Raw genomic sequence first — 67,627 nt, 5'->3', positions numbered from 1 at the left:
AAATCATCTGTCAGGTTACTTGCTGCTGACAAGTTTTATGTGGTTTGATTCATTTTTATACTGAGCTCCTTTCAGAGGACAGGCCGCGAAAAGCACACAGATCCCCTCAAAACGCGGTGAGCCGAAGCTGAAGAATGTGGGCTGGACTTGTGGTCAAACCCAGCAAGTCATGGGGGGTAGAAGGACTCTGTAGATCCACCCCTTGCTCCTTAGCCCAGATTTATACCGAACAGTTATATAATTCAACAAACACTTCCAACTCTGTTGCTGAAGTCCAGCCACAGGCCATCTAACCCTCAGACAGCCACATGATCAGCGTTTTCAGTTGTGTTACTACCAACTAATTATAGAGCAATTGTGAAAAATTAAGCAGCTATTAGATGTTTGGGATGATGGATGCTGACATGTTTTTAGAAGGCAGCTGGATAGTAAAGGGCAGAAGGTATATTTTTTCTTTGTAGAGCACGAGTCTCCCTCGTTTACTTTTCAATGACCACTTAACACTAACTCTGTGTGTGTCCTGCTGAGTGAATATCTTATCTTCTTATGTAATGCATTCCTTCCTAGTGTGTTGCTATACAAGTGGGCAAAGCAGCAGTGACAGTAAACTTAATAGATCTGCAGCACTAGAATACATCCACATCCATTTCCTAACAAAATCCCAGAAACCTTCTAACCAGGTCACTATGAGAGTTTCCGCTAATCCTTTATTTTGCATGTTCCCCTCTCCCCTCCCCAACCCTTAGCCTTTTTTGAGATTTCCACTCACTAGCCCAGACAGCCTTAGCCTTGACTCGGGGCCACCCCATGCTCTCACTGTCCAACTATTTAACTAACCGCAGTGAAACAGCTTTAATTTCAGCTTACGGCTCAGCCTGGCTGAATGCAGCATCGCTTGGGGGTCTTTCTGGAAAGTCGTGGTATGGGGCCCAACAGGCCAGGCAGGCAGACAAGGGAGAACAACAGCCCTGTGCAGTCAGATCTCAGAGACCCCAGAGACACATACGTCAGTCAGAGCAGCCTCCCTCAGGAGTCGTTCGGTTAGTTATGGCTCTTTTAAATGCTTCTCTGCACCTCTGCTCCATGCATGGAGGTGAGAGTTACTGGATAGCCCAAAGTCAACGGCTGGATAGAAAAACTATTAAACTGTTATCTTTCAATTGTGTTGAGTGTATTGCCTGCTGTATTGTTGTAACATGGCAATTTTTGGTTGCCCTGTTTTGTGGTATTGCAGCTAAAATTACTCAGGTAACCACCTTAAAAGCAAGAAGACAAGACCTGGGTCTGCTTTTACAGCTATAGCGGCCATTCCTTTCATTTTTAGCCCAACTTTTTACACATTGAAATTCATTTGCATTGGCATGGGGATGCGATGACACCTCTGGCCTGGCGCTGCACAGATAGCACAAAGCAGGTATAAAACCAGTTTAACCAAAATTTAATCAAAAATGGAAGTGAATACACAGAAAATATCTGTTGTAATCTTAAACTGCACTGTAAAAATTGAGGTAAAATCATTTTCACTTTAAAATATAAACAGTAACTTATAATAATTAAACATTTTGGGAAATATACCCATTCACACTTGATACCACTGTCATGTCTGTCCAATAAATATGTGGATGCTTAGCTTAGCATAGCATAGCATAAAGACTGGAAACAGCTAGCCTGGCTCTGTCCAAATGTAACAAAGTCTGCCTACTAGCACCTTGGTTTCTTAGCCAGGACCAGTAGCCTCCTGTGGTCTCTGGTTGCTTGGCAACTGGTTCCAGCCAAGTGATAGTTTGGCACATAACCCTTTGTGTCAGCAAATTGTCATTTTTACACTTTGGATTTTGTACATATTAACCAAGAGAGATATATTGTGTTTGTTAGCTAGCTGTTTGCCCGTTTTTCCACTATTAATGCTAAGTTGAGCTGCATGGCTGCTGGCTGCAGCGACATGGACATGAGAGTGACATCAGTCTTCTCATCTGCCTCAGCAAGAAACCAAATATATGCTTTTCCCAAAATAATTACTTAACACCAGACAGAAAAGCAGTCTTTCACAGCCCTTACCAAGGTTTGAAATCCCTTGTGCCACTGATGATGGGGGCAGTTGGGGTGAGGTCAGAAGTTGGCTCTTTGGCACCCTGTGCCAAAAACCACGAAACCAAACAACCACTAAAAGTGATGTCTCAGTGGACTGACACACCCTGGAGTGCACATCTACATCAATGCAGTAAGGTGAGAAGCTAAACCACGGAGGTAAAAAAAAACAAGATTTCTAATCAATGTTTTGGATACTATGCATTTGTTAAAGTGCGTTAAAGTGTTAAAGTGATTATCTATCTGGTTGCCCTGCAAAACTGTGGAAAAGTGAAATAGTTCTTGAATAAAATTTTACTGTATAACTGCTCGGATTGGTTGCAAAACTAGAACAAACAATAAAATGTAAAAAAAATAAAATAAAAATCCTTATCTCATATTTCAAATTGTGAATAAAGTATAATGTAAAACAGAAAGTGAGGAGTCTATGTTCCAGGAAAGGTGGATGTGTGTGTATATTTTTGCTGACACAGTAGACTGTGGATTTGTCTGGATGAAGAGGAATACATTTATGGTTTTTGAGGAGTTAGGGCCCACACCAGCCACCCTAGGGTCTTGTTATCCTCTCCTATGCCTGTGCTCTTGGGGCAACTTTAATGAATGCTCCTGCTCCAGCCCTCTTCTGGCTCCAGTCAGGCTATCTACAGGACTGGCCCCCTCCCCCCTGACTGTGCCTGCCTGCACAGCAGAGCAGGTCCTTCTACAGCAAGGAACACTGAGACGGAGACAGCAAGGAGGCTAGGTGATCGAACTGAATAATTGATGTGAGGAGTTTGCTCGGGAACACCTCAAGAGTTTGTCTGAACACACTGACCAGCATGTGTGCACTTGCTCCTGTACAGATTTGAAGGAGAGAGTGCTAAGATGGTGTAAAACTTTATTTTTCTATGAACTACCCTGAGATTATGTACTTATTACAAAACACTGCTGATTACTAAGTATCAAATTGACACTGGCATCAGATGAGACTATAAATGAATGTAAACAGAACGATAAAGGGAATGAAATCATTCCCTTTGCCGAGACTGATAAGAGACACTCAGTGTCTCAAAAGCATACTACTGATAGGGCCAAGCAACAAGGACCAGGGCACCTCCCATTACCTCATGGATAATGGGAGTTGACAGTGTAAAACTGCCAAGAAACATGAAGCAGTAACATGAAGTGAAGAAATGTTTCAACATGATATATCCCTTTTATGAAAAAAGAATCTCACAATGTACACTGTAGCTGAACGGAGTTGAGGTAACATGACTCATTTATGAAGTCAAGTGAGAGGTGAAGCAACAGCTGTTGCTAAATGTGATGTTATAGAATCTGTCAATGGTCAGTTTTTCAACAGTGTGTGGGCTTAACAGGATCACATTGATAATGGATCTCCATTTGACAAATGATGCACGTGTCCCAGAGCAAGAAACGGCTCTTTAGATAAGGCGTATTAGACACTGGGTATGACTGATTGATATCATGCCGCCGAAAAGTGTATAAATTACACTTAATTTGAGTTGTAATAATGTATGATGCTTTTGGTCTGTTGCAGTCTTAAAAGCAGAAGGCAGTCTTGTATTTTAGGGTAAGGGTAACAGCACAGTCTAAATGTACAGTATGTGCGCATGACTGTGGAGGAAGGCTCAAAAAACTAACACCTCTGGAATGCCCCCTGCAGAGTGAGGACTTCAGGGTTGGATGTGTGTTTATGGGAGTGTTTTGGCAGGAAGAGGCAGGGACCCGGTCCAGAATAACGGAACAACAGTGGAATGTGGTACAGCAGGGAATATCCTGAGTCAAACACAAGGCAGTCCTGGGGTTTGAGGAGGAGCACTTTGTGGCAAGACTTTTATAAACTACATGTTTATATTGAGATAGATGACACCCAGCGCAGCCTTCTCTTGTGCGGCTGACAACGCAACATGGATGCCTGCAGTCGTTTTTCATTTGACTCTTTTCATTTCACACCACAACTAAATTAGAAGACCATGTCCCATGGAATATCTTTCAAACCTGTGACTCATTCACTGAAAATCTCTATCCAAATGTGAGAGCCTCAACTGTGGCGGTGTTGAAGTCACAGTGAATATGAAGTGTTAGTATTTCTCTTCAGGCTGTGCATTAGGCCGGATGCCACGCACCTTCGCCCACATGCCTCCCACGACCCAGCGCCCGTATATAGAGGGCAGAATCTGAGCCCAAGCTGCAAGCAGGCAGATAAAGACAATCTCATTGATGTAGGAGCAGCTCTCTGGTAAAAAAGAGACATGTCTGACACAACCCTGCTTGCGTTACCCTTGCTACAGAATCAGATTAACCACCGCAAGAATATTGTGCTAAGGCTCGAAGGCGTAGAGTCAGCTTTCACATACATATCAAGCAGTTATGGTGTATCCGTATATGTGAATATGTGTGCGTTCGTGGCCATAAACCTGGTGGCTGCATGGAAAGACCTTTAACTGAAACATTGACAAGCAGCTCAATCCATCAATTCCTGCAGGAACCATGTCTATGCTTGTAATGACATAAATATGCACTGTGGAGCCTGTGAATGACATGTTCCACCCACAAAGCAGTCCACAAACTACGTTGTAAAACATCATAATAGTTTATGGTCTGTCTGTTGTTATGTGAAAACATGAGAAATAACAAAGAAAGTTAAAACGTAATTTCTTTTGGGAATTCACATTTTACCCGACCCGGTTAGCTCAGTCACGTTTTTCCCAGCATCTGTGTAATCCTCACAATGAACCCATCACCTCCACAGTACCACCCACATTACACCAAGGGACATTTGACAAACACCACCGGCAATCGTGCTGTAAACCTACCTTCACAACTCCACCTGCTTTGTCAGTTTTTTTTATCATTATGTACTACATTTGTGCAGAGTGTGATGAGCAACGCTTCACTACTGTATGAGCTCAGGCTGCTCTGGCTTGTCTTGCCCTTTTTCCCAACTCAATGCTTTCTCTCCTTTACTCTTTCTCTCCCCCTCTCAGTCCTGGTCTGTTTCCTCTCACTGTCTTTGTCTTTGCTGTTTTCTCTTGCTCAGCCTCTGCCAGACCTCTACTTTTACACTCCCCCTCCTCCTTGAAACCTACTCCTTGGCAACCAGTTGCAGCGTCTCCCAGAAAGGTAGACAACCTCCGTGTGGTGCCACAGCAACCCAGTGCAACATCAGACAGAGAGGCATGCTACATTATTAACCAGAAACAGCCAGGAGAGGGACTGTGGAGGACGGGATCGTGGACGTGAGGGAGAGGAGGAGAGAAAGAGAATCGGGGGGGTACTAGTCCCAAACTGCTGGTTGCTGCAGTATAAACTTCAGAGGGGAAACAGCACTTCCAGCTTTGAGTGGACATGCATGAGCATACATATGAGCACAGAGTAACACGCTTGCAAACTGAGCAGTGAGAGAGAGACAGAAAGAGAGAGAAGAGAGAGAGAGAGGAAGAAAATTTGGAGCGGTTACATTCAGCCAAACCCACAGGGGGATCAATAAGGAACATCTGGGTCTGGGGTGGACAGGGCGGCTTTTGTTTGCAGGCAGTCCATTGGCCTGACACCTCACCCAGATTCTCTCTGGGTTTCTACATGGGGGGAGGGAGGGAGAAATTGCTGGGGGGTACGATCAGGGAGGGTAAGGTGTTTGCTTTTCTACTGGCAAAATTTGTCTGTTCCAAGGCCAAGGATATATACCAAGGGTGTTCATAATATAGTATTTGGGAGAAGAATTATTGCATTTTTAGATAAAAATCAGCCAATTTTTTTTTCGTGCTACCCTCTATTTTCGTCGAATATAATCAAATAGGGATTTAGTGTCTGGACAACTGTATGTGGTCTTGGTGGTCCTTCAAATTAAAATTAACGTCTTCAGAATGTAAAATCTGTGCGAGATGTCATCAGATGTCATGTTGTCTAATTGGTGGCCATCACACCATAATCTGTAATGTTGTCAGCTAGCATTGTCAAGCACTGTATTTCTGCAATATTCTTGGAAGAAATCTGCAATTTGTATCTATTTTTAATTTGGACAAAATAGTTGTGTCTTGTCAATATCATTGTGTGTATTGTCATAACGCTATAAAAAGGCTCGGAGTCTAGTCATGCCAGCAGATCTGTGAAGCTGAGTTAGCCTAATGTGATGGATAGCATTAGCATTTGTTAGCTTTGAACAACTGACCCCATGAGAATGTGACTTAACGTTAAAAAAAATCTTCCAGTTATTATATTAGTGTCTGTAGCAAATTTCATGTCAATAAAAAAGCAATTTGCCAAATGACTAGAACATAATAAGCAGACAGTGTGCACGAAAGTAGACTTTCTGAGCGTCTGAGGGTCCTGGGTCAGTTACCAGCTGTACCGGCTCTCCCGAAACTGTCTTGAGTTAAACTCGGATAAATAAAATAACTTATGGAATTAAAGTTTGGTAGCTGGAGTGAAAAACAAGACCAGGAATTAACCCTCTAGGGGGCTCCAGGGCAAAACTGAGCTGCTGGCCCCTATTAGCCCCCAAGTTCCTCACACTCTGTGCGTGTTATATATGTGTCTTGTTGCCTTTAAGCACCCATCAAGTACAGTGCATGCTGCAGACTGCACTTTGCAGGTTCAGCATTATTTTTCCTAGACTGCCCAAAACCAAACGCTGCTTCTGTTCTGGAACACTTCCCTGTCCCACCTGTGGCTGTGTGAAATCACACCCTATTGAATATATAGTACACAGCAACTCCTTATGAAATCTGTGCACAATATAGAGCCCTGAAAAGTCCCTTTAGTGGAAGCATACAAACATTGCATGGACACTTGTGTGACTTGTCACCAGAGTAATGATGCAAAATGACAATCACCCCAAGTGTCAGAAATCTGAATTTACTGCTCACTGAACAGTGAACGGTTGAATGTATATTACATGGGGAGTATTGAATAGGTGACCAGTTGAGTGATTGTGGACACAACTTGGTTATTAGTTACACATATTTTATAAGGGTTATGCAGCATCCATCCATCCATCCATTATCTATACCGCCTATCCCTTTCGGGGTTGCGGGGGGCTGGAGCCTATCCCAGCTACAATGGGCGAGAGGCGGGGTACACCCTGAGCCGGTCGCCAGCCGATTGCAGGGCAACATGTAAGGACAAACAACCATTCACACTCACATTCACACCTACGGACAATTTAGAGTCATCAATTAACCTAATGAGCATGTTTTTGGTCTGTGGGAGGAAGCCGGAGTACCCGGAGAGAACCCACGCATGCACGGGAAGAACATGCAAACTTCACACAGAAAGGCCCCGCCTGACCCGGGGATCGAACCGGCAACCTTCTTGCTGTGAGGCACGCGCACTACCTGCTGCGCCACCGTGCAGCCGGTTATGCAGCATATGAGCACAAAATAAACAGAAACGATATTTAGTGTGTAGTTTATTTAGATCAAGGCTTCATGATGAGGTAAAAGTACAGGAGCTGCCAGAAATGCATTTGTGGTACATATTCCCAAACAAACTTGTAAATTGTAAAATTACCAGAACATAATTGGCAGACCTGGGGGGCAGTTACCTACTTTACCTGGCTTCTTATTCAGCCTTGGAACAAACAATGAGAATAATGCTGCGCTGTAGATATTCAAACTCCAACAAAAATCCAGAGGAAAGACCTCACAGCTGGGGAAATGCAGTTTTATTCATCAGTAAGACACTCTGAGGATAAAAACAATTCAGTCGTTGGATAACAGGAAAGAACTGTTAAAAGTCAGAAGGATGAAGAGGATGTCAGCAACACAAACAACAAACCTATTAACTTTATTAATCATGCTTAGATGCTTCATTGTTGAGCACAAACCACAAATAGGTATTGTACAGCATGTTGAAGTACATCCTTCAGTAAAGGTCTGATCATGATTAAAATAAATTCTGAGAGGATTCATCTATTGTATTAGTAGTATCCTTGACTGTGCTGAACTGCAGAGCTTCACAGAGTCACAGTGACAAAAAAGAAACATCATCTATTCTTCATCAGGTAGTTGAGTCTCTGACAGCCTACCCCGCTTCATGTTCCTGGAGATGAATGTACTTTCCCCAGTCTGCTCCGCACTTTAAACGGGGGGAAATACACAAATGTTGAAAAAGAGACACAGAGAGCACAAATACATGCAGGGGAGGACTGGAATGGAAAAAAAAAGTGGAGGAGATGAGAGAGAGGCTGAAGTGGATAGAGAGGGGAAAACTAAAAAACAGAGAAAGAGATTTTGAGGGTGGTTTACTCAGAGAGAGAGAGGGAGAGAGGGAGCGAGAGGCGGAGAGAGGAGAGGTAATGAGGCCAGTGACTGGCTTTACACCTCGTCTCTGTGGAAACTAATTGGGAGAGAGCTGGAGGGCACTAATTTGAGCACTCTGCTGGGTAAATGTAGTGCAATGAACTATGAAGGGTAAATCAATGTACTACCTCTCCCTACACCTCGCTTTCTCTCTTTCTGCACCTCACACCCCCCTCCTCCCATTATTGTTTCCTAATAAAAATTCCATTGACTTCAACTATGCTTGTGGGCACAAAGGTATCGACCTGGGTAGACATCATGCGTGCTGATGAGGTACAGCTCAGCAGAGAGGAGTTCAGCTAGTTAGCTGACAAAAAAACCTGAATCATCTGGACTCGAGACGTCTGTTCAGTCAAACTGGCACTGTGAGCATGTGGCATTGTTTCTACTGAGCTCAGCTTTACTGTTCGCCCTGTGAGGTTGCTGCACTGTGTGATCAGTCAGTGCACTTCCCATCAGTCTGGAGATTTTCGTCCCACAGCCGCTGACTATCAGAGGGATGTACAGTAATGATTGAAATGCAGCGATGCTTATTTGGAATGTATTATGTACAGCATGTGTGTGTTCCCTCCCAGGGCGGTGTGTTGTCTGATGGGAGAAAAGGAAGCAGAATGTATAGTTACCCCCTGTAGTGAGCCCAAGGGTGGCTGAACAAGGAGCCAGAATCTGGGAGGTCTTAAGGGGAATTATCCTCACCCTCAGGCTCAAGGATATAGCAGGCTTTTCATCCACACATAACAGAGGAGCCCTGCTCTCATCGACACACACAGTGAGATTCAACAGTGCTGAAAGAGAACAGGCGAAACAAAGACCGGGCTATGTGCTTTAATAGAGAGAGAAGTTTGAGGGCTTGGTTATTCATCAGATACAGTAGTTCTGAAGTGCATGTGTGCAACTTCTGATGGTCTATTTGTCAATTCTTGGAGATATGGGATGAAAAGGGCAAAAAATGTTGCCGCCTGTGTATAAGAATACACTGCACTGAGTGGTTATGTGTATTTGTCTAACACCACCTTTCATTGTGGCATTTGGAGGAGGCTGATCTGCTCTGTGCAGCGCCATCTGCCCCCCTCTCGGTGACTGTGCCTTGCAGCTTGGCCCCCTGGGAAATAGCTGTGGATAAGTTATTCAATTAGAGGGGCATTATTGGCCCGCTCTCTCTGAGGACAGAGCTGATGATGCTGTGATTATACCGCTCTGCATTCCTTTATGGCTCGGCACCCTCTGTCTGTGTGTGCGCACACTGGTGAGTGTGCGTGCTAAGACTTCTGCACACATTTTACAGTGTGAGTGTGCGTTTCTGGGTGTGTGTGCAAGTCGACAAATAATGTTTGCAGGGTGAATGGAGGCGGAGAGGGTTAACAATAAGGGTCTATCAAAAACGCTTGGGTGATTTCAAATGAGTGCGTCTCAGTTTCAATTGAAATAAACACTCACACAACACATATGGGCTGACCACGCACCGTCTTGGAGAGGATGGAGACGTGCCCCTTCTGAGTGACTAATCAGTGTGAGATGAAGAGTCTCAACAACTCCCACTGGCTTTCAATTATCAGTTCATTTTAAAGTTTTCTTTTATGGCAAAAAAAAGCTCTAAGTTACAATGAACTGTCATTGTGATTTCCTGATACTAGAGAGCAATCTGAGTCTTTCACATTCATACAGGAGCCATGTGGTTTCTTTTGTCACCACAATACTGGTCAGAACAAGAAACAACACCGTTTGAGACAAAGAAATGGAAGGAGGGACATCTCAGCAGGCCAACACAGAGGCCCACACACCCAAATCCAAACACATTCCCTCTCTGTGGACCAGTGAGGTGGTCTTTAAAGTGCTGCCATGATGGGTCTGCCCTATCTGCCCAGTGCAGACCCACAGATGCCCTCCCGGGGGGACAGGCTAGAGGGGAGCAGGGCAGCGGGCCTGGAGCCTCATCTGCTCTGCCCAGAATACAAATAGGTCAGTGTGTGGTGGGAGAGGAGGGGCACAGGGAGGGACACACGAATGCACACACACACACACACACACACACACACACACACACACACACACACACACACACACACACACACACACACACACACACACACACACACACACACACACACACACACACACACACACTGACCATGAACAAGAAGGGGTCCTGCCAGCTGAATTCCTCCATTGGCCATGATGGGAAGGGCCATCTGGTATCAATGTGGGGAAGTCAAGCAAGCTTGTGAGAGCACACGCATTCACACCCACCCCCCCACCCCCCCACAGCAGACATGACTGTGAATCTCTAAAAGAATCAGGAGCGCACCTGAACATCATGTCAATGACCTCTCTTTCAGTGTCTCCGATGCAATACTCGCCTGCCTCTCGGTCACATTTTTTACCATTCAGCACAGAGATGCTAAGCATGTTGCTCGACCAATGCAAACATCATTTCATGAAACCATCCTTTTGATGAAAACGTCCTTGTAATGGTGTAATGCATTTACTTTTACTACATGAAGCATCTTCTTATTAAACCGTAAAAAAGTCAAACTTGCAAAATGTTAAAGAGATAGTGCTCATTCAAAGGTGTCCCACACCTTTACATATCATCACTCCTGTTATTAGAATGTAAATGTACCAATGTTTTACAGCTTTTACCACAAGAAGACCTTCTGAGACAGAGAGCTGGAATGAGTTACATTTAGCAAGACTTCTAACCCCCACAACACCCCCGGACAATGTTTAATCCCTGCTATGACCCTGCTTTTATGACAGCAGTTTAATTTAATTTTTGCAGCACTGTGCTCAATCTTTCAGATTTCTCCTGTTTTGGAAATTCCTGGAAGTAAGAAAAACTTTAGCCGGGGTAAAAATAGACATTGTTTGCCTGTGATGTAATCCTGTGGCTCCATTCTACAGTTTTCTTTCTGCTGCCGGTGCAGGCTCAACATATCGCTGAAAAGGGAAAGTGATTTATTTTGGCTTAATATCAAAACCCTGGCCTGATGAGGGAAGGCTTGCACAGAGTAAATCAAGTAGAAAATAAGCAGGGTTGAATTATTTTCAAAAGCCAGCATGCTATTAAGCCAGAGCAGGCCCGTGGCAGCAGCTCATGAAAAGAAAACATTTCTTGGTTTTCCATCACACAATTTCTTGTTGTTAATATCAGCACCTCTTCGTAGATACATAAACTTTCACAAGGACACCAGGAGCTTCACATCAGCCTGCTGCAAAAGTGTGTAAAAACATGCGCGCTAAAACGCCGTGCAGGACCTCTGCTGTACAGTATGTCTGCCAACAGCGACGCATGAGCAAATGAGAGCTGAAGAGGTCTGCGCAAGCACTACTCTTCATGTCCGTCTGTGCGCATGTTTCAGACACTAAGCTAAAAGTTACAGAGATGGATCTGGAAATGAACCTTCAAAATCACATTAACAGAGAGCTTGGGACAAGGAGGAATTGATTTGTCTCCCAGACATTCACATCTTCTCACACGGCAGCAATTGAAATGATTACGACTTGAGCCTTCCCTCCTGCACTTGCATTAGCGAGATAAGTTCTGCACCGTGGCTCGCAAATATCTTAAGCATCCTTGTCTCCACCCACCACAGTCTTATGTCTGGAAAAAAAATCATTTGTTGTGCAGCAATCTGCGTCTTTTTGATTAACACCCCCATTCTACTTCCTTGGCGTGCCCCCGCCTCACCTCTCTTTCTTCCTCCCTCTCCCTCTGCGCACATCCATCTCTATGATTATTTAAACGGGTGCCAGAAAAACACTGTGACCCGTCTAATTTGGGCTGTGTGAGAGCGTCGAGAGGAGAGAGGGGCCCTGCGATTTTCCACACTCCCTTTTACCGCGCGGGGAAGTGGCGGGTGAGAGAGAAGCTGTTGCCATGGCTACCTGCTGGCAGCTTCTGTCCTTGTATTTGGAGAGCACTGGCTGTTCCCTCTCTACCCAACGCATGGGAGGGAGTGGAGGGAGGAAGGAGGTGAGGAAGGAGATGAGGTGGTGGGTGGGTGGGGGGGCAGTGTGGGAGGGGTCGAGCTGCCAAAGGGGAACAACACGAGGTCTCGCTGCCACAGAACCAAAAGGCTGCTGGCTGGGAAAAGAGCAACAAAAGAGCAACGCTGAGGGCTCTGGTGGCTGATCAATCCCTGCTCCACACACACACACACACACACACACACACACACACACACACACACACACACACACACACACACACATGCACACCAGTGCTGATGACAGGCTTGACAGCAGTGGGGGGATGTGGAGGAGTGGCAGGATAATTGCTTCAGCGCTGCCATGCAATTCAGGTGTCTCCGCTGCTGTGTGAGGAGGCTTATCTCGCCACTGCTCGCTGCATCTTCTGGTTAAAACTCAGAGTGAAGTAGAGTTAACCAGAAGATTGAAATAGTCATCCTCACACTGTTACATGTTTGGCTCAAGTTGCTGCCGCAGTGAACCTTCGCCTCATCCCGTAGGTGTCAAGGTGTTGCATTTTCACTCGGTGGTGACTGATGACTGATCTTTCAGTTGCACTCTTGTTGCCGTATTTCTTGCAGTACTTCTTATGTGCACTTAACCGACTCAGGTATTTCAGGATGGCTTCAGTGTTGCAGGCTCCACCCTGGGTCTAGCCACCCAGTAAGATGATCCAGGTAATGGATAGCTAAGGAATGGACATAATACGGAGCAGGCAGTTTTAAAACACACAGCTCCCCTTGTTACTTTCCTAGCTACCCTTTCATCCTCTTAAGCTCAGGAGGAATAGTTACTGTGTCAGCTAATCCAGACTATTTCCGTCTCTTTGTCCCTTTTCTTTTGTCTTATCTTATTTGCACAGTAAAAAATGTGAGAGGCTTGTACAGACACCACGTTCCTTGAATCTGTCCCTCTGTCTATCAGGACTTTAGCATCTGTGTCTGTATTGGTGTTAAAGTTCATTCTAGGAGTGTGTGTGTGTGTGTGTGTGTGTGTGTGTGTGTGTGTGTGTGTGTGTGTGTGTGTGTGTGTGTGTGTGTGTGTGTGTGCAAGAGCTTTGCAGTTGCTGTTAGACACAGCGTGCCTGGTGGTCATGCTGAAGCATCCCCCTCCCCGCCCCCGCTCCCCCCCTGCCTCGCCTCCTGGCAGGAGGCTGACCTTGGCAGGGCCTGACAGAGAGCTGGCCTGGAGGGGGATCCACGGAGCTCCACGCCAGCCCACTGAGCCAACCCACTCAGTCTGTGCAGGTGTACTGACGCCTGGACAAACACACACACGCACACACACACACACATATGCATGCATGCATGCATAGCCACTAGACCAGGGGAGGCCCCCTGAGCAAGCAGATGTCCTAACGCTCCATTTCTCTGTGTTACCTTTCTTTTGGATGTCTCATGGTCACTCTCACTTTTTAATCTCCATTTTATTGTCCATTGTTGGTCTTTGTGGCAACAGTTTCTCTTCTATTTTGCTTTCATTTGTCATCATTGTACTGTATTGGCTTCTATCATAGTTGCAGCCCTATCTTCAGTTAGTGCAATGGTCCATAGTGCCAATAAAAGTCCATAGAAACATGAAATCACACTTGCTACAGAGCATAGAGCGCCACATACTTGGAATCTATTAGTTGATGGCAGATGTACATGAATAATTAGATGTATAAATGTATGTAGGAATCAATAATTTACTCCTTATATCTCTCATTACCAGTGTTCATTATTCTAATATCCATGTAGGAGAATATTGAATGACTCTACTTCCATGTCCAGACTCTCTGTTGGCACCACTCACTGTGGAAATTCAGCAATCTGTTGACAACAAACAAATCATCAAAATTACATTGAATAACTTCACAGTCAAAAAGGCATTGCATCATACGAGAAGCAGCCCCTCAGAATCAGCTGCGGCACTGGAGAAAGCACAATGTGTAAAAAGAATAAAAGGAAGAAGAACTCAGACAAGTTTGGACTGTACGGCTTCATCAGTAAGGAAAAGGACAGGCCAGTCTTGTATAGTTAGTTGTATACACTCCATATCCAGTCCATTTCCTGTTAATTATGCAGTGAAGACACTGAGTTATGGAAAAGCTGTGTCAAACCTGACAAAGTATAGCAGAAGATAACATTCTGGGCCATTTAGAGAGGAATAAAGAATTAAAATATAAAATCACAAAAAAATAATGGCAGGTTTAAAACATTGTCTGAAACAAAAAACAGACACCCACTAGCTGATTTTTCACTGCCTGATGAAGTTGATGAAGCCTCTGTCTTGTCAAAGAAATCTTTTAAAATCTCCCTCCAGTGCAAAATGTGCTTTTCTTGTTGTTACTACACTTAAATGTTTGACCTTCACGGTGCAGAGTTTGAGAAAGCTGTTTTCACATTCATTTGCTGAAGGGGCAAAGTTTGTCTGCGCTCTCTGAGTTGTGCTCTGTGCTGTCACAGAAACAGAGTCATGACATGCATCATTCCATAAAGTTTTTTGTCCAAAACTTAGACGGATGATATTGTGTTCGGCAGACAGGCAGACAGACAAACAGGCCGGGGCCGATCCGTTGTACTTCTCAGATTTCATTCTGGAGCCCAGAAAACCTTGACTTGTGAAGCTGAGAGCAAGCGCTTTTCATTTTGTGTGTGTGGCCCTATTGTGCTGGGCACTGGGAACAGAGTGGGACTGCAGGGGATGAAAAGAAGCTCCAGAGGTGAGCACTTCATTGTCAAGACACAAGGACCGCCTGACAGCATGAACAAAATGCATACTATTGTCCAGCCTACTCTCAAGGTTTCACATCACTTTTTGGATGTTATTTTTTAACTTCGTACATGCTTTCATGCTTTCATTATTCCATCCGAAATGCTTAGCGAAAATATTTGAAAATGTGCTATAAATTAAAGTCCACACTCTCATTCCACACTGTTCTTTAAAACGGAATTCAAAGGCACTGTTTTTAGTGCATACATAGTGATTATAGTAATATCCTCAACCAACAATAAAAGACAACGTTGGCTATTTCTTGACTGTTTTTTCTCCCCCTGCTCCCACTCCCTCCCTCCCTCCCTCCCTCCCTCCCTCCCTCCCTCCCTCCCTCCCCCCTGGCTGTGCAGTAACAGGTTGTGTTTAGCTTCTCTGCTCCCTACTTCCTCGTCTGGCATGCCTGTTCTTTCAGTCCAGAGTCTAAAGTTCAGCCAGAGACAACAGGAAGGGAGCATCACATCGCTCACTCGCAGCATTTCACAACACACACACACACACACACACACACACACACACACACACACACACACACACACACACACACACACCGATTTTTCAGACAAGTACACGCTTCCTTTGCACAGTAAGAATTCTCGCCCCCTCAGTGTAGAAATTTTGTAGTGTGTGACTAAATGATGAATGGTGTTACAATAATTTGATGAGATTGGGTCAGATGATGCAAGGGAGAATGTGTAATGATAATGCTCTTCTTGATGTCTTACAGCTTATTATACCGCTCAGCAAATGATCCCCCCAGACACCCACACCGTCTTTGAACTGCTCCCACCCCAGGGTGACGCATTAGCAACCTATCTGGAGTTGGCGCAGCCTTGGGAGAGGTGCTCGTGTCCCAGGTGTTTAACAAACGCAACTGGGGGCACCAGGATGAAGCTGGGAGCTCTGACTCCAGCCCCCAGCCTCCTTCAGATACCTCCCTTCCTATGCCTGCTCCATCCCTTTTGTGACCCTTCCCCCATGTCCGTCACACCATCTCCCATCATCCTCTTCACGCTCTAACCCAGAGATCTTTGTAGTTTCCTACCCCCTTTTCAGTCCACACTCCTCCCTCTTCCACCTCCCTCGAAGCGCCTGTTTGTGCTCCACTCCGCCTGCCTTCCTTCAACACATGCCAGGACTCCTGGGGCACCAGTTACACAGCGAGGATTTCATTTGAAAGAGCTCCTCAGGACGTCATTATAAAGATCATCATCGGGCCTTATGGCTGATGTTACATTAGTGTTCCATCACACACAGAGCCTTCAAAGCACCTATTAACTAGCCGGCCCTCTCATCATGCAAATCAGAAATTTTCCTCTGCGATTAAGTAATGTCATATTAATCTGTAATTGACCATTGTCATTTATAAATGCACGAGAAATGCTTGAGATCATGACATGAATAACCATATGCCTGTAATTTGAAGTGCTTGTTGTTTTCATGCAATTGTGCAGCACTGTGCACATGCAATGACTGAAACAACAGGTTACTGAATAGCAGGTACGTTGTATGTCAGATTATGCTGAGAAGAGACTGACAGCGGAGGAAGTTTGATAGCAGCAACCAAAACAACATGTTGCACTGGCTTCAAGTGCCACAGTGTGCACAGACTTGATATTCTCAAACAGCTTCAGCTGCATGTCACCTTCTGTTAGTCAGCAATATGTCACATTGTTGAGTTTTTTCGCTATACGTGTATCTCTTTTGCCACATTTTTACAGGTTATTTCTTCAGTTTGCAATGTGTTCTTCTCACATCTGCTCCTTTCTAAGAAAAATCACTTATAGTCTCATCTTGTTACGAGGGGATTTGTGTTCCGATCATTCCAGTACTCAAAAAAACCTCTTAGAGCTGGTCTTGTGGTGTGATTGGTTGGTAGGTGGCTGGGTATTGTAGTAGGTGTCATGGAAACCACACACAAAAGGGTTTTTTGGAGCTTTACTGACGACAGAAATTGTGTAACACAGCCTTATTTCACCCCTGTTCAGTAAGAGGTGAAACTGATGAAAATCTCATATACTTGTATGTGGTATAATGGAGTTTGAAAAACATATTTAAAGATATAATCTTTGCATAATTATGATAATAAAAACACCCAAAGTAAGATTTAACCAGTCTTCTATAGCTGCATGGTTTTGCAGCCTGCAATTACATCCTATTAGAGTTTACACCATGGTCAGATCATCCCTCCTCTCCATTATTCTGTCCATCCATTCATCCATTCATTCAGCCATCCCCTCCTCCCATTGGACATCTAGGGCCCCTCCTATCAAGGCAGCCACAAAATATACTTCTTAATTCATCCGCATACAATCACCCAACCATTCCGCTATCCAGCCTATCCAACCTTATTAATCTCATCCTCCATCCCTTTCATTCCATCCTCTCGTCTCCACCCAACCATTTTATCCTCCATTCATTGCAAACAGAAGACATACAGTATCTGAAGTGAAACAGAATGAATATTAAGTGGGTAGCAGTTGGACCAGGCTTGCTGTACTACTGTCTTTTTTTTCTTTCTGTCTCTCTTTCTATCATCTCTGGCTCTCTCAATCATGCTTCTCCAGCTCCTTGATAAAGAATGGTAGGAGCTCCGTCAGCCATGCAGATGAGTCCTGCTTCCTTTACCTTAATTAGAGCTCTCAGGGGACTGGCTGTGGGCGCTGAGCAGCATCAGCATCAGCCTCTCATAACACAGAGATACCTTTCATCAAGCCGGCAAGCACTGAGGATGAAAACTGACATGGGCATAGTGGCTCAGGCACTGCACAGAAGAGAATTTAAAAGCACTCATTATGGGGAAATGTCCCTGTGTGTTATTCAAGGCTGGTAACTTAAACAGCAGGCAGAAATGTTTTTTTTTTTTTTTTTTTTTTTAAACTGTAGAAACAGAGACTAAAGGCCAACAGAGAGGAGAGAAATGGTCTATTATTCCTACACAGGTATACAGACAATTATCAGCTTAAATTATAAATCAATTTATCAAGTAGTAAGTAAGCAGAAAGTCAACCTGCAATTTCAGCAATCAAGTGATTGTTCTGGCTTTTTTGTGAAGTAAAAATGGCCAAAATTCACAGATTATTTGCTGTTTTTTTTTTATTTTTATTTTTTTATCAGACTTCTGCAAAAGTAAACAGAATATCTTAAGGTTTTGGACCATTGAACAAAACAAGAAAACTGAATAGTTATGCCAAATATTCAAACTATATCCGGACAGTTTATAGAGCAAATGATCTATCAGTCAAACAAGAAAATAACTTGTACTGATAATCAACAAAATAATAATATATAATATAGTATAAAGGTTAATTAAAACAGGTAAAACAAATCAAAACAACTTATCTTTCATCTACAAATCAAAATCTTTTATTTTATCTATAGGCAACATCAACGACTCCATGACCATGACAGTTAATTAAAATACCTAAGTAATTATTAATATCAGTTATTTTCTTGCTTAAATATTCATTTGGTCACTAGAAAATTGTTATTATATGTGTGTGTGTGTGTGTGTGTGTGTGTGTGTGTGTGTGTGTGTGTGTGTGTGTGTGTGTGTGTGTGTGTATACACACAAACCAGACCACCTGCCTAAAACCCCAGTTTGGAGAACTGATCCACCAGTGGATGAACCAATTACTTATATCAGCTCTAATGAAAATAAATTACGTGAAAACAATTGAACCTCCTATTTACTGTTGACACGCTTTCTGTATATATACTGATGAGGAATAAACAATAATCAAATGATTGATTTTCAAAATAAAATTGTTGTAAAAATCCAACTCAGTTAAAATAATTTCCCCGTACACCTTCCCTCTCCGTCCCCTTTAAACGGGGAGGTGCTCCGGTGCTCACCCCCAGCCCGGGGCTCTCCGCTGCGCTCCGGGAGGGGTAGAGAGGGAGTTCGGGCTGGCTGAGAGCGGACGCGTCGGAAACCTCCCCGGAGGGGCCCCGTGTAATTCGATGCATGCTGTTAAAGCTTAGAGTATATTGTCTTCCCTTTGGTTATGAAGCCTCCACCCACCGGCCCACCCTACATTTAGCGGATCATGTGACTCGGGGTAAGTCATTTGCAAGTACAACAGTTCTCTGTGCGCTCCCATTCATTTCCTGAGAACTGCCTGAGCTGAGCAGCTGAGAGGCAGAAGGGGAGGGAGCTGCTCACTCACATACACTCACACTCACTCACTCACTCACTCACACACACACACACACACACACACACGCACACACACGGACATACACGCAGAGTGAGAGGAGAGAAGAGGAGAGGAGAGGGAGAGGAGGAGAGGAGACAGAGAGGACTGTGGAAAGGAAAACAGTCTCCTAGTCTCCACGGCTCTGCAGCTTCTGACAAGGTCTGTGCATTTTTTTCGTCCTGTTCCTCTGCTGGCTGCTGCTGTGTGCTTCATTTGTCACGTTGCTGGGCTTTGTGCTTGTGTTGAGTGCGTCTCGTTCAGCTGTCATTTCTCTGTCAAAGCAGATGACAGCTCAGATCACCTATGGCATTGTGTTTGCTGACTGTCAGTGGGGGGAAAACAAGAAGACCCTGCATGGTGCTGACTGGACGTGCAACACTTATTCCCCGTATAAATTCAGAAGCTGTCATGACAAGAGAGAACAAAAGTGATTACACACTGAATGACCATGGGCATGAGCAGCATCCTGACTTTACAGTACAGTGCCGGCACCAGTTGTGAAGTCTCCGGCGTCTCACTTATTTACCTCTAAAGCAACTTCAAGACACATCAGCCCGCTGTAGAATAATACAGGCTGAGCGTCTTGGTGGAGAATATACGTAGAGTGTGAAGTGAGACAGCACAGCAGCAAACTCTCTCTCAGCACTTCTCGCTGGAAAAAAGTTTGCTGCTTGTCAGAGTTTTGTGCATGCTTTAAGAGAGCTGTGTGTGTGTGTGTGTGTGTTTGTGTGTGTGGGTGTGCATTTGTGTGAAGCACAGTGGTGTGTGTGTGTGTGTGAGACAGGCTTGTTTGCCTACCGTTTCCTACTGTAGCAGCTTAGAGACAGAGAAACGAGGCTGTTAGCAACGGGTTAAACATTAGGAGGCTCGGGTAGCGGAGGAAGGACACTGGGGGGTTGTGTGTGTGTGTGGATGTGTGTGTGGGAGTGTTGCAGGGGTGGTGTCTTGGATGTCATCGGCAGCGCTCTCACTTCCAGGGTAATAGTCATTGGTATTGATGGGTGGCTGTCAGAGAGGCAGAGAGCCACCAGGTTGGGGAGAGTGGCCGGGGGCTGGCCCTTGGCTGTTATTTTCAATTACAGGGGACTGGGGCAGAGCTGACAGCAAAGGCATTTGTACATCCAGCAAGGGGGAGGAGGAGGGTGTGTGGTGGGTGGGTGGGTGGGAGGGGGGAGGTAGTGGCAGAGGAGGGGAGGGAGGGGAGCAAGAGAGAGCAGGAGGGAGGGAGGAGAGTGGGAGGGGGATGAGACTCTGGCCCCTGCTCCTGGGTTTGATGTGGAAACTGAGCACTGACCTCTGTGACTTTACCCCCACGTCGTGGAGAGGCCCTGCCTTGCCTTTAACTATGTGACAGCAGTAGGGTGTGTGTTTGTGTGTGTTAATGTGGGGGTCTCATCCACGGGAAAAAAAAAAAAAAAAGGAGGGGGTAGGGTCATGTGTGTGTGGATGAGACCCCCTGCAGCTCACGGATGTTCAGTGAGTGAGATTAGTGCCCATTTAAACTCTCACTTAAATCCATTTACAAAGGGGCCTTCTCCCTGTGCATGAATAATCAGGCTGATATTACCACACACGCCAAGAAGACTTATTGGAGCTCCGAAACAGAAAACATACAAATGTTTCCTGGCGGTGTCGACCAAGTCAGTGAAGCTTGTTATTAGGACAGGGTGATATTAGCTGAAAATAATATCATAATTCTGCAGGGCATTTTTTTTTTCAGCTCGGTCTGTACTGAACTGATCCTAGCGGCTCAAACCCGCAGCGGACTGTACTCACGGCTGAATTGAAGACGGTCTGAATCAGCGCTGAACGTCAGGGCTGTATGAACAGTGATGCATTCACTTGCTGATGTATATACTCAAATTCAGCTGGACAATCGCGATTGTTTAGCTTGGAATAAGTGAATGAACTAAGTGACATGATATTTTCAAGTGCTTCGTAATTTCCACCTCTAGCTGCTGTCTTGCCTGTCTGGCATTATCTGTTTATGTCAGTTTAGGTGGTGTATATGTTGTTTGTCCATGCTGACGATATTACTGCTCAGTGCCTAAAAGCTATGGTTAAAGGTCCAGTGTGTAGGATTTAAGGGGATCTGTTGGCAGAAATGGAACATAATGCTTATAGTTGTATTTTCATTAGTGTATAATCACCCAAAAATAAAATAGTTTTTGTTTTTGTCACCTTACAATGAGCTCATGCTCGTGATGCAACATGGCAGTCAGCCATGTTTCTACAGTAGCCCAGAACGGACAAACCAAACACTGGCTCTAGAGAGGTCTTTTCGTGTTTTTGGCATTTTTAGCGGCCACTGAGGTGGAGGGTGAGGTGACGGTGGTCATTTGGCTGCAATCTGCAGTCTCACCACTAGATGCCACGACCTTTAATGTTTGGTTAGGCACAAAAACAACTTGGTTAGGTTGCGGGGAAGATCCAGGTTTAGGTTCAAATGACTACTTTGTTAGTTTAGGGGACCCTCAGCATCATGATTTCAGTAATGACCACTGGGTCAAGGTTAGAAACAGTCATGGTTAGATGGTTAGACAACTGTTAAAAAACAATCTCTGGCTCTCCTTGTACTCAAACAGGTACTCCAGCTTGAGATAGAGAAATAAATTTGTCTCATTGTTTTGCTTGTTGCTTCTTTACATGCAATGCTGTTGAACTCCTGATATTTTTAGCACATAAACAAACTATACAGGCGTTAACGTGAACAGTGTGATGCGGTGCACCCCTACTTGTTTTACCCACAGCTGCATCAAGCTGCTACTGCCTCTCTGATTCCGTCAACGATTCAACCCCCGCCTCCACCCAGGGTCCAGGGTCTTATGATAGAGATCAGTGCAGGTGGGGGCACTCAATTAAAAAGCCAATCACCAACAGATAGACTCTATCTGTCCATCAACACCGCTCTGCCCAGCACATTTAATTGCGTGACAGGATTCCCCCACTAACGGCATCATCTGTCTGCCACAGATCAGAACACACAAATTGGGCGCGTGTTGACAGATTGAATCTTTCAGGAAGAAGTGGCATGCTCTAGTATGTGCAGCCTAACAACATATACACTCACTGTCTTATTCAGGGAGATGTGAAATTCCCAGTATTACCCCTAATCAGCTGGGTTAACTGCTGGCGTATTGACTGACCGCTGTATCATTGATCCAGGTGGGCGTTATAGAGTGTATCATCATTGATTGACTGCAGTGGACTATATTGCTGGATTCATTTGGGTCCCTGACTGTAAGCCAGGGCCGGAAAGGAATGAGGCAGATTACGGAGATTGGGTATGCTCATGGTGCATTGTGGGATATCCTGTGGCCCCTGGTGTTAGAGGTGGCAGCGCGTCAAACCCGGATTTTCAGCTGTAGGAGACGGCCACACGCAAAGACCCTGAAACACACACACACAATGACACACACCCGCAGGCTAGCCAATAGACCAGCATGTCAAGGGCACGCACGTGCAATGTGCGAGATACACTGCACCCGAAACAATGGGTGACTTTTTATATTGATAGATTTACCTGCCCAAAGCAAACAGGTCCAGCACATCTGCTGTTGTTTTGCTGCAGCTTCATTCTGAACAGCAAGCCACGTGTTGGTAGTTGAACTTCAACGTCAAACTTCCTGCGCATGGAATAAGACTAATATTAATAGGTGATGCCTGTGAGCTGAACTCCCCATGCTGCTATTTCACCATGTCAGAAGATGACAAAATGTTCTCTCTCCCTTTGCGATTTCTCTTGTGGATTCAACCTTTGACCCCAGTGTCCGGCCCACGTTTGTTTACCAAAATTGAGTTAAGGGTGTACATGGAGTGCTAGAGCATGTGTGTTCTGTGACTGAGAGAGTGAGGAGAGAGAGAGAGTGAGAGAGCATGGAAAGTATTGTGCAACAGCCAGTGACTCTGAGGTTGATAGTCTAAATAGTGAACACAAACAGAAAGAACTACAATCTAACATGGGTGTTTGCAGTTCATCAAACATCGACCTGAGTGTTTAGACTTTTTGCTGCATTGCTCCAGTGAATATTTGTATGAGGAGCCTCAGTCGCTCCCAACTGGAGCTTATCTTTTGATGGAAAACTGTCATCAAACAAGGAACATGTAGCCTGACCAGCACATTGATCCAAGTTATTTTCCAGTTATGACACCAACTCTCGAGTAGCACGCTCGCTGCTTACTGGAAGTGACTCATTTAGCAGAGCTTGCCCCCAGATTTAAGGCTGCTCGACATGTTTCCATGGCTATGATGGAAAGGTGTGTGAATGAAAGGCCTGTCTCTCTCCGCTGATGTTTCCCCTTTATTTCATTTTAGCCAAATATAGTCAGTGAACAGGAGGAAGGAGAAAAGGCAGGAAGCCAAGAAAAGAGGATGGAAGAGCACTCAAAGTCAGCATTTTCTGAGTGTTTTGGACCCTTTATTTGAGCTCGTTTTACAGGAAGAGTTTCACTCTACAGACTCTTTGGGGAGCTGCATCGCTCTAGCCCCTGTGCAGATGGTTTCAGCAGACCTACATAAGGATGCTGCATGGATCCCTGTGAACTTTATTTCCAGTTGTACTGTAGGTCAACTGTTAGGAAAGGAAATTATGCATACAACATGTGGAATCCATTTGGGGTGCCTGTGGCATTCCACAGGCTCTTTGGCTGTACAACCAAATGTAGGTTCATGCCATGGACCATAACTCCTCCTAAGTAGCTGCTCTCCAACCAGGTATCAGCACGGCACAGGATTAGTCGAAAAAGAGCGGAAAAATAATCAAAATGAAGGGGTGAGTAGATGAGTAATAGAGGTAAGCACAGCTGCTAGCTTTTATTGGGTGGTGTTGCAGAGCTGGAATGGGTCAAACCAAGAGGAAAAACTCGTGAGCAAAAATAAGTGCACACACATTTGATGTAACAAGTGTCAGTGTGTTGGAATGTTTTGGTTGGTCCGTTATTGTCTGTTTCCATGTGCCACGCGTTGTGTCAGCACAAAATGAGGTTAGACGGAGTAGGTGCTGTGTGACTCTGCATCAAGGACTCTGCAAGACTATTAAACACTAAGTGAAATGCATGTGTGCTTATGTGTTTACATATGTGCCTGCACGCATCGCTTTGTTTGCATCACAAGAGATAGAGTGAGAAAAAAAGGGCACAGGGAGAGAAGTGAAAAAAATAACAGGGTGTGTGTTTAAGTGTTTGAGCTGGTATTATTTCTATATGACTTGTTTACAGTAGATACTGTAGATGAGTCAGTGTATTGGTGCTTCTCCATGCTTGCGCTGTAGAGTTACTGTAAAACATCTAGGTCGATCTTCCAGAGTGCATGTGAGTGCACATGTGCTGTGATGCTTGCAGTAGACAAGCTATTGTGAGTCGTATGTACACAGTGCATATGTTGGGGGAAGGGGGATCGCGCACACACACCATCAGAGCCTAGAGGGATATAAGGCAGTAGCCTACTCAAAGAACCCCCCATTAGGGCAGGAGTGTACTGTACTGTCATCCCTTGGGGAGGGGAGGAAAAGAGAGAGTATGTGGGTGGTTGGTGGTGGTGGTGGTGGTGAGAGGGATGCAGGTTATTGTGAGGATGCTAATCTAATGCATCCCACCTCCCAGTTAGGGCAAGAGACGAGGGCAAGATTTCACTCTGACCCTCTGCTCCAGCTCATAGAGAGCAGCTATAACCTTTGCATAAGAGGAGCAATGACGGGGTGTCACGATTCTCTTGCCTTCACTGAATATCCTCATGGGGTCGTATTCTTAACACAGACGGTCTACAATGGTTGACATATCTCTATTTTCTAGTGGTTTCCTTACGCTGTAGCCATCAAAGCATTCATAAGGAAATAATCACAGCGTTTTTCAGTATTTCGTTTACCGTGAATTCTGTACAGGACTATGCCCACGTTGCACCTCTGTCAGTCTGAGATGATTATGAAGTACTGCAGTGTGGTCACCTCAGCCTAGGACCTGTGCACTGAGAGTAAATAAGAGACGAGAACAGAGTCACTGAGTGCATTTTTTATTGATTCACTGGAGCTAACCTCTTTCTCTCCAGCTCCCTTTCTCTCTTGTGCACACATACTGTACACTGTAGTCCTGCAGTGTGTAAACTTCACCATAAACATGCAAAGAATATCGCAGTATCCTCCTGAAAGGTTGTGCAAGGATTACTTCTTACGTTTATCCTGGTTTGCTCGGCTCCACCTCCCCCTCCTTTGGTACAAGTGAGGTTTTTGTGTCAGAGGCTATTTTAGATGCACAGCCACTGACCCTACTGCATTTACTGAGGTGTGTGTGTGTGTGTGTGTGTGTGTGTGTGTGTGTGTGTGTTTGTTTGTTTGCGTGTTTGGATGTGTGTTACTCACATTGTGGGGACATAAATCTATTTACACAGTCAGACTATGGGGACTCATCCTCCTTATGGGGACAAAACAATGTAAATCATTAGATTTTATGGTGAAGACTTGGGTTAGGTGTACTTAAGTAGTGGTTATGGTTATGGTGTTTCCAGGAAATGAATATACATCTATGCAATGTCCCTAAAAGTGGTGGAAACATAACTCTGTGTGTGTGTGTGTGTGTGCATGCTGCGTGCGTGAAGGGTATTCCACAGAGGTCACCCGATAATGTTGAAACCTCAGGGCTTCAGTGTATTGGCTCTTCAGGAGCTGTTTTGTGGCGTCTGTTTGTGGTTCCTTTAGCGTTGAGCACAATTCAGCCCTCCCGCAGAATATTTAACTTATTCTTTCTCAAGATTACATCAAAATGATCTTCAATTGGACATAAACGGTCGAGAATGGTGTCACAAATTGCTTTGACTTCTAAGTCGAAGCTCACTTGAGTAATGCCACCTCACTTTAGCGCTGTCACGGTCACAGCTTGTTTAGCTTTCTCTGCTGCATTTGAGGCACATGATGCAAGAGGATGTCAGACTCTTCTGTTTACCTCTCTCTGGAGCACTGTGGAGGAGTATGTGTGTGTATTGCGCGTGTAAGTGTGTATGTGCGCACACTGTAGGTGTGTGTGGGTGGCTGTTTGTGTTGAATGGGCATCTTTATTCTTCTTTCATGAGCACAGCAGCAATATTGAGAGACAGAGTTGTGTGTGCGTGTCTGTCTCCTAATCTAAGATAAATATGGTTCATTGTGGGTGCAGGCAGAGGTCACAAGGTTTTTGTGTGTGGTAGCCAGATTGTAGAACAGAGCAGGGGCTCAGGAAGTCAGTTTCATAAGAAGTGCGTTTGACACACAGGCTGAGACAGACAAACCAGACAGCGACCAGCTCTTCTTTTCGCTTTGAGTGTTTCCTCTCAGAATAAGTAGCTTCTTCATTTCCCACAGTTTCACTGGCGGAGGTGGGGAGCTTTCAGAAAGACAAAAAGCCGCAAAAGATTTCCCTTTTGTCCTATTAAAAACTAATATTTGAGATAGGTTGATAAAGAAATGCAAGGTGTTGAGCCTTTTATCCTGACATTCGACATTTTAAAGAGACACTAGAGACATCTGGTTAAAGTATTATTTCTGACAGCTTATATTTAACTGAGTGTGTTCTGGCTGACTTTTAAACTGTGTGACAATGAGAGCGTGTGAGATTTTTTTCATTGTTTGGTATGTTTAGCTGTTTCTGCTCACTGTTTGAGCACCTTTTATTAAAACCTGCGCATTTGCTTTCTTGTGTAAATATACTGACACACTTGTGGTGCTGTATGTTGTGTTCACTCAGCAAAGTTCTCCTACACATTATTTTCGTGTGTGTGTGTGTGTGTGTGAGTGTGTGTGCGCGCGCGTGCTCGTGAAGGCAGTGGACTTGAGCTGTATCCGGCGACCTCATCCCCCTCATCCCGACAGGATTACTGACACAGGATCCCCCTGCCCCTGGCAGAAATAGCAAGGACCCAAGGGCAATCCACCAGAATATGGGAACTTCCGTGGGTCTTGCTGGTGTGCATATGCGTGTTGTTTGTGTGTGTGTGTGTGTGTGTGTGTGTGTGTGTGTGTGTGTGTGTGTTGTCTGTGTGTTTACATGGGTATCAACTCCCTATAAATGGAGCTGGTTTCCTCCAGGTGCTGAGCTCCCTGGCTCAGGCAATAACATGAGTTCACTGCTCTCTCTCTCTCTCTTTCTCTCTCTCTCTCTCTCTCTCTCTCTCTCTCTCTCTCTCTCTCTCTATCACACACACACACACACACACACACACACACACACACACACACACACACACACACACACACATTGCTGAGCCTATTACCATGAACCCAGACTCATTTAACCTTACATGCAAGCCATCTGCATTGCACAAAATGCACATTTTAAAATTAAATAACTTGCTGTTCCCTCTAAACCAGATCATTTAAAGCTGTAAAAGTAAAGGTCCGTCATCTTTGAAGAGTCCCACAGTGTGTCAGTTTTTCTAAACTGGGTCACAAATGTGCATTTTTTTAGATGGGTTACACCACAATGGAGCTCGATTTGTATTCTGACGTACAGATCAATCAGATCAATACTCACCCTTTGCCATCTCCATTCACCCCGCGCACATTGTTTTCTTTTCCATCTTTGCGGCTATCTCAGCCTATTCCCCTCCGTCTCTTTGGCTTTAGAAATGCTTATTTTATTCCGTACATGGCATTTTTTGACAGGCATTTTGTCGATAATATCCTCCCTCACAGCCAGCTTTAAGAGTGGTCATGCAAGGCATATTCCATTAAGTCATGAGTATTTTGTTGCTGGTGGCAGGCTATTTAAATACAATTAGCCTTTATTATGTGTTTATTGTGCAGCTGAGTTTTGTTACGTCAAGAAGCAAGACCATTAGATGTGTTTTTGAATTGCAGGCTGCATGTCTGAGTGCAGTGGTGAGTCCGGTCATTCATGTACGTCACATCAAATTCAACAACAAGTGATGTCTGGATACTATCACACAGATAGAGAATGACATTCAGTTTAAATTGATGGGACCTGATAAGCTCCCCGTGTTTTTCTGTATGTCCCAGAGATGAAAACATCCAACACATGAGAAGTGTATTCTGTCTAATAATAGCTGTGTTCAGGAAGAAAGCTGTGTTTTCCCTCTGTGGAACTGATTTATTCCCAGAGGAAAAGGGCAGGGTGTTTTGAGGTAAAGTGCATCAGTTGAGTGCATCTCTAAAGGGTTTTTAACCCTAAAGGGAACTTTTTTGTTGTTTTTTTTTTCAAAGGGTAGTGCATATAAATTGTGGTTTGATACTGCTGTGCACGTCGGGGGTTACAGAAGTCCATGCTTCTCTGAGCAGCGAGGTAGCAGCACTCTGCTCTCTTGAGCCCCGTTCAAAAATGTCCCAGAAGCATCCAAAAGACTTCACTTGCAGCTCCTGCCAAGGAAAATACGGCTTATGAAATGGAAATTCTGAGACCATTCACAGAGTGCCAGGAATGATTAGAAAAAAAAAAGACTATGTCCATCTCAGTACATCCAGGAGTGAAGTCTGAGGGAAAACACACAACCCCACCTTACTCACACAGACACACACAGACTCCCATAACAAACAGCATCAACACTGCTTACCTGGTATGTGCTGTTTGGGGTTAGAAAGTCATTCAAGGGAAACTCCACTGATGAAGGTCAGTTACCTCGTCATGGGGAGGACTACTCAACTTGTGAAAACAGTTGTTTGTCAAGTCTAACAAAATCAATGCTAAATGATGTCATCAGAGGTTGGAGACAAATTCCTAACACAATGCCTGAGTTGCAAAAAAACATCATTTTAAAAGATGTGGACATTTACCAGGCAGGGAGTCTCTGCAGAGGAAACAGAAGAAATTGTTGGCTGCATTGTGGGAAATGTAGGAGCCAATGTGTTTGGAGTTTGACCCTTAAAGACTAAGAGTCAGGGTACTTCAGCCTGTGCTGCTCTGATTTTAAGAGACTTTGATCCGTCTATTGCGAGGGCACAACTGTATCGACGTTTAGGGAAGTTTCGAGTTCATCTCAAGTTTTTGTCTGAAGAGAGGAAGAAAACACTCTGTGGGAGCTTAAGTCAGCCATTTTTCACTTCCTCCTTTTTAGAAAAAAATGAGTTTGAGGTTTAAAAGCTACTTAGGCAAAGAGTGTAACAAGTGCACACGTTGTAAAGCGATCACTTAATACTATTATCACACCACTGCGTTTGGACAGTCTATGGTGATCCAAAGGGAATCTAAGCAGGACTTGTTTATCTGGTGTTACTTTCATCATGATATAATTCTGTTTAACAAACTGAATTATTAAGGTGTTGAATAGATTTTTTAATTAAAGGAAAAAAGGTCAGAAAAATTTCTGAGTGTGACTGCACTCAGCTAGCTAGCAGTTTTGGGTTTTAGCTTAGTTTTACAGTTCCAACAAAAAAGCTAAATATTGCTTTTTTCTTTTTTCCCCAAAAATCACACATTTCTATATTATATTTTTTCAGTAAAAGATGTCCAAAAGTCAGATTCTGGTTTTGACTAAACATGTTTATGCATTTTGGCTTTGTAGGCCAGCGCTGACCTCTGTGGGTTGAAGGATCAACTCTGTTGAACCTTCGACCACACCAAGCGCCGTTATTTGCCTCGGTGCAGTTACTCTTTAAGTAGTAACTCTGCAGGGAACCATTTGAACAGCCTCTCAAGACCAGAATGAGGCCAACAAGATGAGGTCATGAACAGACACAGCTTAACATGAAGCAGACTGAGGCTGAGATCGAAAATCAGCTGTGATTCAGCTGTTGCTCTATTGCGTCTACACTGCCAGCAGACAAGATGATTTTCATCAAACATATATTAGACCCTTTTTCCCAGGGTCTGCAGAAGTGTCACTCAACCAAGTCTCTTTCTCTAGCGTGTGTTTTCTTTGTTACCTGTTTAAGGAGCGTGTTGTCAACATAGTCAACTCAAGGCTTTTCTAAAAGTTGCTGCACCAAGAGACTCAAAAGAGAGGAAGCGGCGCAGTGCGCTGGTGAGCTAGCAGTTGTAGGCTGGTTATCGGGCTAACGTGTCACACTGGGGTGTCCAGGGGCACAGAAGAGGGAAGTGAGTCGCGACAGAGGCCAGCGGCGCACAGCACAGGCACAACACAGGAAACGCTCATCTCACATCACCTACAGCTCTGCCCTTTTTGTGCATTTTCACATCCAGCACTAGCCAATCGTTTGTTTTTGATTTGCAACATTTTGAAATGTTTTTCCTTGCTGTTTCCCTCCCTTTGCTTTTTCTCCCTCTCTTCTCTTTGGTAGAGGACCGGGTGGGAGGGGGTCTGTTGGCATTCTTGCACCGTGTGCTTTGCGCTCGACCGGGCCTTGGCTCGGGTCCATATCCCCTCTCTACCCTCTCTCGCTTCTCTGACTCCCACCCCTCCTCCTCCCTACTAAACACCCTCCCCCCCTCCTCAACCTCTTCAACTCCCCTTGGTTGCTTCCCTAACCACTGCTCCTGCCAGCAACTCTGTGCTCTTCGACAAGCCCCCACCCTCACTCACTTCTCTCGCTATCACCTTCCTCCCTCACGCTTCCTCATGTATCTCCCATAATTCATCGCCCCCTTCCCTTCCCCTCTCCCTTTTCCATCTCTCTTCCATCCAAGCCCGTGGCAGCAGGTCCAGCCTCTGTGACACAGATGCACCCAGTTGCTCTGGGCGCTCAACATGGGAACGAAGCATTGGCGGGGCCGTCTGTTACAGTGCGTTTCGGGGTATGTGGTGTTCGTGTGGATGTGTGCGAGTTCGTGCACATGGGAGAGAGAGATGAGAGAGAAAACAGAGATGGTACACACAGCCAGTTACTAAATCTGGTTTCAAGAGTTTGTTTAAGATTAACTTTGACTTTGACAAAAAATGTGCTTGGTTGCTGTGTGAGCGAACACCCGGAGACAGTGTTGCACATGTGCTGAGAGAGCATGAACTCACAGCACAGGTAAGATAAAGCTCAAAGGCATGTCATGAATGAGTCAGGCACCTGCTCGCGCTGATTGGTTTTGTAGGCTTGTTGATTTTTACATATTTTCCTTTTGAAATGTTTTGGGTTTGCGTGGTGTGTGTGTGTGTGTGTGTGTGTGTGTGTGTGTGTGTGTGTGTGTGTGTGTGTGTGTGTGTGTGTGTGGACATCTGCACATGTGTGTAAAGGCATGGATGATATCACCAGTGTATGAGGTCAGCATTTGGTCTAAGAAGGTCTGAGGCTATCTAGAGATGTTTGTCACCTCTAATTGATCCAGCTAGTTTGTTCAGGGTTGGTTTGCCCGGGCTTCATTTTTCCACTCCAGCTCATTGCTATTGCCTCCATCAGCACAGAGCTGATAGCCATCAGTGAACTTGGAGAGAGTGGACCTGAGGTCATAGACGCAGCTATGTGGTGGGAGTTTCAGTCCATACATCGAAATGCATTAAGAGACACACAAATAAGCACAAACAGAAAAGGGAAGGGGACAGCACACACCGAAAATATGTATATTTGCAGATTTTCTTTTGCTGTGGGGACTGGCCTCAATCTTCACCTGCTCCCTGTACCTTTTTTTATTCTAGGGATTTTGGTGGGGACAGGAGGGCGGGTAGCAGAGAGAAATGAGATGCCTCAACACTCCACTGCCCTCCTCTCTCCATCTAACTCCCCCACACACCTGGGATGGCCATTTCATTTCAGAGTGCAGCAAATGGAAAGGTGATCTTAATCTACCCTGTTTCCCTCTAACCCCCCCCCCCCTCTCTCCATCTCCCACACACAGAGCCTCATACTGCTGATGGACAGCGCGCTGCTGTTGCCTAAGCCTGCCGCCAGCAGACCAAATTTAGTGATAGAGAACGCTGGATACACATTGGTTTATTACCTTGAACAAATTCTCCTCATTTCAAACTCAATCTTTGTTCATATTGTTATCTTTCTGGTTTGCGATCCTGGAGCACTAACTGGCTGACACCGTCTTTTCACAGGAACAAAAGCAGCTGGCAGTTGACTCCGGTCAAAGTGTTTCGACATGACCCCTTCAATACACAGCACCCCGCTGTTAGCTCATTACTCAGTATTAGGTCTCTCTCACTGCTGTTAGCTGTTTAATCATTACAGTCACAAGCAGAGGCATGCAATGGGTATTGATTTCCTATGTATAGCCTGCTGCAGGCCACTTCATTAGGAAGGTGATCACAAACCACTGGATTAACTGGACTCTAGGCACACTGGAAAAGGTTGTTGCTCTGGCTGTGCCATGCTGTGCAAAATTTAAAGGTGCTTGCATTTTTGATATCCAGTAACAGGAGTGTGCACATTTACCATAGGGAGAAAATAAGTTTGGATGATGTAAACTTTTTTATGCTCACAAAAGAACCTTTTGAAAAAGCGATCTTATGTGAAAAAGCTTTCCTTTTCCTCCGAGAAGGAGAAAATGCCAGAATGATGGTCATCTTGAGGAAAACAAACCTCACTTTCTGCCTCTCGTGGTGCACTCCTCTCTCTTCTTCTCTTGGCTTGAGGCTGGACTGAGGCTGCAGCTCCACCCGCCCAGCCGTTACTATGGCAACGCTATCTGGGCCTACCAAGACCTGAAGCCGAAGGACATCCTGGACAACAATACAATAGCAGCACAGCCAGGGTACCTGAGGGACTTAGACCTGAGAGGCGAGATCTGGGGGGTTGCAGATTGAGAGAGTAAATCCTCCCTCTTTCTCTACCTCCCTTGCACACAAACACAGTCAGGATTAGCCTTTCGCTTGAGAATCTAAGAGGTAGTGGAACAATACGTGCCATTAAATGATTTTTCTGTCGCAATTTTTCGTTGAAATCTGTTACAAGACATGTTTTTGATAACTATCTTGAGTGGATTTTCTGGTGAGTAAAAGAAAATCTTGATTATTGGACCAGCCACATGCATGTAGTGTCAGATCTGAGATGGTTAGTGTGGTTAAATGATCAGGGAACTAGCTCCAGAGAAGGAGCATCATGTCATTGGTGATTGGCTGAGCTTTTTGTTTCCACACCAGAGTGGTCATGATGGCTGCGGCGCTGCTCACTGCAAGGACTGGGCCACACATCCTGCTGCTGGTGCCAGCAGTGGAGAGTAATAGAGATGTTTAGAGTCTATTTGCCGTGCTTGCATTCCTCCATGTACTGCTGCTAAAATAATAAGAGGGAGGGTTACCTCAGGTCGGCCCCAGCTGAGGGATACGGAACATGCATTGTTGTCATTGGCTCCATCTGAGTATCCCTCTTAAAGCCACAGTGCGGAGCTGAGGAGCCGGGCAGTGTTGCCCACTTTGCAGAGGCGCAGTGCTCAGAGGCAGCAGAGCGAAGGGTGAACGTAAAGATGTGCGTGTGTGTAGAAGTACAGAAGTGTGTTTTTGTGTGTTTGCATGTATCATCAGTGTCACATTGTTGTATTGATATTACAAATATCAACATGAGTGTAAATAGTATATTAGGAAGTGTCAAACATGTCAAAATTGCACTTTTCGATCTCCAAGTATCAGTTATTGTCTAATTGTATCAGTGGTGGGAGAGCAAAGATTGTCTTGCTTTCTCCACCGCTGCTGAGTAGCTGTATATCAAAGCAAGTATTTGTATTCCATTGAAGTGTTAAGCGGATTTTATTCAGCGTTATGAAGTGTTATTAGCCCCTGCAGCAGCCCACCAGGCAATTGAAAATCTTTATTATGTAGAAGAGGGAATCACGCTGTGCGCCAACTGAGTTTACACAGTTTGTGTGCATCTTTTGTCTGTCAGCTTCTGATGGTTTTGAAACATGAATCCGTGTCTATTTAAAATGTGTTTATTTCTCAGTGGGTGCACAACATTGTAGATGTCCATGTGTGAATAACTGAGTGTGGGACCTGCTTAGTCATGCTAAAAACACCCGTCTTACACCTCCTCTGTATCCCTTCACAGGCAGAAACAGGATGTTAATGCTTGACGGAATGCCTGCAGTCCGAGTCAAAGCTGAGCCCCTGGAATCGGAACAAGGGGTAAGAGAGCAGTTGTTTTCCAGACAATTCCCCTTTTCTTTTTTTTTTCCTGCTTTCCTTTCCGCCTTTCCTCCTCCCAGCAATGGGCCGATAATCACTCCCAGGCCTAAGCAAGTGAGCGAGTGAGCGTGGGGGCTAGGAGGAGTGGTCGGAGAGCATGGTAGTAAGCAGGAAGAGGAGAAGAACCAAGAAGAGGAGGGGAGCCACAGCTGGAGAAGGAATGTATTGGGGTGTTTTCAGGGAGGTGACTGGGGCCAACAGAGAGTCTATGCTGGCTGAGGGTGATTGTGCAGATGTAGTTGCTGCTCGGGGGAGGAGGGTCACATGGGAAGCTCTAAATCTTATCCGTCTGCCCCTTTACATTTCCCCTCATCCTCCCATACCCTTCTTTCTTACTAACACACACGAGTAATCTGTCTCTCTCGCACACATACAAAGCAAACACACACAGACAAACACAACTCACCTCCCTATACTGCTCCTCTTCAAACACTGCCACAGCTCGGTCTCCACTCTCTCACAGCGCTATCAGTTGCTTCCATCCCTCCATTTGAATTCATCACACAGGAGAAGTTAATTGTCACTGCAGGAATTGTGAGCTTTAATCGTTCCATGTTTTGTCTTTGATGAGTTTGTTTTAATCAAAAGGCCACATTGCATCATTCGGTCTCATTTTGAGCATTCCGTTCAATTAGTCTGTGTATATTGCTGCCATGTTAGGAATAATGGAGTCACTTCATGCAGGCCCTCACACACTATCAGTGCTCTCTGGTCCAGCATACCTAGAAATAAAGTGATCCTGTTATGGAGAAGCTGTTGCTAGGTTACTAGGGCTTTGTGTTGCTGCCACAGCTGTGTGTGAAGTGGGTGCAGGCCACTTAATATTTGTAATCATGATGAATTAGTGTTCGGTTATTATTGATTATTTCCATTCATAACATATCAATAATATCTGGGCCCCTAATATATCACCAAGAGCACTTCGTGGGACACGAGCGAAATAGTTTCTGTTAAGATGAACCCAGGAGCATTAGCCCATGATGGATGAGAAACATACCGGCTGCTGATAACCCATCAGGTTACCTCAAGTCTTGCAGAGAATTGTTTGGGGTGTAGGCCTGTGCTGATAAGAACTCATTCTGTCTCTGCACATCTAAGGACGTGAAAGAGAGGCAGCAGGTGGTTTCTTTCTGGGTGTCCTGCTCCCAGCTGTGGCTCTAGGGTTTGCGAGCCGTGCTCCTGTGTTGCTACCTAAAACCTGGGGTTTGAAGTCATTCTCCATACGGGTAGTGATGTCAGTCACACACAGGATGTGAGCACCGCAGCCCACACATCTTTGAAGTGCACTGAGATCCAATCTCACCCTAACAGACTGTGCTTCCCTTTAGACGGCAGACACAGACAGTTTAGGCTGCTGCAGAAACGTGGTCTTCATTTGGGTGGCGGGGGGCCAAGGGCTTGCTGGAAATGGTCTGCCTCGTTAGACAATTCGCCCGCAAGGGGCTGGAAAATCTGCCCTGCTAAAAAGTATCCCCTAATAAAGACAATGGCATGTGGACAGAGGCAGGCGGGCGGGTTGAGCATATCTTTATATGTGTGTCAGTGAGTGTGAGCATATGTAGGTTTCAGCGAATATTTGTGTTTGTCAAAATGAAAGTGGGGGTGGCTTAAGTTTTCCGTTCGTGCTGGTTAAAATGCGTCTCAGAGTCTAACCCCAACATGCAAATAGCGTTCTGTTTTTCACTTTTGTGTAACACGAATCACTCTGTTGTTTGGACCTTTCCACACAAGTGTTCCCCTTTTTACACCGGTGTCACTCAGGATTGGCCAATTTTACCAGCTTGTCAGTAACTGACTATTCCTGTCATGATGCTGATTACTCCTCCAACCAACAGAAGGGCTAGAATGACAGTGAGCCTGACACTTCTGAACAGAGAGATAAAGCTTTCTTTTCTACGAATGAAAAGTGGGATTCACCAGCAAAAACAGTCACCCATCTTCACTTCAGTTCAATTTGTTACAACTCTGAGCTAGTTTACTGATTGGGAAACAGGATGTGTCATGAGTCAGGGAGACCTGGAGCACAGTGAAATGAACTTTGAATTGAAGCAGATCATTACAGATTGAATATGTCACTTTTTCACCACATTTGAATGTTAGTAAATAGTTAATATCTCTATTGGGTATCATCAGTGGCTGAGTTAGCTAATTTGAAATGGCTTAAAATTGCTGATCTTGCTGTTAAACTGATTTTACTGGATCAGTTTGCTAACTTAGGAGTTGGTTGTATTTAATCAAATCATAGATGAGCTTTTATTGTTTATCACACAGGTAACACTTTTGCCACATTTCCACTAGCGCGGCTCGACTCGACTCTACTCTACCCGGTTGTTTTGTGTTTCCATTAGGGATAGTACCTGGTACCCGATACTATTTTTAGTACCTGCTCTGGTGAGGTTCCAAGCGAGTAGAAGCGATACTATATGTGTGACGTCAACAGCCTGTCGGCCACTGATTGGCCGGAGAGTGTCGTCACTGGTCTGCGACGTCCAACACCGGAAAAACAATCCCGCCCCCTCCATTGTAACGCCGGGCAACAGCAACCGCTGACTTTATTCTTTATTCTCACTCGAGGGAAATGGCTGCTCGTAAAATATCACCGTGGTCCGTCTACGAGGTCCAGACTTTTCTGGGTTAGCCACAAACCGAGCAGCAAATACAACATCGCCTCGATGTCCTCCATTGTTTGTCAGCTCTGTTTGCGTCATGTACAAATTGACGTCATGGCAGTTTCGTGTAGCCGTGGTATGACGACCCCGTCTACGTTGAGGAGGTACTATGAAGTACTCAATTGTAATGGAAACTCAACCAAACCAAGTAGAGTAGAGTAGAACCAAGTCGAGTAGAGCTGGAACTGTGTAATGGAAATGCGCCATTTGATACGTGTGATGTCTGTGTTCCACTAATGGTGCCATTCCATTGTTCCGATGGCCAATTATTATATTTTGTATGTATATATTGTATTCATTGCGTTGTGTTTTTTTCCCCCATCCATATTCAGTGAAGACCAGCCCCTATTGTGCCTCTGACTGGTTCTGACAGAGACTTTTGTTTCTAACCATCACCATTTAACCAACCATCTAACCCTAACCCTAACCAAGCAATGCACACCAGCCAATCAGAGAGATAATGGATCTGTCTCTTCTGGCTCTTGGAGTTTCAGAATAATAGGCTGTCAGACCTGTGGGCGGTCCCCCTAAGTCTCAGTCACGTCTCATAATGACAATATCTGTAAGACACACTGACAATACATAAAGATAATATGCTGTTACTTTGTTTGCTTCTTGTGGTCAAACTAGTTCAACAAAAGTTACGCAGACTCACGGTAAGCAACGAGACACATGATTTGTTGACCTTTGTTGACTTATTTTATCACCTAGTTTCCTCAAAACAAAATGTTCTGTGTGTTGCTCCACTGATTAAACCACAGTTAAAGGGCTCAGATGCCGGCGAGCACAAAAACTAACAATGTTTGTCTTCTGTAATCATTTACCTCAATATAATCACATCCCACATGCAACATGTCTGTGTGGCTTTTTACAGGTACTAACAACAAGACATCGACATTCAATAATGCTCAGATATTTATAATAATGATATGTTGGTATTTGGCTGCTAATCAAAAACCAGACAAAGAAGAATGTAGAACAATTTTAATTAGTCTCTTAAATTAGCAACAGACAAGATTTTCTCTTTAACTTATTATAAAGCAAATGCTGAAGTACAGCATGGCCACAGAATAGTGATACCATCTGCATTTAGATTAGTTCGTCCCCTCCGCTATGCAATCCTGTCTGTCTCCCACGATCGATCTACTTCTTCATATGAAAACAGAAACATGATGGCAACCAAGCCTGCTTTTCTAAACCCATACTGAGGAACTTCTATCCACTTCCATGTCTCCATTATAGACTAAATGAATGAATTAACTCACACTCTTTCTCGTAACATTTTCTTCTAGTTCCTCCTCCACCCTAACTCAAACTATGTAATTACACCATATAATATTATGACAATTTCCCTTTACAGCTTCAGCGAACATGCTTCCTTCTTCTCTCTTATTTCTGAAGTTGTATTGATTCACAGAAATTTGGGACTGAATGCAGTGTGCTCTGAGGAAAACAGAAAGCGATGCCATTGTCTTTGTGTCAGCAACGCCTGCAGTAATACCACTTGGAAACACTGGGGGGGTTGTTTTCACTGTAAGGAAAAAGTTTTACAGTTGAAACATAAATCCATCACAGCTTTTTGGTGGACATTGGAGACGCTTTCTAAATTATCTTTAGCATTTCTGACCTGCTATTTCTTCTGACTCATTGTCCCGACATGTACAGTTACACCGACATAGCTGCAGTAAGTGAACACTGCGCTCTAATTCAAGATTCAGTTGCATGAACAGGTGTATATATATTTGCCACAGCAGCTTTAAACATGGCTCAGGCAATCAGAGTTTAGGGCTGGAACAGTACGTGTTTTGCTATGCATGAAATATCACTGAACAACAGGTTGGCACATATCTGTTTTCTTCAGCTTCCTCTTTTTAATCAGTCTTCTTCAGTGGAACGGAGAACTGGCAATACTGCAGAACTTTGGTAGCCAACTAGACACACTCTAAGAGCCTTCACTGAATAAGACAAGATCTCCAAAACACTGAGATCAGCCTCAATGGGTCTAATGACTTCAGAGCCTTCAGGCAGTATAGCTGCAGGCAGTCCGTGACACTCACATCCTATACTGAACATGCAAACACAGAGAGACCATGTGCAAAAGCAGCTGGATGATAGCCGGAGGGTCTGTCAAGAAAGGCTACATGGACTTGATGCAAGAGAACCACAGAGGACATTTGACATCACAAACATAGATATTATCAATTGAGCAATATTTCTTTTGAAATGTTTTTCAAGGTAAAGCTGTGGAGCAGCAACAGTAGAACTGCCTGACATTGCTATCTGACAATTATCTCTTATAGGTCTTTATTAAGGGGGTTACTTCTCCCAGCAAAACTCTCCCCTCCTCTAAAATAACTATTTGCAATAAGTGGTCAGGTCCTTGAGAGAAGCGTCACCGTACAGCTATAAAGAAACTACGGAGGTTCCATGAAGGAAGCAGAATGGTTTCTTTACTGCAGCACAGCAAAAATAAGCCTGGGGTTAAGCTTTTTTTCAGTCATCTTACTATAATGCTTTATGTTCTCTTGATATGTAATTAAAAACTTTTTTTTTTTCATAGAGGTGCGTAAAACCCAATGCATTGCTTGGTGGGTGGTGTGATGAAGCAGACCATAATGGGCTGTGAACCCTGACTTGACACCACTGACCCTGAGCTGAACCCCACCAAGGTCCAGAGGCCATCAGAGGGCATATTTCATGGGGTAGTGTTTGTTTTCCAGCTGAGGAGGAGTTACGCAGGGAGAGGCACATTTTGATTCACAGGGTCGTAACATTTCCTGTAGGCCGAAAACGAGTACACAAGTCTGGAGTAAAAATAGTAGGCTACTACATAAAATAACACGCACACACACACACACCACTCAGAAAAATCCGTAATTCACCACAGACCCACTCTCAGCCAGCATTACATAAGGGGAAAGAAATGTGAGTCTCAAAAACAAAAGTGAGGCTGAAAATCCACATTGGAGAACATTTTTCATATCTGCCGCAGCTGGAGTGCTGGAGAGTTTTTCCCGTTACTTTAATGAGCTTTTCCTGTATGATCAGTAAAAATCCTGGATGTGCTCGCTCCCTGATGGCCCTAACTGTGACTCAGCCTCTGAAAGGCTCCACTGCGAGGATCAACACTGCTCACCACACACTCTAGCACTCCTCCCACATCGAACACAGTCAGTCCAGATCTGCTCCATCACATCTAACGTGGTTCATTTGACATTTTAGCAAAAATTGTGATACCAAAGAAGGTCCGGAGTATGGAGTCCGGAGGAGCAAATAGCTTGTAGCAGGGTGAGCGCTGCTTTTCAACTGTGTATGTTTTTCATTATCTTTTCCAAGTAAACAGGTTCCTGAAACTTGTGCAGACAGATGGAGCGGTTGTGTTACAGTCTGCTTGGTGTTAAGTGAAAGATGTGTTGAGGGATACTCTGAGCCACCAGCGTTGGCCTTAGGAGGCCCATCGCTGAGAGACAGAGAGAGACGGTCAGGAAATTGAGCCCATATGATGTTTTTCCACCGTCACAGAGGAGATTTAGGAGAGATACAAGGGGGAGCCAGGAGAGCTACGATTCTGTGGGAGTGATGAAAAACAGGAGGAAGAGAGTGAGAGAACAGCCCACGCCGAGAGGAAAGAAAGAGAGGAACGGTGAAAGGAGGCGAGTGTGAGGGACGCTATCTTTACTCCTCTGCGTTTCATCAGCGTATGACATCATGCTAACCGAGGGGACCTCACGGGAGAAGCTGAACGTTTGAATGAACACGAGGAAATTAACTGCTCCTCTCTCAATAAATGTCACTGCGTATACCTTTCTGACATATCTCTATCATGCAGCGTTATTGTTCCTGAGACGCTCAGGATGCTTGGACAATAACAATCGTCCTCGTCCTGAATTCATTAACATGTTAATTTCTGCCCATAAATAGATTAGTTGTTGGCAGATTGTTCCACTTATTTCTTCCTTCTTTCTGATGTGTGTGGCAGTTTGTGCATTTCTAAGAAGTTAAAATGCCAATGAGCGAAGCAAAGATCTAACATCGACTCTTCTTTTACTCCCACAGTCACCCAAAGTGCGCCCTTATTCTGCGATGGACGGCGTCCCCTTCTTCCTCAGCAGAGTTAAAGCGGAACCTCCAGAAGACCTGCTCGCTCACGACCTGCACTTCCACACACAGACAGAGCCCGTCGACCTGTCCATCAACAAGCCCCGTCCCTCCTCTTTGTCCACCACCCCGACCACCGCCTCGTCATCCTCCCCTCTCAGATCCGCTTTCTCCCCGTCTTCTTTATCGTCGTCATCCTCCTCCTCCTCCTCTCCATCGGTTATCACCTCAGCCTCATCGGTGCTCACGCCAGGGCCTCTGGTTGCCCCCGGAACCGGGGTGAGAGGTCAGCCGTATTTGCACATCCTGCACTCTGTGCCGCCGCCTCCATCCAGCCCTCTGAGCCTGCAGGGAGCAGGGAAGCTGGCCAGCCATGTTCACCGCATCCCAGTTGTGGTACAGTCACTGCCCCTCATGTACACCACTGCCGTTCGATCGCCCTCCAGCCTCAACAACGCCATCATGCTACCTCTGCTGGACGAGGTCAAAAGCCAGGGCAAAGGTGAGACCGTTCTCCCCAAATTTACTCCATATTCATACGGCTGACTTGAAACTTTTGGGATTTCTATGAAACCTCTTTCATTAATTCCAGTTAGAAACTCAGGAATTTCAAAGGTGCGCCAGCACTTATTCAAGCACTGATAGAACTGTAAAAGAAATGGTGACGCATTATGATTGTGCCTCATGATTATATTAGTTTCACTATCAGTTACAAAGCAATTATCAATGGGGTTGAATATTTTCAACTATCAGTTGTCAAACATCAGTAAACATCAAGACTAGTCTTGCTTAAGGAAAAAACCCAAATACTTTCATCTGAACCCTTTTCAGAAATGGATTTAAAATTGGTCCATGACTGATTAGGCTGTTAGAAAACAAGGCATGACAGACATGTCCGTGCTGGCATCAGGCAACGAAAAAGCAGCTGCAATACCTATGTGATGTGGCGAGAGATATCCCAATGACAAGCTGTTTATGATGGTATGTTTGTCTTCCCTGATGCCCTACTGTCTTTAGTCAAACAACTTGTAGACAGAACGCTGTGAAAGCTGACAGTGTGTGCACGCTCCTTCAGAGACGGCCCCTCAGGCGATAATGTTCCACCTTCAGAGTGAGGATGAGGATTACAGGTTGAAAGGCTCTCCCATCTTTAACTGACAGAGATTTTGCTTGGCTGTCTTGAATAGCCTCTGGTGCAGACAACCGGGGCCACTCCTGTTGTTAACTTTCTTTCTATCGAGAAGCAAATATCTGAGGCAGTTTGAGTGTTGGACCTTGTTGGCCTGGCCTAGACTGTGTTATTGGTTTTCTCTCTGGGTGTGGTTTTACTGCCAACCACTGGGAGTGAGCCTACAGTAGGTGTTTCTGTCCAACTCTGAGCGAACACAGGCCAACCTTTGGTTGTAAAGAGCCTTGCTTCTCGTCCCTCCCTGCACGATGGACAGACACACTTCAGTCACACCCGTGCATGTTCTGTTCCTTAAAGGTAAACAAGCAGTGATGTGTAATTAGAGCATACGTTCAGACACTTGGCTGGCTGGGTGGGATGGTCCCCCCAGAGATGGGCGTTTTAAATGCTGGATGTCTGCTCCCAAGGAGAGGAGAGGAGAGGAAAGGAGGAAGGACAGGAAAAACAAGACTTGCATAAGAGGGTGTGGATGGATATTGAAGATGGGTGGCACTTACGCAAACACGCGCGCACACATATACACATCAGTCCAACATCAGCTCTGCCCAGCTCTGAAGGAACCCAACACAAAGGAAATGGGCTGAATGAGTGTTTTGATGTCGGGTGTGGTGCACACAGTCATTTTTAATGAGAAACCAACCAGCAGACAAACAGAACATTTAGCTATTTGTTGCACTTAATGAGAGGATTTGCATAAAAATTCCCACAGTCATAATTAATTGAAATAAGTGCTGCAAGATATCATATTTGTGTTTGCAGTTTTCCCTTTCGGATGTCACTGCATGGTGATTTCTGCAAAACACCCATGTAAAGTTTAATGTGCGGGTCAACAGCCCACTTTTACCTCGTTTGACTTGATGCAAACCCAACAACCACGTGCAATGATGCAAGTCTCAGTCATACTGAAGCTTTCAAGAGAGATACAAAAACACTCACATGCACACACACTTCCACTCATCCTCATGCACGCACGCACGCACGCACACACACACACACACACACACACACACACACACACACACATACACACACACACAGGTTGGCCATCCTCTTTAAGAGAGGGCGGGTACCCTTCCTTTCACTGCTGTCTCCCTGTCTCCGGCAGGAGGTTGCCATGGAAACAGGGCTTGACTGGAAACAACAGGAGAGAAAGAAAGAAATCCGGTGCTCTGCCCACCTCTCCACCACTCCTCCTTTGTGTCCCTCGCTCAAAATACCCCTTTCCAGCACACGATGCATTTCGATCTAATTACAGGTTTTCCATAGGGTAGGCAAGCTGGTGACCACTCTGCATGTCTTAGTCTACATCAACAGTTAGAAACCTTTAAAAGCAAAGCTCCAACAGAGTTACAGTATTATTTCTGCAACCCACCCCCCGCCACCCCCACCCCTCCAATAATAACACCATGTCTGCTCCTAACTCTAGACCCTTATTATGGGCCATTATGGCCACAGTCTCGGCTGGGAGGGCAGAGGGGTGAAGTCCTGATAGCTTGTAAAAGCACCAGGCTTACAGTAGCTGGATGTTGCAGAATTCAGTGGAAAATATATCCCAGTATATTTGGTGTTTGTTCTAATTACATCCTCAGAATTAGTTATTAGTTATTGTAATATCTTCGCCGTGCAGTTTCCAAGTTCTGTATTCTTCTGTATTTTTTCTAAATTACGATGCAACTTAATCAGTGTTTAATTGAGTGGATTTCCAGCAACTTTTCTACGACAAGTGGTCTCTTGCAGGTTTTTATTTATTTCTTTATTTTTTCACATTCATCTCTTGAGTTATCCAGGATGTACGCAGCCTGTGTCCATGGAGACAGAGATGACAGAATGGCTGCAGGCTCTGGCAATATATCCAATGAGTTGTTCAGGGGAGAAGTTGTCACAACTGTTGGAATAGATGTAACTTTGTCTTGCAGCTGCGCTCATTGGCTCAGAGGGTCATGGTTAATAGCACGCCGGCCAGTCAAATGTTCGACATGTTTTTTTTTCTCTCTCTCTCTTCGTTACTGTGCAAAATAATAGAATCAAAGAAGGGACAAAGCTAGCTTGCTAGTTATCAGGATGTTCTGTGAAAAGAATACAGCAGCGAATGGATGGAATCAGACTTTTGTGTTGTCTTCAGGCCTTTTATGTTTTGTCATTATCATGAATATGATTCTCTGTCACTTGCACATGGAGGCGAACAGAGAGCAGAGTTCTCAGCTGAATCGCACTCATGCATACTTTCAACTTGGACATATTTGATGTTCACATACACACACCCACACACACACCTACCTACTTGCATTCATTTTCTGGACTTCCCCTAAAATAACCACAACCACCACTTGCCAAACCTCAACCTTTACCTGAATTTTAACTCAAGTCTTCACTCTTAATGATTTACACTATAAGGAATTGTGTTTTGCAGGCGAGTCCCGACAACATGAGTAATACACACACACACAAACACACACACACACTCAAATGCACAAATGTTTCCACTGACTCCTGTGTCTGTGTCCCATCCTGACAGCACACACAGACCCCAACGGCCTGTCGCCAAGGCAGATCAAAAGTGACAGCGATGACGACGACCTGCCAAACGTGACCTTGGACAGTGTTAATGAGACCGGCTCCACTGCGCTGTCTATAGCCCGCGCCGTACAAGAGTGAGTATCATGATCCGTGCACACGTGTGAGGGAAATGTTGAATCTCTACACTGACTTTTCCTCCTCTACTGACCCCAACAGCTCATCTGTCGTAAGCTGTTATTTCTGTGCTGTCATGTCACTGCACGATGTCTGGGAGGTCCAGTCGTGATCCTTGCACTCCTTACTGTTGCCTGCTGTTAAATCGGGTCATATTGGAGTTTCAGTTTGTTCCACGATTGTAATATTCTTAGTGTTGGAGAAAGGTGTTTTGTGTCTTTTGTTTATTAAAGTAAATGCTTTATCGCACCTTGTACTTACTCACCAACCAAATCGAAAAAAAAAAAACATGAAGTGTAAAATGTCATTGCTTATAGAAACTAGGGCTTCAAGTAACAGTTATTTTCGTTATCGATTAATCTGTAGATAATTTAATTTGGTTATAGTTGTTTGGTCCTAATTTAATAGTTCAGAACTAATCAATTAATCAGCTAATTTCAGAAATGTTGAAGTTATTTTTGAAAAAATATTCTTAGAACATTTTAGAGTACTTGTGTATGTAGATCTTTATCAGGGGCTTTTATTTTGAAGATGTAGTCCACTGCAATGGATCTCGTTCCAGTCTCGGCCATTAGCAGTCACTTTAATTTAAAGTCTGAGACTTTAAAAATGTCTGCTGTCTGCAATAGTGGTGCATGTTTTGGCCCAACATCTTATTTATTAATTATTTTTATGGCACCAGCTTAATGAGCAGGAACAGTTAAATGCAGCTGTTTCCTTCAAAAAGTATGTCATTAACCACTTTTACATTTTCCCTGACATCGCTCATTGTTAGTCACCCTGGGTGAAGTCATCATTTACAATGTAAACCCAGTTTAAAACCAAGCATTGTGCATATCTGTGGGCTTTTGTAACTGCTCTTGCACATTTGGATGCACCAGTGTGGGGATGCAGCTATATGCCTGACTGCGTATGGCTCAGACATACTTTATGCCCCGTTCGGCCTGCAGACATCACAACTCCTGTGGTGCCAGTCCATCTGTGTTGAATGAAAAGACTTCCCTCTCCAGTGGATGACAGCTTACAGTATCCTGATCAGAAACAGGAAATCTGACGCAGAGAAACATTTGGCTCAGCCCTGCCCTGCTCCCTCTGCCGCCCATAAACCCAGCGCAGTCATGACTAGCCGCCTGGCCAGACTCAAGTTAATGCCCATAGGACTTTTATTTAGACTAACTGTAAGGAAAGTATTCCGGGACTCTGTGACAATCCTGCTAATGATGTAGCAACATTAACAAGGCCGACGCTGACGGTAGACCGGCCCCAACTGGCTGTGTTTCAGTGGTAACGAGTCCAGTCCAGCTTACGGGCTTACGTTGTGTACAAGACATAGCATTGTTTGCTTGTGCATTTCTGGCTGCGTGAATATCTGCAGTATCAGAACTAAAGAAATTACTGTGGTGGCACTGTGCAACACATGGTGGTAGAAACCAGTTCACTGGCTGTGCTTGTTCAGTGGTAGTAGTGGATGTTTCAGGGAAGACACACAAACACGCACGCATGCACACACACACACACACACACTGCAGGACTCAGGTTTCTGTGCAGGTTATTGAAAGGGACAGGCGTGCCCCTGAGTGCCACACGTGGGCTCCGGGTGGTCAGAGGAGAACAGGGGTTGGCAGGACCCAACCTTTCACTGCCCAAGCTTTCACTATGGAGAGAAATCACCAGCCGGGCTTAGCAATGCCCTGCCAGGGCCTGCCCACACACTCACTTCTCTGTGTGCAAAGTGCAGACTGTACTGTGTGGAAACTGTGCTCCTGCTTGCGCGCTGTGTATGTGACTGTGCGCGTGAAAAAGTATGCATGCACGTCTGTGAGTATTAATCCTCCGGTGTATGTGTGTTTGTACTGTATGCATGCACGTGTTTCTGCACAGTGGACGGAACAGCTGGTTCCAGAAGGAGGTCAGCCATTGTCAACAGGAACACAGACTTGCATGTTTGTCTGTGAAAAACAAAGCAGTCTGTAGTCTTCTTGAGTTACACGCCGGTTTGGCCACATAGACGGAGAATGTGCATTCTGTATTGACACAACACATGCGCTCTGTGGACATCTGCACTGCAACAGAAGCCGACAGCACTTCTTTGAAATATATCAGGCCATTGTGTAGCTGTATTTCTTTTTCTTTTCATTTGAACGGGTGCAGTGTGAGTATAGACAGAACTGCTTTATGTAATTTAGCAGCCACTTTTACACAAGCAGTCAAAAAGAGTGTATCAGAGAAGTGTAAGGGCGGAGGATGGGAGTGCCTGCAGCTTCCAATTCAGGTATCTATATATAAATAAATGAGTGAAAGGGAGAGAGAAAGTCAGAGAGAGAGAGAGAGAGAGAGAGAGAGAGAGAGAGAGAGAGAGAGAGAGAGTGTATGTGTGTGTGTGTGTGTGTGTGTGTGTGTGTGTGTGTGTGTGTGTGTGTGTGTGTGTGTGGTGTGTGTGTGTCATGTGCTTCTTGGGCAGACTCCTCCATATTCATGCGTTTCCCTGGGGACGGGTGGATAGGCTATTGTGGGAGAGCACGAGTGAAAGAGAGGAAGACAGTTGGAGAGAGAGGAGAGGGAGAGGAGGTGTGTGTGTGTGTGTGTGTGTGTGTGTGTGAGTGAGAGAGAGAGAGAGAGAGAGAGAGAGTGTGTATGTGTGTGTGTTGGGGTTTAGGGGCTTGCATTGGAAAGGTTGGCTCTGCTGAAGTCTGGCTTGTCCCCAAGGACCTGGAGGCCACGAAGCAGAGCAGGTGGAGGGAGGGGAGGCGGGTGAAGCAAGGGGTAGTATCCTCGGACAGGTACAGGAATGCCCAGTGGGCACTCTTCCAGTGCGCGCGCGCGCACACACACACACACACACACACACACACACACACACACTGCATTTCCTGTTTTCTTGGTAAATCCACTATTACTGCAGGCCTGTTTGAGAACTGCGTAACTGTTGTTATGACCTTGTTTCCTCTGAGAAGTTAGATAAATGTGGACTGTGTTTGCATTGTGGGAAACGCCTGTTACAGGTGACGCACATACACACACCCCGTCCCTGGTTCTCTTCTTCTCTGTCTGGCGGTCGCACTTGTGTAGAGCAGCGGGTAGAGAGGGGAATAGAAGGAGGGGAACAAAGGAACCAAAACAGAGGTCAGTTCTGTTTGAAATGGTTCTCAGCTGTACTTCCTATTTCTCCGCGCTGCTGTGGGAGACACAAACAGACACATTCACACAGCTATGATGCCGCGGTGACACAGAGTTCAAGGCAGTGTGAGTTTGCTTCTGGGCTCACATGAGAAAATGCAACAAATTGATTCTCACAAAACGGCAAGGATACATATAGCCAGAGATGTCAAAGATTTGAGTTTAATGTTTTTCACTGATGGTCCTTTTTTTTTTTTTTGGTCTCATTAGATGAGAAAGTTATCGATCTGTTATTCACATAAAAGACTACTTTTACGTGTAAGTGTGGCTGAATGGACATTGCTGATTGTGCTGGTTTAAGTGCACCACAAGTGTGAGCACAGTGATCATTTGCTACAGATTTACACATACAGTAAGCCTGCTGATATAAATAGCGGCTAAACACAGCTAGTAGCATCTCGGAGAAGCGAAGCAGAATAGATGAGCAGTGGTGAAGTCTTCTCAGCCCACAGAGGGGCATGAAAAACCTTCAACTGCAGTTTAAACAAGACCAGTTATGAGTTTTGTTTGTTTTTCTACAGGACAAGAGCTACGTGGAAATCTTGAAGTTTAGGATCACATTTAGGGCTGCAGTTAAGCATCATTTTCATTAGCAATTAACTGATTACTGTTTCTTTATAACAATCTTAATCCTAATCTTTTTGATTAATCGTTTAGGCTTACTATGTTGTAGTGAAAAATGTCCATCTCAGAGCCGAGAGCGATGTCGTTAAATGTCAAACTTGTCCGACCAACAATTGAAAGCCCAGATTTTAAGTTTACACTGATCTGAAACAGAGGAAAGCAGAACATTCCCACATCGTTAAAGCAAAAATTAAGCTTTTTTTTTTTCCACAAATGACTGAAATGATAAACAGATTATCAGTGTAGTTGCAGAGATGTGAATAAAACTTTATACCTTGCCTTGTCCGTGAACCTTTCTACTTGAGTCACGTCTGATACATTGGCTGTTTACCAACAACAACTCCCATGATCCCACACTACTTCAAGACGTCCTCAAGCTGCGTCTTGTCATGGTCTTGATTGAGAGACCCCCAGTGGCAGAAATGATTCTGATGGATTCTGATCCTGCTCACATGGTTTGTGTACCTTTGTTTGGCTGGTGCGCACGGGTGACATCTGTTTATCTGTGACGATGGACGATCTCTGACCAATAGAACGTCTCGCACAGTGAAATTTCTACGAGTGTTCAAAATGGATTAAACCTAGAAATCTGTCACTGAGCTCTTGAAGCGGAGCAGTGGCGACTGCAGAGTTATCACCAGCAGCGGAGAAGCAGTTGCGGCACATTGAATGAATTAATTTATAATGAGGAAGGAGTCGTCGTACCGTCTTTGTTTTCGAAGCTGTTGTACTCAGACCTTCCTAAATTATATCATAATCATGGAGTCACTTCATGGATGAAGTCAGAATGTAAACATCCGCCTCATCTGCTAGATGTCTGAGCTCAGAGTGTTTCCACTGTTAATCCTGCCTCTCCTCTTCACTACGCTGGACACACACACACACACACGCACACACACACACACACACACACACACACACACACACACACACCCACCACAGTTTAGATTAGATTATTAAAAGGTCTTGTAATCTCATCAATCATGTCTAATGAAAACTGTTTTCCCCATGAATGCACTTCTTTGTCTAAATGTTCAGTTTTGATATCATGTTGCAGTGCGATATTTTCTGAAATTAGAGAGAGAGAATGAGAAGTGGCAGGGAGAGAGAGAGAAATGAGAGAGGGGGAGAGAGAGAGCAAGAGAGAGAGAAATGAGAGGGAGGGAGGGAGAGAGAGAGAGAGAGAGAGAGAGAGAGAGAGAAATGAGAGGAGTTGGAGTCCACTTCATATCTGACCCGTGTGCTCATTTCCTGTACAGCTTCAGATTGGCAGTAAGCCAAGAGCAACAGGTGATCTGTATGTGTATGTGCTTTTCTATATATCTGTTTATTTGTGGAGCCTGTGCACGTGTGTGTGTGTGCGTGCGTGCATGTGCGTGTGTGCGTGTGTGTGATTGCATGAGTATATCTGAGTCTGCATTTGACAACTCGCGCTTCTGTGAAACACAGAGAGACAGGAAGTAGGTTGTGTGTGGTGGAGACAGTTCACTGGAGGGCCCGTCTGGCAGCCCCTGCTCCTCTTCTCAAATCCCTCTAACACGACCGAAGCTGTTCCTTTCGTGCTCTCCCCCCTCCCCCCTTTACCCCCTTCGCCCTCTCTTACAGTACCTGCTTCTCAGTATCCACAGCAGAGACTCTTAGACCTGAAAGAAAAGCAAGTGCGCTCCACCACTGCTGACAGTTAAATATATCCCACAGATCTTACTCCTCCCCTCTAGTAAACAGAAATGTTCTTGTTTTTTGTCTCTGCTATATCCTTTTCTTTTCTTGCCCCTTCGTATTGAGTGTGCGGCAGTCATGCATTTCTTGCTGTGTGAGAGCTGCTCGCTGTTTCACAGTCGGCATGAAGTGCAGACCATGTACCACAAATCTACCTTCTTTTTTTTCCTACCTTCTTCGTGAGGACATTTAGATTGACCTCAGATATGATATACCACCACACTGCAAATACACACACACACACACACACACACACACACACACACACACACACACACTTACAAGCTTTGCATGCAAAAGCACATGCACACTTTGCTGCAGGGTTTCACTGTTAGAAGTGACAAATTATATAATCAGCAGTGATATTGAGCAGTTATTGGAGAGGAAATGCCATGCCGCAATTTATTGATGGCAGAAATAACTCAGGAGTCGTTAACCTCGTTGAACAACATTAAAATATAAAACTCCTCCATCCCTCCACCTTTGATTGATGAAGGTATCAGAGCAATAAGAATACCAGCCTGCTTACCTCATCTACTCCCTTAGAGTTACTGGACAGCAGTGTTGCACTGCCACCTGCTGGCAGAGATACTGCAACACTACTTTACATGGTAATTGTACGCATTATACTCTAAGCTTTGAAGTATCCTGTTTTTGCAGTTAGTACCTACTGTATACAGGAAGTTAACACACTTGACTGATGATGCAATTATTGCACCACATGCCAACATGCAGCTCAGCACAACAACAAATCTGACATCCGACATACACTAATGCAGCTTCACACACATCTCAGGATGGACTCTTATGCCCATAACACAACAACATAAAAATTACTAAATGCAGCTGCATTACAGCATGCATCAGTATTCTCTTTTTAGTGGTTTTTATGTTTTCCTTAAATCAAGATACCAACACAATAAAATGTGCCGGTGCATGGGTTATGCTGCAATGTGTTACAGAAATGAATCAGAAATGTTGCAATATGCTTGAGTCAGCTTTGTTTTCCTAAACTACTGTAAAGAGCTAAACTTCACAAAGAGACAAAAAAAAACATTTTTCTGAGCTGTTTCCACTTTTATTTTTTGCAGCTGTGTGCAGCTCCTCAGTTTCAGTCGTGCATAGCAGTGTGTGAGAATAGTGTCCATCAACAGCACATTCAAAACATTTTCTCTGAAAACCTGCTTAGACTAATTGTGCAAAGTCATCATCACGCTCTAATAATCCTCTCATGTTGATTTTTCTTTCTCTTTTGCAGTTCCATGTCCCCGTTCAGTATTGACAGCATACGGCGCCCACGGAGGTCAGAGTCACCAGACTCCAAAAAGAGAAGAATCCACAGATGTGACTTTGACGGCTGCAATAAGGTGTACACCAAAAGCTCCCATTTAAAAGCACACCGGAGGACGCATACAGGTCAGTCGGCCTGGGCGTGATGACATGCTGTGGTTTTAGTTTACGAGGTTGTCCGCTCTAGTTGTACCACAATAATAACATTTCCATGGTCAGAAAGTCACAGTCTTATTTGTGTTACTCAGTGCCAGGGCCTTGTAAATATGTACCTTACTGATCTGGAACAGGTCAAACATTAATGCCAAATTTAGACTGAGACCAGAGCAATTAGAGTAACAAACCACAAAACACGAAAAAGACAATGAATGCACATAATTCATTTTAAATGTGGAAATAAATCTTTCAAAATGAGCAAGCAGGTAGATGTAAACCTGCTGTAAATGTTCTGCATCTTTCCACGTCCTTTTAATCAACACCTGTGCACAGACTTATGTAGACACTTTCACATACTGGTTTCAACTGGACCAAACTGACAAACTCTTCATGTAGCTTGGGTGGAGGACAAAGGCCGGTCTTGGAAAAGTGGCAAGACCTTAATCAAAATAGGCACAAAGCTAACAGAAGTCCAAGATATTCATACAGCGTCCATAAGGCTGCACTCAGAACTGAGACCATGACAAACACATTTCTCTTAATCTTATTCTGAAACTGAGCTGTAAACACCTCCAGTTTCACTCAGTTTACATTATCTGTACGCAGTGCTTAAGAAATTATGGCTGTCAGTCCGAGGATCATTATTATTATTGCTCAGTCAAACATAAAGAGGATGACATTTGGCACATTTTCTGTTCAGTCTGTATCTGTTATGAATTACATATATATATATACCTACAGTACAGAATGCATTAAAACACATGTATAATGCTTTATAAGAACATATCTGATAATGCATTATGTATCATCTGAAGAGCGCTCATCTCAGTTTGTCACAACCACTCACTCCGTCATGAGCATCTCTCTCTTTCATCAAAATGGAGGGACACCATGCTTATGAGTGCTGCGAGGCTGTCCCCGTGGCTCATTGTCTGCTTTGAGTAAAAGGTGTGATGCTGATATTGACTCAGCCGTCGTACCATGTGTCACGCTCGCGTGTCACACTTTAAACAGCGGAGTGGAATGCGTGTTCGCGATCACGTGCTGATGTGTCACATCATGATGACCTTTGTGACTGCGCGACTCTAAGCACTGGTAGCAGGAGAAGCATTGCTCAGCTGTAAACCTGTGTCTGAGTTCTCGTTCATATTGAGGTATTTACTTTTTACGTTCGGCGTCGCTGTTGACAGGAGGTGACAAAGCATGCGGTTTCATTTAGGACTCTGCAGAGTTGCCTGTTCTGTTCCATAGTGAGCTGGAACCGGAGTAGTGCATGTTTGTTTGTTTGTTTGTTTGTTTCCAGTAAACCAAATTGATACAAGAATGTTGTCACTGCACCAGACAGCACACACTTCTTGTCCACTGTCATCAACAGTACAACAGACTGCAGCTTGAAATTGTGACGTAGAGCCTGGACCAGTGTTACGCTTCAGCCCATTTACCACCAATCATATGGACTTTACAATTCAGTTCACCACTTTGCAAACTATGCTGCAGTATTTTTTGAAACTTGAAAGTATTTTTTTATTCATTCTAGACATCCATTGATTTTCCAACGATGTGAAAATCTATTGAAAACGAGTTTCAACAGTCCTGACTTTTCAAATCAGTGTGCGCCGTAACTTCATCACTACATCATGATAATGTACCGCTGGCAAAAAATGAATTCAGACTTCACTGTGATAACCAAAAAAGAAAATCTGGAGCCACCCCCGCAACCCCGAAAGGGATACGCGGTAAATGGATGGATGGCAGAAAATGGATGGATGAAAATCTGGAGCATGTCAAGTGGTCAGCTACGCATGCTTTATGGTTGCTGTAAAGTCAGAAGTTTTAGCTCCTAACATGGATAACGTGAGTGGAAGTAAGGGGTGAAAGGTTTCATACGCTCTCTGGTTTGAGCTCCAGCCACCACACCCTCTGTCTATTCTGACTTTATGAGCAAACAATTGTGATATCAACAATTGTGTATCCTATAAAGGCTTTTCTTATAATCCCTCATAGAAAGCTACCAACTTTTTTGGGAGATGTCATCATTTATAAAGCATCAAATCCAAAGTATGGCCATGAGCTGAGTGCGTGACAGCGCTGAACATGTGACCTACAAGCTTCTGACCGCGCACTGTGTTTTCCTCTGCAGGGGAAAAGCCATACAAATGCACCTGGGACGGCTGCACGTGGAAGTTTGCCCGCTCCGATGAGCTGACGAGGCATTACAGGAAACACACAGGGGTGAAGCCCTTCAAGTGCGCAGACTGTGACCGCAGCTTCTCCAGATCTGACCACTTGGCCCTGCACCGACGGAGACACATGCTGGTGTGAATCAGATGGAGAGAGAGAGAGAGAGAGAGAGAGATCAATGGAACAGACACAAACACACACACACACACACACACACACACACACATAGAAGCACACACACACACAAACAGGCAGCCGGGGGAGCGGGATCTCCCTATGAATGTTTTTCAGCTGGCCTGGACACACACACACACACACACACACACACACACACACACACACACACACACACATAGAAGCACACACACACACTCTCATCCGTCACGAGGAGGGAAGATGGAGAGGTGCACAGAGCTTGTGGAGCACAAAACAGGGTCACTTCTGGATCCTCTTTGGGTTGGAAGGAATAGACGGCAGGATCTGTTATTATCATTGTTTGGAGTATAATAGGGAACTGTCTTTTACAGCACTGTTTGTAAATGTTTCACTTTGATTTTTAAGATGAACTCGCACTCTTTATTTGGACAAAAAAAAAATATATATAATGCAACCGCAGCGGTCTCTTTTTGGTAACTTTCTTTTCATTATTGCTCAAATGGCTGCTTCTCCAGCATTCATAATGTGAACGACCCCTTCGTATGGAATGGATTTCCTGTGTGAGCAGAGAGAAGTCGGACTGGACCGCAGGAAACGACTTGGGCCTATATGGGGTTACAGGCAGTGTTGTTGCCTCCCTGTGAGTCTAATTTGTGACCAGCAGAGGATGCCATTTCACCACGGATGGTTCCCCTTGCCTGCTGTCCTGTCTGAGGCACGCCATATAGAAGCTGACATGGGGCTGGACTTACACCTTTCTCATAGCCAGCAAACAATAAATGACAAACAGCCACAACCGGAATGGATCAACCTCATCAACACACCCACTGTTTTCAGATGCTCACCGCTTTATTTCAAACAATGAAAACTGGACACGCATATCATCACACCAGCGAAGAAACACGCCGCTAACGGCCCGCTCACGAGGCCGCACAACCCCAGATCTCATCAGTGCTATTCTTTATGTTGAGCCTCTTGAAAGCGTTTTCTTAAAAAAAATAAATAAATAAATCTTTGGTGGATTTTGTGCTGTGATTAGCAATCAGTAAAGTGCAATCTTAAAGGATAAATATACTTTCAGTATGACAACGTTTTGTTTTATTGAATCTTGCTTCTTTTCATTTTTTTAATGCCTGCTTATTGCTTATGTTTGACTCAGAAAAATACAACCCCTCATGTACAGTGAACTTTGAAACAATCAGAGGAGATATCCAGTATGTGAAAAAAAAAAAAAAAAAAAATAGAGGCACCTTACAGACTTTGCTTTCATTCTGTCCCGATCTATCTGTTGTTATTATTCAGCTCTGCTTTCTCAGCTGGGTTTGACAGTGAAAGGAACTCGCCTTGTGGTTTTGCACAGCAGCACTTGACCATAAGCTGAAACTGACATCGGCTGCAGTGTTACAGGGATAGTGTGGTACCCGATGTTCAATACAGAAGAGCAATACATACTGAACAAAGTGATGAGAAGGAAGGTCAGCCTCCTCTTTGTTCTGTTTGCTGATGTCAATATCTGGGGAGAAGTTTCTATAACTGGGCCGACTTCTCGCTCGGTACCACGGCTCCCTCTTTTGATTGGTTTGTAGCTCCAGCGCAAGGGTCTAATCTGATGTGTCTCAGTTAGTGAGTTACTCTCCTTTTATTTTGTTTTATATTATTTGTCTAAAATACAGACAGTCACTTGAAATGTTCTCACCTCAGACCAGATATATGTCAAGATTATGATCTGATATGCCTGAGATTTGGTTATATGAACTGCTGACAAATGGAGGAATCACATATGCATACACACATAGTACGTTTACACATGCATGGATGCATCTTGTATGTAGAGTGAAACTACATTTTAGATGCAGTCACTGGCAGAGATATCACTTAGAGACCAACACTTAACCTCAATCAGGAAATCCTATTAAAAAGTATATTTTTACAGTCCTAATAATACTTTTCATGCTGCGTAAGACCTGCAGACATAAACTCAGAGTATCAGGCCAACTCATATTATCTGATAGTGCTGCTAAATGCATTTATTGGACTGAAGCCAGTAAAAAGAAAAGGTAACCTTTTTGATAATAGCACCTTGAAAACCACACACACGCACACACACCTGCACACTCGCATTGAACTTCCTCCCTTTCAGCAAAGTAGCCAAATCCAGGATGTCATTTCCACACATGCACCCTAATGTATGTGACACCCCTTTGATGTAATGGAGAATGGTAATGTATGTCATCATTATTTATGTATCTTGGTTGTGCACATGTCATTATGCCCAGTTGTATTATCATTTTGGCAAAAGCATATCAGCACCTTGTTTGTTTATTCGTATGATTTTCAAATTATTTTATGTCAGATGTCAATTTATAAACAAATAATCATCGTCGTATTTTATCATCCATATAATGTACGAGGACATTTTATTACTGAGGGGCACTTCATCATTGCATAGAACTCTTTCTTCTGTAAAAAGGATCTTTTGAAATGTTGTAATATATGTGATAGTGAAGATAAAACTTATTACAAAGTTCTACAGCCTGTATATACATTGGAAAAATAGGGCTTTTGATTAGTAGATGCAGGAAATACATTTATACATGTAAAGTCTTTTTCAGAGACTGTAATTTATCTAATTTGATATACAGTGAAATGGGGCTAATGGTGTTCATCATGTAAATTATCATATGTGATGTTATATAACAGTTTGCTTTCTTTGGTTTGTGGTTAAATAAGATCATGATCAAATCATTTTTATTCCCAAGGCTGAACCAGTGTTTGCTATAATCAACAAATTATTTATATACATTGACCGTATTAAGGTACTCGATTCCCTGTGTTGCTATTTTGCTATACCTGGACAAGAAATTATATTGATCAAGCACATATCAACAACACGTGTACTCTCGTATTCAGTGTATGACTTTGCATGCCTTAATACACCAGTTTTTGCTGAATTCAATTAGACTTGAATACGGTGTCTCCACAGGACAGGGTGTATTATATTTCCCTTCAGCATCTCTTTCCTCATTTTAAAGCATAATTTTGTAACGGTAACCAGGGTCAAAGTTATGCAATAATAATGAATAGTGCCTCATATTGCAAACTTGTAATATCAGCTGCTCTGTGCAGAGTTTCGATTTCAACATGTGTGCTCAAATTAATAAATTTCAAATGGGAAACCATGAATTTTGGAAAAAGCACAGACAACGTTATGCAAGGCGGACCTCTAATGTTTCACTTTCTTTTCGCACTGAGCCTTATGCCATTGTGTCAAATGCAGCGTCCTACCATAACACTTTCCCAGGCTGTTAATAGCTCACGTCGTTACTTTGCTTGCAATAAGTCACTTCCTGTGAGGGGAACAAAACTGAGTTACAAAGGCCTCATGATGTTTCAGCTTCATCACATGAATCCATCACAGTGGCTCCATGGAAGATAATGAGGAGTCTTACTCACAGGGAAAACGTCCTGTGGCTGGGATCCTGGCTGTAGAGTGATGCCTTTGTTAATGAATACCGATCTTACACTTCTCTATCAGTTCAATATCTATTTTACTTTCTGTGTAACATCTGATTTTGAGTTCCTGGTTTTGAAAATTTAAGTAGTGAAGCCAATGCCTTTGTTTCAAGTTTGCTGATATTACGTACAGTAATCGTTGTTCCTGTATTTATGTAAAGTGAGTGTAGTGTAAATATATTCAGATCTTTTCATTCTTACTGTTCAAAAAAGAAAAAGAAAAAAAAAGAAAAAAGTGATATTGCTCAGCATCGCTTCAAAAGGGAGATTCTGCTCATGGAATTCCACCTCTGTAAAAGAAATTTTTAATCCTGATATTTTTCAAAACTTCAAGAACAGGTGTCCTTTTTTTTTTTTTTTTTTTTTTTTTTTCAGTTCCACTTTTCTTTTCTCCAGCAGTTGTTTAAGTATCCAGTCAGTGTTTTGCCTTTTCTCTGTATTTTTCATATGGATGGAGCTGTGAAATTAAAATAAGTTCAAACATATACATGTATATCAATATGAATGGAGGCATGAAGGTTAATAAAGTTGCATTTTGTATGTAAGACACTGGTATGGAGCTAGTTGCTATCTACGACTGAGATGGATGGTATGTGGTTTCGATGTCACTTAGACATCTGAGTACTGTACTCACATTCTGTGGCATTTGGAAACCTAATCTTGGTATTAGAGAAGGCATTTTAAATTATGGGCGATATACAGTACAGTAGCTTGTACACATCTGATCTCTACAAGGAGAGCTTGGACAACCATTGATTCACCTGCTTACTTCAGTTTACAGCACATACATAAAAACTCTTTGATACCTGAAAATCCTCACGCACATGTTTACCATCCAAGTCAAACATTGCATACCTCTGTGTAATATGTTGCCGTGTTATTATCTCGTACCAACGCGGAGTGGTATTTAAAGGCCTGGTATGTTTTAACACAACATGCAGTGAATACAGTTTCTGAGAACAGGTTGCACATAAAAGAAAACGCCCAGTACATCCTGTACTGTACTCTATTATAACAGGATCTGGATGAATGTCTCTGTCAGCCAGCAAAGGATTCAGATGATCACAATAGCAAGGCTTCAATTCCCACTGCACAAAGCATTTCGCTGTGCGGTGTATCACATGCGTGATTTATTACTCACGCGAGCCTGTGCTGTGGAGGCTCCACCGTACAGGCAAAGTACAGTGAAAAGAAGCTGAAAGCAAATAAGAGCGACATTAGAGCAATCCTCAGAGCGAGGTGCCTCGGCTCTCAGGACAAGCTCAGACAGCTTTTCTGGTTTGTACAGCTTCTCTTGGCACCTTCCATCAGCGCATCTGCTATGACTCACGTCAATGACTTTTTTCCTAGAATTAAAAAAACAAAAGAAGAAGTAATCTTCTGTTTTCGTGACATAGAGTTGTTTGTAAGAACAAGTGCAATATGGGCGTGTTCCTGAACAATTACTAAACACTGACGCCAAATGAAGAACCAGAAAGACAAGCAAAGATAATCAAACACTGAGAGTAGTGAGGAAAGAGTATAAGTTGTAGTTTGGAATTAAAATTCTGTAAATATTCCACTTAAATATCCTCCTCTTGTCAGCAGTTGTCTGTCAGTGCTCCTTGTAAATCTATTCACAACATTTTTACAGCTTCAGATTCAATATCTCTGCAAACAATTAGAGTTCTTTCAATACATCCATGTTATTTTCATGCAAAAAGCAATAACAAAGCAAAATCTATTTTCCATTTCCTTCATGATCATTCTAATAATAAAAAAGCTGTAGAGGTATGAGACCATCTAAAAGTGAGGAAATTTGGATAATAGAGAGGAAAAACTCCAAAAGTTAAGTGCTGACAATCTTTTAAAAACCAGACATTCCAAGAGAAATATTCAAGACAAGTCTTTTATTTGCAGTGCGATGGTCACAGGGTTTCCTACCAAATTTGATCAGTTTATTCTACGTCTTCATGTTATGAAGCTATGACATAAAATATTGCAACACCCTGTTACAATATAATATGTGTACACATAAATATGTGTGTATACACAGTGTATATTTTCAAAGTATTGCAATAATTCACTGGCACATACTCCACTGAGCTGCTCTCTTGGCTGGGGGAAGTGATGACAGTGTAGACTGTAATAATAAGATTCTATAGTTTGATCCTTTAACAAAAATAAAAAATAAAGTCTCTGCAATTAAAAAAAAAGGTTTAAAATCTTTATAAACCCAAAAACAACCAGCAGATAGTATCCTTAAACAGCAGATACAAAATATATACACCTCGACAAATTATAGAGACTTCAAAAATCTATTTTGTTTAAACGGACTGAAATTAGAAAGAAACCTGATCATAAATAGAGATAGAGGAGGGGCAGCCAACACACACAATCATTTCAGCAAAATAGAGTACCTGATAAAAGAACACCGTCCCACCGGGGCAGCTTTGTCTCTCATTCATCCAAAAAAAAAAAAAAAAAAAAGCATTTAAAGGCACTTTCAAAAGGTGTTTGAATACGTGGATGGTAGTCAAAGAAAGCAAAAGCTTACACAGATGTTCAGACTGGCAGGTGCTCAGCCTGAATCTAAAAAGAAGACAAAAATCTCAAGCTCGCAGGCGCCACTTTGAAACCACTTCTGGAGACAAATCACCAGCAACACGATGCTGGAATCCTGATATAAGACACCTAATGCTCACACACGATTCGCTACCAAAACAAAGTCGGGATGAACCACCGCTCCATCCGTCCATCCGTCTTCCTCTCTACCACCATCCTCACTGTCAAAATAAGATGCTGCTCTGTGGCTGAAGTTAACGTGGAACACAACAAGCCCGTCAAAATAAGTTAAACCTTCCCTAGAGTTAAATAACAACACGTTCTGTAATGTTACGCTACAGGGGCATCCATGTAGAACATTCATAATGCTGTCCACATGACTACTATAATATCTCATACCATTATCTTTCTTTCGTTTCAGTGCTATGAGTAAATGCACATTTTGTTGTGAGCAAAGTTGCCCTCAGTGGCAAAGTAATGTAGAAATCTGGCAGTGTTAGACTCATGCTGTAAGCACTGCACTCACACATGGCTTGCAAACAGTGCTCATCCTAATATTTCCCCCTCCTGCTGTGACTTTTAGCAAATCCACCACTTGTTTATGTAACTGGAACTACCTGCTGTCACTTTCACTACTGCGCTCACACACACCACCAGTCCTCTGACCGTCTAGCTAAAGCAACACATTCTTTGACCTTCCAGTTCATAGCAATGCTACATCTGCACCTCCAGTATGGCAGTTTGTTTTTTAAGTTAATTAAATAATTGTCATGACATTGCTGAAGTGATCTGTACAAAACCAATTGAAGTTGTTTATGTACTTTGCAGTGCAATAAAATCATGAAAAACGGCTTAAAAAGATTCAATATTATCTCATTATTACATTTGGCAAATTATTTTTGACTGACACCTTTGCAAATGTCCCCCAGTATCGGGGCACCTGTGTGGAAATAAAATAAGGCAACAGTAGTATTTGATCTTTTCACAATAAAAGAAATTACTCGTGGGCCAGCACTGCTAATAATATCCCCACTAGGGAGTGAGTGGAGTAACCCACAGTTTTCAATTTGTTTGTTTGCTGATATGTAAGTCCACATTTACTGAAAAACAATTTGCAAGGCGAGGGTTTCTAACTCTGGTGTCTCTTCATGTGTAGCGCCAGGTGATCAGAGCGGGAGAAACAGCGGCTGCACACGCCGCACTGGAACGGCTTCGCCCCGGTGTGTTTCCTGAAATGGCGAGTCAGCTCATCAGAACGGGCGAAGCGCCACTCACATCCCTCCCAGGAGCACTGGTACGGCTTCTCTCCTTCAGCAGACAAGAAAAAAAAAAAAGAAGAAGAGCAAAATGAAGCAGACAAAACAGACAGACAGCACATGTTTGGGTGCATTCCCCTCAGAAAATCTCAAATTACTGATAAATGAGTTTGGCGTGACGGAAAATCGGATACTTTTTCATACGTGCACCCCAACTGCGAGCCACAAATCACAGCGTGTCCTGTCCTTTTCCCTTCCCCCTTCATGAGAGCTGCAGGCTTTATGTGATTTGACAGCGGTGAGATGTGGGCCAGGTCTGTCAGCAGACAGAATGCATCTGCATGCCAAGTACATTTTTATGCACTCACCACCTTCACCCCAAAATATGAAGAGCAACTCGAAAACACTTTACCTGTGTGAGTCCGTAGATGGGCTTTTAAATGAGAAGACTTGGTGTACACTTTCTTGCACCCTAAAGAAAAAGAAAACTCGTTGACATCAAAATACTGTCCCCTCAGTTGGATATGGCCTAAAGGCAGAAACAAGACTCACCTGGGACATCACAGTGGTGAATCCGTCGTCTCTCCAGATCAGGATTATTCCTTCTGTTGTTCTTATATGGAGCCGATTGGGCCAACACTGGGGACATTGGCTCAACACCCGGTGCCGTGTGTACTGGTGTCAGGGTTGCACGCTGGACTGGCACAGGACCTGGGCTTTGGACTAATCCAACATTGGAATTCTGGTCTGGGCTTTGGATTGGAGCAACACCAGAAGTCTGCCCTGGATCAACTGGATTATGGGTCTGAAAAGTTAACTTAGAGGCGATGCTGGCTTCGTAGGATGGAGGTGGGGACAGATTGTGAAGGAGCTCCTTCCCCCTTTCGGGACTTGAGGGCTCAGAGTTTGGCGGAGAGGGTGGCAAATAGGTCGGTCTCTGCTGATGGCCTACATGTCGAAAACACTCGTTCTGAGGGGCGCTTGTGGGTTTGGTGCAATTCTGGCTGACGTGGACGTTTCCCATAGGAAGACTTAACGGGGCCATGGGGATGGAGCTCAGCTGCGACCCGTGAACGAGCTGCTCCAAGTCAGAGTTCAAAAGCTGAAACAAGGGAACATCCTGGAAATCTGGCATTTCCTGCTTGATGTAAAAGTTCCCGCCAGCAGTTTCGGCTGTGCTGAAAACACCTGGGTATTCTGGGAGTGTTGGTGGCACTGTATTGCCCTGACAGGTGGCATGCATCAGAGAGTGTGACGGCTCTGTTTTGATCTGTCTCATAGTCCTGCAGAGACCGGGGTGCAGGTATGTGACGTCAGGAAGGAGCAGGCTCATGTTGACGCTGTAAGGGGAAGCGAAGTCCTCGGCGAAGGGTGGCTCCAGCATCAGAGCGCCGTCCCTGCACAGCATTTTGGAGTTTATGCCGTCCTGTGGAGGCAGATAGCTGTCCATCTCTGATTTAACCTGAAATACAGAAGAGAAGGGATGCTCAGGTAAGCCATGGTGCAGCTCTGCCTGTTAATCTGATTCAGACTCCCACCTGGGTTACTGGTCTAAATCTGTCGATATTGCAAACGCAGTAAGACAGATGCACATTCAGCACTAAATGTATCATGGACCCTGAACGCCCCGGTAGTTTTCTACTGTTGTTCCTCTTCTAAAATATTAATTCCAATCCCCAAAGAAGACCTCCATGCATGACCATAACTACCCACCATTCTCCTCTGACACTGAAGCATCATTAACACTGACAAAACAACAAACAACGGCACTGACTGCTGGAAATACATTTGGGGGTGCGTTTGGGGCCTACACTTGTGTACACACTGCCACACCAGACACGCCACCAGCACCCCCTCGATTTACAAGCAGCAGACGCCCTCCTGAAACGCTCCGGCCCGAGCTGTTTGGAAATACATGGCCGAAATTAGAACATCCAGTTGCTCTGCAGCGCCACGCATCCCTTCCTCGCAAGTTTCGGGGCGCAACGCTTCGCATCCCAGCCGTGCCCTGCGTGTGATTCAAGTGAATGTCAGCATCAGTGCAGACCAATTTCAGTCACGTGTCGGGACAGTAAACTGCGAATTTTGGAGCAAACAAACACACAGGTCGGCCTCCAATATCAGTCTTACATCTTTACGCGAAATCAGCCCGTTTTGCTCTCATCAGCAGCATGCAGCGAACCAGCAGGTATCAGTAAACAACGCGATGCTCTGAGGCAGATGCAGAGGAAGAGAAAGAAAAAGGAAAAGCAATCTCTTACCAAATTGTAATCATGAAGAGAAGACGTTCCCGGGTTGGCATCCCTCGTGTTACACAGCACTTGTCCATGATCTTCACCTCTCAGACCGTCGGCTGTCAGTGGTGCGGCGGTTTTACGGAGAAACTGCGTGTCCTGCCCCGGAGCGACCCAAACATTATTCCTCACGGCAGCGGCCATAAAAGCAGAGGTACTGTCTAACTATCCGAAGTCTTTCACAAATAAATTAAGCATAGGTGGTGTTTTGTTTCAAAGCAATCTGTACGAGCAAAGAGCCAGCTGTCAAACGTTCATTCTGCCTATTTTGCGCTCGCTTGTCAAATTACGCAACTGCGTGGAATCGGCGCGTCTGCAGGGCGGGGCTGAACATGTACAAAATAAACAGGACAAGCAAGCCATCAGGATACGCCTAATGTAATGAATACTGTGGTTGTATGGAGAGGTGAAATGGCTGAGGGTGGAAGTAGCACGAAACACGTGGGGATAAAGAGGCAGCTGAGGGAGGTGAACGTGGCGAGCCATTGAGCGCTTTAGTCACAGACCTCAGAGTAAAGTGAGTCGGCTGGTTGAATCAGTGCAGTGTCGCTCGGGATCACGTTGACTTGTAATCTGAGGAGGCATTGAAAAGTAAAACTACAATCAAACGCGATTATTTATGTCTTTACTTTCACTAAGGGTGATTTAGTTGTGCCTGACCTCAATGCTCAATTTCCAACTGATGATTTGTCCCCGTCTCACCTGTCTCCACGGCCCATCAGCTTAGCGCAACTTCCCCATCATTTTTTGGTTTTCTGCTTTTCCTCAGAGCCTCCAGCACGCTTGGGTCCTGGTCTGGCATGTTAAAAACGCCACTGCAGTGCAGCTGTCTGTCAGGACTGCATACTTGATGCCAACATTCCCGAGCCAGCAGTGAAGCCTGCACACATACACTGGCAGTGGATGTTTCTATCAAAATAGCTCAGCATTTCACTCAAACGCTGATGATCGGCACTGAACCTGCCTGCAGTTGTCTTAACTTTGCCCTATAATAAACCAGCTGCGTTCATGTTCTTATTAAGTATTTGACTTTTCCTCATGACCTTGTAGGAGCTCACATGTATGTTTTTTGTTGTTTTGTACATCTTTGAAAATACTCTAGGTATCTGGCTCAGCAATGACAAAAGATCAGTAATCCAGCCTCCAGCACTCTTGAGGTCACATGTGTTATACTTGAGCTTAACAAAACAGAACTCACTTAGCAAGGTTTGTTTTTTTTCCCACACAGGTGTATGAAGTATTACCACATGTCAATAATATTGCCAATGCAACAAGCTGGAACTGGAAACACAGGTATGCCACAATGCTGGCACGGATGTGGACGAGGCTAAGCAGCATTACAGTAGAAGAAGAAAAAAATCTGTGTGTGTGTAAAAGGATTTTTTTTAATGTGACATTTACTGCCACTCCCATCCATGTTTTTCTTCAGGCAGTTTCTGTCCTCTTATTAAAATGTTGTAACTGCACCCACTGAAGGCTTGACTGAACACGTTTTAAATGTGAGTATCTGTGAGGTTAGACTGGGTCATACATGAAACCAAAACATGCTGAAAAGACGTTATATGACAGAGATTTTTTTTTACCATTTGCACACAGAAAGCTCATATTATCCACTGCTTTTTATTTGGAGTTTAGAAGTGAGAGGTCTTTTCCGTCCAGGCCCCTCAGCAGTGAAAGCATTTCTCCTCTCATAGATCCTTCTCCAAACTGCTTTTTTCAACCCCTTTGCTTTCTCCAAACTCACTGTGATTTGTGATAATTGTTTCTCACGTATTTGAAATTCACTCCTTCCATCACTGTTATTCTTGATTTTCTGCAAAGCACCTTGTAATGTTGTTTTTGAAAAATGGATTATACATAAGTTATTACCAATATTACTATAATGAAATACTGTTTTGTTTCGACGTAATTCATTCGATTATGTGTCGATATTGATACCACCCAAACTATTAATACAATCTGAGTGCTCGCTCACCAAGAAAATACCCACATATACGTATTCCTCCTGATGCTGTAAAAAAAATCCCAAACATATTCAAATGACTGCTGATCATCCAATTAGGAGCCGACTGATTGCCTGTAGTGTGCTGACCTTTCCAAGTGCAATCTAAATCCATGGATGTCTCAGCTCCAAGAGGAGCAACTGTCATTCTTGGCCGTGGCTCTTCCTGTACAGCGAATGTGAGCCGAGCCCTCCTCCATATCCCCCGTATTAAAACCTCACAATATGCCCAACAACTGCACAGCAGAGGAGAGAGAATGCACGGTATGTGCTTACAGCATCACAACTCCTCTCTCCTCTCACATGGACTAATATGGCCAAGCCAAGAGGGGATAGGACAATAAACACATGTAGCACATTGCTACTGTGAGCACAGTGTGTGTGTGTGTTTTTTTTTAATTGTGAAAGGGTAAAATAACTTTCGGTAAGTGGGTTGAATTATTTGGTGTGCTCTGTTTGTGAAACTGATAAGACTAATAGTGTGTGTATTTGTGTGCGGCTGCATTCTCTTTGTTTATCTGCTAATAATCTGAAATGTTATGACATTCAGTGTAACACAAGGAATACAAACAAGTCATATGCTCTATATATAGTCCGTCTTCAAGCAGGTGCTTGGCACTCCCACCAGAGGGCAATGGTCAGCTGCAGTGGAACTTCACTGGCGCCTTCACGTACTGAAGCTTTGTACTGCTGAACCATCAAAGTAACACTGTTAATGCATTCCACTTTTATATTATTGCGTATAATTACCTTCTACAGCCAGCGAGCGGAAGCAGCAAAGTGATGCTTTTTCGTGCTATCAGTTGACACTTTCCTTTAGTCCTAGAAAGATTTTTTTGTTTTTGAAGACACATGATAGTTCATCACATAAAACACTGATTATTTTCATTCGAAGTTAAAAGCTTGGCATGTGTATTGACACAAGGACGATCATGTTAAAAAGCTTGCGTAATGCGGTTTCTTTGCTTTTCTATATTCTCTTTAAAGCCTCAAGTATAGGCACTCTGAATGATAATTTATTTTATGTCAGCTTTACCAAAGCCTGCCCTTGAAAAAAAAAAAAAATAGAATCAATAATTTCTTCTTTGGCTTTATTATTTCGTCTCAAGTTTGGCTGTGTTACAAGCTTGGCTTGTTGACTCTGTGCAGCATTTATCTGATCTGACACAGTTTCATTAGGCATTAGTAATCATTTCCATAGCACACAACATTAGAGCACTCCTGTTTGTAAAACAGCAGATGAGGCTAATGCCGTCCTCTGGGGAGAAATTCAATATAATTCGTTAATTAAATGGAATAATTTAATTACAGTAACTTAGAAAGCATTCATCAATATAATTGTTTCTGGAGCCACCATTATAATTGAGGTTTAAGTGAAAACAAGTCCGTTTCTAATGTTGGTAATGTGCTGACATAGTTCTCCCTCCCTCCATTTGTTCCTCTCTCTGATCTTCCACCATGCCGTTTCTCCACAGTGTTTTCGTTTGATAGCCAGCCATACCACATCAGCAAGACCAAAACATTTATTACAGCCATTTAATTTAACCTCTCTACAGGCACGGACAAGAAGACAGAGATGATAGCACAGCCGCACTGAAAGACTCTCGCTGTTCAGCTTCTAATCTGATCCTCTCTGTTGCCCTTTCATAAAGACACCAGAGTATTACCCTGACTCCAAACATACCTCTGCCATTTAAACTGTCTTGGATTTCACCACAAAGACGACCAAATAGTGTCCAATTCATTCTCCAGGGCCGAAATAATAAA

General features: G+C 44.0%; 2 protein-coding genes across 3 annotated transcripts; one reads left to right on the top strand and one right to left on the bottom strand.

Moving 5' to 3' along the window:
• Positions 1 to 18,990: 18,990 nt before the first annotated feature.
• On the top strand, positions 18,991 to 55,472 carry klf12b (Kruppel like factor 12b). Of its 2 annotated transcripts, none has more exons than XM_070975357.1 (6): positions 18,991 to 19,474; positions 34,165 to 34,241; positions 41,027 to 41,570; positions 44,773 to 44,908; positions 51,727 to 51,884; positions 54,055 to 55,472. In XM_070975357.1, exons 2-6 carry the CDS (start codon positions 34,176 to 34,178, stop codon positions 54,234 to 54,236), a joined length of 1,086 nt encoding a protein of 361 aa, XP_070831458.1. In that variant the 5' UTR covers positions 18,991 to 19,474; positions 34,165 to 34,175; the 3' UTR covers positions 54,237 to 55,472. The 2 variants fall into 2 exon arrangements, with proteins under 2 accessions (XP_070831458.1, XP_070831457.1); XM_070975356.1 differs by having other exon boundaries at positions 19,016 to 19,177.
• Positions 55,473 to 59,635: 4,163 nt separating this feature from the next.
• klf5b (Kruppel like factor 5b) lies at positions 59,636 to 64,281 on the bottom strand. Its single transcript, XM_070975355.1, has 4 exons — positions 63,826 to 64,281; positions 62,117 to 63,026; positions 61,977 to 62,036; positions 59,636 to 61,616 (listed from the first exon to the last, which is right to left on the bottom strand). The coding sequence occupies exons 1-4, from the start codon at positions 64,000 to 64,002 to the stop codon at positions 61,438 to 61,440; spliced, it is 1,326 nt and encodes a 441-aa protein (XP_070831456.1). The 5' UTR covers positions 64,003 to 64,281; the 3' UTR covers positions 59,636 to 61,437.
• Positions 64,282 to 67,627: the final 3,346 nt, after the last annotated feature.

This window comes from Chaetodon trifascialis, chromosome 12, assembly GCF_039877785.1.
Source record: "Chaetodon trifascialis isolate fChaTrf1 chromosome 12, fChaTrf1.hap1, whole genome shotgun sequence".
Lineage (NCBI taxonomy): Eukaryota > Metazoa > Chordata > Actinopteri > Chaetodontiformes > Chaetodontidae > Chaetodon > Chaetodon trifascialis.
The sequence above is the reverse complement of the archived record's forward strand: the minus strand, read 5'-3'. Positions and strand labels throughout refer to the sequence as shown.

Excerpts from the sequence above, each read along its gene's own strand:
- klf12b (XM_070975356.1), top strand. The coding sequence starts at position 19,084 with ATGCTGTTAAAGCTTAGAGTATATTGTCTTCCCTTTGGTTATGAAGCC. Across the intron at positions 19,178-34,164 it reads AGCGGATCATGTGACTCGGG|GCAGAAACAGGATGTTAATG; the intron begins GTAAGTCATTTG and ends ATCCCTTCACAG. Across the intron at positions 44,909-51,726 it reads ATAGCCCGCGCCGTACAAGA|TTCCATGTCCCCGTTCAGTA; the intron begins GTGAGTATCATG and ends TCTCTTTTGCAG.
- klf5b (XM_070975355.1), bottom strand. The coding sequence starts at position 64,002 with ATGGCCGCTGCCGTGAGGAATAATGTTTGGGTCGCTCCGGGGCAGGAC. Across the intron at positions 62,037-62,116 it reads TCACCACTGTGATGTCCCAG|GGTGCAAGAAAGTGTACACC; the intron begins GTGAGTCTTGTT and ends CTTTTTCTTTAG. Across the intron at positions 61,617-61,976 it reads CCATCTACGGACTCACACAG|GAGAGAAGCCGTACCAGTGC; the intron begins GTAAAGTGTTTT and ends TGTCTGCTGAAG.